This window comes from Saimiri boliviensis, chromosome 2 (assembly GCF_048565385.1).
Source record: "Saimiri boliviensis isolate mSaiBol1 chromosome 2, mSaiBol1.pri, whole genome shotgun sequence".
NCBI classification, from domain to species: domain Eukaryota; kingdom Metazoa; phylum Chordata; class Mammalia; order Primates; family Cebidae; genus Saimiri; species Saimiri boliviensis.
Genome location: NC_133450.1, coordinates 42,951,541 through 43,023,629, shown reverse-complemented (window position 1 = coordinate 43,023,629; position 72,089 = coordinate 42,951,541). Strand labels below are relative to the sequence as shown.

At 40.8% G+C, this 72,089-nt stretch overlaps 2 protein-coding genes across 5 annotated transcripts in view; one reads left to right on the top strand and one right to left on the bottom strand.

The window, feature by feature from the left end:
• Positions 1-36,675: 36,675 nt before the first annotated feature.
• SIX4 (SIX homeobox 4) lies at positions 36,676-51,665 on the bottom strand. 2 transcript variants are annotated; one of them, XM_003924402.3, is made up of 4 exons: positions 51,597-51,665; positions 50,556-51,388; positions 47,077-47,765; positions 36,676-41,040 (listed from the first exon to the last, which is right to left on the bottom strand). In XM_003924402.3, exons 1-4 carry the CDS (start codon positions 51,597-51,599, stop codon positions 40,244-40,246), a joined length of 2,322 nt encoding a protein of 773 aa, XP_003924451.1. In that variant the 5' UTR covers positions 51,600-51,665; the 3' UTR covers positions 36,676-40,243. The 2 variants fall into 2 exon arrangements, with proteins under 2 accessions (XP_003924451.1, XP_010333436.1); XM_010335134.2 differs by lacking the exon at positions 51,597-51,665 and having other exon boundaries at positions 50,556-51,493.
• An 8,061-nt stretch (positions 51,666-59,726) lies between these two features.
• Positions 59,727-72,089, top strand: part of MNAT1 (MNAT1 component of CDK activating kinase) — a 222,431-nt gene continuing 210,068 nt past the window's right edge. For all 3 annotated transcript variants that reach the window (XM_003924403.4, XM_074393162.1, XM_074393163.1), the window contains exon 1: positions 59,727-59,931. In XM_003924403.4, the coding sequence (XP_003924452.2) occupies positions 59,843-59,931 (89 nt within the window). In that variant the 5' untranslated portion in view covers positions 59,727-59,842. The remainder of the gene's footprint in view (positions 59,932-72,089) is intronic.

Here is a 72,089-nt window from a genome sequence, read left to right as displayed (position 1 = left end):
TGAGCCAAGATCGCACCACTGCACTCCAGCCTGTGACAGAGTGAGATTCCATCTCGAAAAAAAAAAATGGTCTCTTCTATTCTTAATTTGCTGAGCTTTTTTTTCCTGAGTGGGTGTTATAATTTATCAAGTGCCTTTCCTGTATCAATTAAGATAATTATATGGTTTTCTTTAATAAACCATAGTTGGTAATATGTTATTTTTTATATCTCTGTATTCAACTTGCTATTGTTGTAATGTATTTATAATTTTATAATAAAATATAATTTTATGATATATAATGTATTATTTATATTTTTCTAAAAATTATATTAATAATCCTTTCCATATGCAGAAAATATTTTTGTTTTGACATCAGATTTATTTTAGCCATAATAAAATATGCTAGCCACAAAAAAAGTGTTCACTTTTTCTCTAATCTCTGAAAAGGTTTGAGAAAGATTGTCATTATTTCTTCTTAAATATCTGGAAGAAGTCACCTTTGAGGACACCTGGGCCTGGATTATCTTTGTGGTATTAAAAACCATAAATTTCCTTCTAAGCACTGTTTTGCTGTATTTCACAAATTTTGATGTTTTATTTTCATTATTCTTTCATTCAAAATATTTTGTTTTCTGTGTGATTTATTTTTTGGCACAAAGTTCATTTAGAAGTATGTTCCTTAATTTTTACACATTTTGGAATTTTCTGCTTATCTTTCTGTGTTGATTTCTGGTGGTCAGTGAATATACTGTATATAATTTCCATCCTTTGAAATAGCATATGGTCTATCTTTGGTATGTGTTTGAAAAGAATGTGCATTCTGCAGTTGCTGGGTATAGTGTTCTATAAATATCAATCAGGTCAAGTTGCTTAATAGTGTTGTTTAAATATATCTGTATTGACTTTTTGGTCTTCCTGTTTTTTATAGTTACTGAGAGATGTGTGTTAAAACCAATTAAGGCCAGGCGCGATGGTTCATGCCTGTAACCCCAGCACTTTGGGAGGCTGAGGTGGGAGGATCACTTGAAGTCAGGAGTTCAAGACCAGCCTGCCCAACATGGAGAAACCCCATCTCTACTAAAAATAATAATGAAAATATTAATAATACAAAAATTAGCTACATGTGGTGACAGGTGCCTGTAATCCCAGCTACTCGGGAGGCTGAGGGAGGAGAATTGCTTGAACTAGGAGTGTAAGGTTGCAGTGAACTGAGATCACATCATTGCACTCCAGCCAGGGCAACAGAGTGAAACTCTGTCTAAAAAAAAAAAAGAAAAATAAAACCTCCAATTATGATTGTGAATTTGTCTATTTCTCCTTTTAGTTCAGCTGATATGTTTTAAAGTTATGTTATTATGTTCATACAAATTTAGAATTATTGGGTCTTCCTATTGAAGCAAATCTTCTTAGTATTATGAAATGTTCTTCCTTATCTCTAGTAATACTTTTGCCTGAAAGTACTTTGTCTCATAAATATGGTTATTTATTTATTTATTTATTTCTCTTTCTCTTTCTTTCTTTCTTTTCTTTTCTTTCCCTCCCTCCCTCCCTCCCTCCCTTCCTTCCTTCCTCCCTTCATCTTTCTCTCTCTCTCTTTCTTTCTTTCTTTGGACAGGGTCTCACTCTGTCACCCAAGCTGAAGTGCAGGATCTCAGCTCACTGCAACCTCTGCCTCCTGGGTTCAAGCAATTCTTCCGCCTCAGCCTCCCAAGTAGCTGGGATTACAGTTGCATGCCACCACATTCAGCTAATTTTTATATTTTTAGTAGAGGTGGGGTTTCACCGTGTTAGCCAGGCCGGTCTCAAACTCCTTACCTCAAATGATCCACCCACCTGGGCCTCCCAAACTGCTGGGATTACAGGTGCATGCCACTGCACCCAGCCTCTAGCTTTCTTTTAATTAATATTTTCATGCTGTCCTTTTCCCATCCTTTTGCTGTCATCTGTGTCTTTATGTTGAAAGTGTGTTTCTGGCCGGGTGCGGTGGCTCAAGCCTGTAATCCCAGCACTTTGGGAGGCCGAGGCGGGTGGATCACGAGGTCGAGAGATCGAGACCATCCTGGTCAACATGGTGAAACCCCGTCTCTACTAAAAATACAAAAAAAATTAGCTGGGCATGGTGGCACGTGCCTGTAATCCCAGCTACTCAGGAGGCTGAGGCAGGAGAATTGCCTGAACCCAGGAGGCGGAGGTTGTGGTGAGCCGAGATCGCGCCATTGCACTCCAGCCTGGGTAACCAGAGCGAAACTCCGTCTCAAAAAAAAAAAGAAAGTGTGTTTCTAATGAACAACATATCATTTAGTGTTTTATAAAGAAAATTGACATTCAATTACACTTAACGAACTTATTGAGATGATCTGGTGTAACTCTACCATCTATTTGTTTTCTGTTGGTTTCATCTTGTCTATATTCCTCCTTTCTGACTTGTTTTCTAGTAATTAAGTGGTTTGGGTTTTGTTTTGTTTTGTTTTTTTAAAATGGAGTCTCGCTCTGTCACCATGCTGGAGTGCGGTGGTGTGATCTTGGCTCACTGCAACCTCCACCTCCTGAGTGCAAGGCATTCTCATGCCTCAGGCTCCCAAATAGCTGGGATTACAGGTATGCACCACCATGACCAGCTTATTTTTTACTATTTTAGTAGAGATGAGATTCCACTATGTTCGCCAGGATGGTCTCTATCTCGACTTCATAATCTAGCTGCCTCAGCCTCTCAAAGTGCTGGGATTACAAATGTGAGCCACCAGGCCCAGCCTGGTTTGGTTTTTTGCTTTTTGTTTTGTTTTGTTTTGTTTTTTGAGACAGAGTTTTGCTCTTGTTACCCAGGCTGGAGTGCAATGGTGCGATCTCAGCTCACCGCAATCTCCGCCTCCTGGGTTCAGGCAATTCTCCTGCCTCAGCCTCCTGAGTAGCTGGGATTACAGGCATGAGCCACCATGTCCAGCTAATTTTTTGTATTTTTAGTAGAGACAGGGTTTCACTATGTTGACCAGGATGGTCTCGATCTCTTGACCTCATGATCCACCTGCCTCGGCCTCCCAAAGTGTGGGGATTACAGGCATGAGCCACTGCGCCCAGCCGCCTGGTTTGGTTTTAAGAGACAGGATCTCACTCTGTTGCCAAGTTGGAGTATAGTGGTGTTATCATAGCTCACTATAACCTCCAAATCCTGGGTGACAGAATGAGACCCCATCTCAAAAAGAAATTTATATATATAGCTGTGGCTCATGCCTGCAATCCCAACACTTTGGGAGGCTGAGAGAGGAGGATTGCTTGAGTCCATGAGGTGGAGACCAGCTTGGGCAACATAGTCAGAGCCCATTTCTACAAAAAATTTTAAACCACCAGGTGCGGTGGCTCATGCCTGTAATCCCAGCACTGTGGGAGGCCGAGGCGGGTGGATCACAAAGTCAGGACTTCAAGACCAGCCTGACCAACATGGTGAAACCCTGTCTCTATTAAAAGTACAAAAATTAGTCGGGCATGGTGGCGTACACCTGTAATCCCAGCTACTCAGGAGGCTGAGGCAGTAGAATCGCTTGAACCCAGGAGGCAAAGGTTGCAGTGAGCTGAGATAGCACCATTGCACTCCAGCCTAGGAGACAGAGCAAGACTCAGTCTCAAAATAAATAAATAAACCTAGCTGGGTGTGGTGGCACACATCTGTAGTCCCAGATACTCTGATGTGGGAAGATTGCTTCAGTGTATCTGAAGTTGAGACTTCAGTGAGCTATGATTGTGCCACTGTACTGCAGCCTGTGTAATGTAGCAAGACCCTTTCTCAAAAAAAAAAAAAAAAAAAAAAAAAAATATATATATATATATATATATGTATAAAAGTAGGGTAAGGATTGAAATGAGATTATGCAGGACTATGGTGGTCCCTAAATTCATGAAAGTATCCTTATAAGAGACAGAAAAGGACACAGAGGTACGCAGAAGGCAATGTGAAAACAGAGGTAGAGTTTGGAGTAATGTGTCTTTAAGCCAAGAGACACCAAGAATTGTCAAAACCACTAGCAGCATGAGCAGTACCTCCCTCACAGCCTCCAAAACCAACTCTGTTGGCATTTTCATTTAAGATTGCTAGCCTCCTGAACTATGAGAGAATAAATTTCTGTTGGTTTCAGCCACCAAATTTATGGCGCTTTGTTATGGCAGCCCTAGGAAATGAATCCAAACCCTTCAGGAAAGTTTTAGGATTTATTAATATAAACCTTGCAAGGGTCTTGTTAAATTTATTCCTAGACATTTCATAGCTTTTATTGCTACTATAAATTAAAATTTTGGGTTTTTTTTGTTTTGTTTTGTGTTTGTGTTTGAGACGGAGTCTCACTCTGTTGCCAGGCTGGAGTGCAGTGACACGATCTTGGCTCAATGCAACCTCCTGGGTTCAAGTGATTCTTCTGCCTCAGCCTCCCGAGTAGCTGGAACTACAGGTGCACACCACCATGCCCAGTTAATTTTTGTATTTTTAGTAGGGTCGGGGTTTCACCATGTTGGCCAGGATGGTCTCCATCTCCTAACCTCATGATTCACCTGCCTCAGCCTCCTAAAGTGCTGGGATTATAGGCGTGAGCCACCGCACCCAACCCTTGAATAAAATATTTTTAAAGACCTTTTATTTGATTACTGCTGGGGATCTAGGAAGGCTATGAACTTTTATCTGGCCTTCTTATTGAGTATAACTATTTATTATTATTCCCATTGATTTTCTAGGATGACCTAAAAAAAAAGGCCGGGCGCGGTGGCTCAAGCCTGTAATCCCAGCACTTTGGGAGGCCGAGGCGGGTGGATCACGAGGTCGAGAGATCGAGACCATCCTGGTCAACATGGTGAAACCCCGTCTCTACTAAAAAAAAAAAAATACAAAAAATTAGCTGGGCATGGTGGTTCGTGCCTGTAATCCCAGCTACTCAGGAGGCTGAGGCAGAATTGCCTGAACCCAGGAGGCGGAGGTTGCGGTGAGCCGAGATCGCGCCATTGCACTCCAGCCTGGGTAACAAGAGCGAAACTCCGTCTCAAAAAAAAAAAAAAAAAAAACCTGAAGAAAATAAAATTTTGTATTCCCACCATCTAGAGATTACCATGGTAAACCTAAGCAGATTTCTTTGTGTTGACTATCTCAAATTCCTTGTGTAAAATATCCTAGGTCATGATATAATGGTTTTCAATACACCACCAGATTAATTGCATTAATATTTTATTTCTGCTATATCTATTCTGACTGGTGAAACTGCTTTATTGCCATGGTTTTGTTGTTGTTGCTGTTTTGAGAAAAGGTCTCACTCTGTCACCCAGGCTGGAGTGCAGCAGTGAGTTCATGGCTCACTATAGCTTTTACCTCTGCGACTCAAGGAATTCTCCCATCTCAGCCTCCAGAGTATCTGGGACAACAGGTATACGTTACCACATCTTGCTAATTTTTTAAATTTTTTGTGGAGGTGGCGTTTCGCTGTGTTGCCCAGGCTGGTCTTGAACTCCTGGACTCAAGCAATCCTTCCAGTTGGCCTCCCAAAGTGCTTGAGATTAAAGGCATGAGCCACTGCACATGGACTTCACCATCTTCTAAATTAATTGAAGCTTGTGTATGCTAAAAACAGTTGATTAAGCAAACTTGATTATAATGCAGCAGTGATAATTTAGGCCAAAATTTATGCCAAATTAAAGCAGTGTTGTTGATTCTATCTATAAATTCAGGTATGTATGGATGTATGTATCTAGCCAGCTATTTATCTATCTATCTGGTTTCTTGGGCCTGGCCTTGAATAATTGGATGACCTATAGAGAGGGTTTTGATGATTGTCTCTCCCAGGCGGTCTGAAGCAACAGGACTCAGAGTTGCTACTGAAGTTAAACTGGTTTAAAAAAAAAAAAAATTCCTCCCTTAACTAAACAAAGACTCATTTTCTTCAGGAACTACTACTCAAATAGTGCCAATTTCCAAGTTCCCTATGTACCTGATTGAAAACTGGAAGTACATTTTTTAAACTTTGTAATTCCTTTTCTGTTGCCAGTTTGAAATAATCTTTACGTTTATTGCAACTCTTACATTTCCTGTGCCTTACTTATAAATTCATTATAAGCTACTCCACTCTCTACTCCATTGCTTTTTTTTTTTTTTTTTTTTCTGAGACGGAGTTTCGCTCTTGTTGCCCAGGCTGGAGTGCAATGGCACAATCTCGGCTCACGGCAACCTCCGCCTCCTGGGTTCAGGCAATTCTCCTGCCTCAGCCTCCTAAGTAGCTGGGATTACAGGCACGCACCACCATGCCCAGCTAATGTTTTGTATTTTTAGTAGAGACAGGGTTTCACCATGTTGACCAGGATGGTCTCGATCTCTTGACCTTGTAAACCACCTGCCTTGGCCTCCCAAAGTGCTGGGATTACAGGCTTGAGCCACCGCGCCTGGCCTCCACTGCTTTCTTGCATCCCATGTGACAACGGGATCTTTGCAATTATTTGTAGTAACCTGTCCCCACTTCCCTACCAGGCCAAAGTGTGTCTAGATACAGATAGGTAACTTTTTTTTTTTTTTTTTTTTTTTTTTTTTTTTGAGACAAATCCTCTATTGCCTAGGCTGGCTGGAGTGCAGTGGTGTGATCTCAGCTCAGTACCTCTGCCCACCTTGGCCTTCCAGAGTGCTGGGATTACAGGTGTGAGCCACTGCGCCTGGCATTTTTTTTTTAATTTTTATTTATTTATTTATTTTTTATTTTTTTAGGTAGGGTCTTGCTCTGTCATCCAGGCTGGAGAGCATTGGTGCAATCTCTGCTGACTGTAACCTCCACCTCCTGGGCTCACCTGATCCTCCCACCTCAGCCTACCAAAGTAGCTGGGACTACAGGCCTGCGCCACCACACCCTGCTGATTTTTGTAGTTTTTGTAGAGACAGGGTTTCACCATGTTGACCAGGTTGGTCCTGAACTCCTGCGCTCAAGCAATCCACCCACCTCAGCCTCCCAAAATGCTAGGATTAGAGGCTTCAGCCACCACACCCAGCAGTCTTTGTTTGTTTGTTTGTTTGTTTAATTGATCCTGTTCTGTACTTAATTGGTTCTTTCCATCTAAAATTTTACATATTAGCTCTGGGGAATATCCTGTTCTTTTTATCAGTTTTTTCCCTCTGTTCTCTCTTCCTAGAACTACTGTTGGACAAACATTTACTTATTTATTTATTTAGAGATAGTCTCACTCTGTCACCCAGGCTGGAGTGCAGTGGCACAATCTTGGCTCACTGTAAACTCTGACTTCTGGGCTCAAGAAATTCTTCTTCCTCAGCCTCCTGAGTAGCTGGAATTACAGGTACCCACCACCACTCCCAGCTAATTTTCGTATTTTTAGTAGGGACAAGGGTTCACCACATCTGCCAGGCTGATCTTGAACTCCTGACCTCAGGTGACCCTCCCGCCTCAGCCTCCAAAGGTGCTGAGATTACAGGCGTGAGCTACCACGGTTGGCCAAAATATTTATTTTTTCAGTTGTTCTGCCTCTTTTGACATTTTTTTCCCCCAAATGTAGAAAGGCTGGGAGGAGGGGGAGGCTCTGCAGCCCACCAGCATCACAGCAAAGATGCAGTAGCCTCGGTTCTATACCAACCCCTGGTTTCTGATCCACCAAAAATCTTTTCCTTAAAATGAGCATAGAGTAATCATAGCAGGAGAAGAATGTGGCTGTGGAAAAGACATTTGGAATTTTGCAAAATGTTTAAGACCTATTCATTCCATGTGTATTTCTCCCTTCATTTGTAGAGTTCCTATCCACTTCAAAGCTTTTCTGAGTGCTGGCAAGGAAGAAAGTTCTCCCAAATCGGAACCTTTTAAATAGATCAAGATTTTCAACATATCTCAAACATGGTTAGATTAGATGCAGATAAATCTCAACCACATCACAATGTTGATGGGATCATTCATTTCCTTTCTTTTTAGCAGCAGAATAACTGTCATTCCCAAACACACATCAGGCATTTAACCCTAACAAATGTTGTAGTAATCAAAATAGAGGGTGAACAGCTTATCCAGTTTCCCATCTGTGCTTCAGCTGGGATGTTTAATTTTCATTTCCTCCTTTCAATTGACATCCTAACCTAGTCAGGGAGGTCAGATAGCCCTTTCCAGGGGATGTTATTACTTCCTTATTCTTACATAAGAGCCAGAATTCCATTTGGAAAGAGAAATTACATTGGGCTTGATCAATAACCTCAAAGAACTAAGAGGAAAAAATTACCTGTTATCAGACTTTAATATGCATTTGATGTCCATGATTTGTGTTATTTTGTTAATTGTAGGGTCACTAGCAATTAGATTCGCTATTGTTAACATCTAAAATTGATTTAAATGCAAAAAGAATCAATACTTGAGCTAAATGTTTAAATACCAGGACACTAACAAGAGACTGAGTCTTCTTAATTGAATTATTCTCTGCTTTCTGCACTTTAGAAGACTGGGCCTATTTAAGGGGGATGAAAGTAATAGATGGCTATATTGTAAATGACAATGTAAATATTTGCGATGGTTATAGAAATGAAGGCAGTGGCACAAATGGGAGTCATGGTAAGTATAGTTGGGCGTAGTGGTTCACACCTATAATTCCAATACTTTGGGAAGCCGAGGCAGCAGATCCCTTGCGCTCAGGAGTTTGAGACAAGACTGGGCAACATTATGAGACCTCCATCTCTACAAAAAATTAGCCAGACATGGTGGGGCGGGCTGTGATTGTGCCACTGCATTCCACTCTGGGAGACAGAGTGAGACCCTGTCTGGAAAAAAATAAAATATCAAATTTCACAAACAATTATAGTAATTACAATGGCTGCTATTTTTGAGCACTTACTAGATTTTTAACACTCTTATTTTATTTTTCTCATTTAATCTGCACAACAATCACATAAAGTAGGTACCAAATGAGTCAAGGAGGATCTGCCTCCCACCAAGTCACAGGTGGGAAGTAGGGGTGTTGGGTTGAAGCCTAGGTCTTCAGATCTAGAACCCGTAACTAGTGTCTATGTTTTACCAGTTGCTATTTTAAATATTCTTTTTTTTTTTTTTGAGACAAAGTATTGCTCTTTTTGCCCAGGCTAGAGTGCAATGGCGTGATCTCGGCTCACCGAAACCTCTGTCTCCTGAGTTCAAGCGATTCTCCAGCTTCCTGCTCTGCCTCCTGCCTCCGTCTCCCGAGTATGTGCCTACAGGTATGTGCCACCACGCCCGGCTAATTTTTTGTATTTTTAGTAGGGACGGAGCTTCTCCATGTTGATCATGCTGGTCTCGAACTCAAGATCTCAGGTGATCCGCCCGCCTCGGCCTCCCAAAGTGCTGGGATTATAGGCGTGAGCAACTGCACCTGGCCTAAAATTAAATATGCATTTTTTTTCGATTTTAAATATTCTAAACAGAGTCTTGGTAGAGCTTAAAGTGTGGAAAGTCAAAAAGACTGATATATTCAGATATATTTTGGAGTTTACAAATGACTTGCCCTTATAGCTTATCAGTTTTACTCTCTTGTTAATTCCGATACCACCAAAACCCTAAATACTGTTTTTTGGAATCTACGATTATAAGGGAAACTTACAAAGTTTTTTTAAACAAATTCAAATCGTCTTTACGTTCTCCAAATTCCCTAATTGAGAACTATTAGAGTGTACACAATCACAAACCATAGAAACATTCATGAATCTGAATTGGGAGAAAGCTAACCTAGGTCGGGTGTTTTGTGTGTGTGTGTGTGTGTGTGTGTGTGTGTGTGTGTGTATGTCCATGTGTGCACACACATAAGGGTAGGCGAGGCCGGCTATCGGTGGAGAGGTTTCCTGGTTATATTAAACTTCTGCCAAATCAATTGCTCTTAAACATTGTCTCTGTTTTAAAAACAGCAAGGCTCCTTGGAGCAGATTATCCTTGTTCTTTTTTGTTCTGAAGAAGCACTTGAGAAGCGGATCTTAGTTATGCAAATTATGTCAAGTAGGCCCCTGGGCCCTGGGGAAAGTGTCTAACAGGTTCTTTTGTGGCTTGACAAAGGCTGCTCTTACCAATAGCCTATAGTTTGCAAGGCTGGACCTTGGGAAGGGAGGGGAGTAAACTGTGTAAATTTGCAGAAATGCCCGAAGAAAGTTTTCTTCTCTGCTTCAATATTATAGCTGAACCACAATATTGTCTCTGAAGGACTGAGATAATTTGACCAAGGCCAAATAAATGATAGGAAAAGATGCCAACAGCCTTCAAATGGAAATTATCCCAAGCCAAGGAAAGTCTGAAATGGTAGCCTGGTTCAGCAACAGCACACAGAGAGTATGAGTGGTCTTGGTATAGCATGTTGGTGAGGCTAGATGTCCCTCCTCTGACATTGTTGCCTTAGCATAGTAGACATGCTTTAGGCACAGATGTTTGAGCATGTGAGGGTAAGGTTTGTACTCTAAGCCTGCAGTGTTCTGGGCCCATTCTTTCTTGGTTCAGCAATTTTAAAACATCACAAGTTATCTGAGCCCCAAGCTATTGGAGTGTAAATAGCAACAATATTTTAACACACACTCCAACTTTCCCAGTTCTTTTTTTTTTTTTTTTTTTCTTTTTTTTTGAGAACTCTTTCATCCAGGCTGGAGTGCAATGATGTGATCTCAGCTCCCTGCAACCTCCACCTCCCAAGTTCAAGTGATTCTCCTGCCTCAGTCTTCCAAGTAGCTGGGATTACAGGCACCGGCCACCACACCCAGAAAATTTTTGTACTTTTAGTAGAGATGGGTTTTTGCCATGTTGGCCAGGCTGATTTCGCACTCCTGACCCTAAGTGATCCACTAACCTTGGCCTCCTGAAGTGTTAGGATTACAGGCGTGAGCCACTGCTCCTGGCCTCAACTTTCCCAGTTCTTATATTCAACTTAAATATCCATCTTTGACTACACTGACAATGTATTTAGAATAAAATTTTCACTTTTGCTAAATATACTTTATTTGGAAATATCTTTTTAAAATTTTTTTTAGTTTTTAATTTTTATCTTAGTTTTTGTTTGTTTGTTTGTTTGTTTGTTTGTTTGTTTTTTGTGATGGAGTCTTACTCTGTCACCTGGGCTGGAGGGCAATGGTCTTGGCTCACTGCAACCTCCGCCTCCTGAATTCAAACAATTCTCCTGCCACAGCCTCCCAAGTAGCTGGGACTACAGGTGGTTGCCACCACATCTGGCTAAATTTTTTTGTATTTTAATAGAAACGGGAATCACCATGTTGGCCAGGCTAATCTCGAACTCCTCACCTCATGATCCACCTGTCTTGGCCTCCCAAAGTGCTGGGATTACAGGCGTGACCAGGTGCAGTAGTTTATGTCTGTAATTCCAGTACTTTGGGAGGCTGAAACTGGTGGATCACTTGAGCCCAGAAGTTCAAGATCAGCCTGGGCAACATAGTGAGACCTTGTCTCTACAAAAATATATAAAAATTAGCTGTGCATAGTGGTACATGACTGTAGACCTGGCTACTCAGCAGCTGAGGCAGGAGGATTGCTTGAGCCCAGGAAGTAGAGGATGCAGTGAGCCAGGATGGTGCCACTGCATGAGACCCCATTTCACACACACACACACACACACACACACACACACTTAAAACTAGAATTACCACACAATTCCACAATTGTATTTCTGAGTATATGACCAAAAGAATTATTCAATTCTTTTGGACCCTTTTGTGACTCTTTGTCTCAAAAAGATGTTTTTACACTTATGTTTATTTTAAATGGCTGGCTCCCAGTTCCTCATTCTTCAGCAATTATTCACAATAGCCCAAATGTGGGAGCAATACAAGTGTCCATCAACAGATGAATGGATAAACAAAATATGGTACATGCAACAGAATATATGCAGCCATAAGAAGGAATAAGGCCAGGCTCAGTGGCTCAAATCTGTAACCCAAGCACTTCGGGAGGCCAAGGCAGGAAGATCATGAGGTCAGGAGTTCAAGACCAGTCTGACCAACATGGTGAAACCCCATCTCCACTAAAAACACAAAATTCACGGCTGGGCATAGTGGCTCACACCTGTAATCCCAGCACTTTGGAAGACCAAGGCAGGAAGATCATGAGGTCAGGAGTTCAAGACCAGTCTGACCAACATGGTGAAACCCTGTCTCTACTAAAAATACAAAAATAAGCCAGGCATGGTGGTACGCATCTGTAATCCCAGCTACTCAGGAGGCTGAGGCAGGAGAATTGCTGAACTTGTGAGGCAGAGGTTGCAGTGAGCCAAGATTGAGCCACTGCACTCCAGCCTGGATGACAGAGCAAGACTCCGTCTCAAAAAACAAACCAACCCTACCCCAAATTAGCTGGGTGTGGTGGTGCATGCTCGTAAACCCAGCTACCTAGGAGGATAAGGCAGGAGAATCACCTGAACCTGGGAGGCGGAGGTTGCAGTGAGCTGAGATCATGCCACTGCACTTCAGCCTGGTTTACAGAGTGAAACTCCTTCTCAAAAAAAAAAAAAAAAAAAAAAAAAAAAAAAAAAAAAAGAACGGAGTTCAACAATAAAAAAGTTAATTATGTTAATTAAAAAAAAGAAGGAATGAAATTCTGATTACTTGCTACAACATGGATGAAACTTAAAGACATTATGCTGAGTGAAATAGGCCAACCACAAAAGGACAAGTATTGTATGATTCCACTTATATGAGGTACCTAGAGTAGTCAAACACAAAGAGTCAGAAAGTAAAAGGGTGATTGTCAGAGGCTGGAGGGAGGAAAAAATGAGAAATTTGTTTAATGCGTATAGAGTTTCATTTTTGTAGGATGAAAAGCGTTCTGGAGATGGGTTGCACAACAAAGTGAATGTATGTAATACTGCTAAACTACAATTAAAAATGGTTACAGGCCGGGCACGGTGGTTCATGCTTGTAATCCTAGCACTTTGAGAGGCTGAGGCGGGAAGATCACCTGAGGTCAGGAGTTCAAGACCAGCCTGACCGACATGGAGAAACCTCATCTCTACTAAAAATACAAAAAATTAGTCGGCCAGCTACTCGATGGGCTGAGGTAGGAGAATCGCTTGAACCCGAGAGGAGGAGGTTGAGGAGATTGTGGTGAGCCGAGATTACACCTTTGCACTCCAGCCTGGGCGCAAGAACGAAACTCCATCTCAAAAAAAAATAAATAAATATATATATATATATATATTAGCTGGGGCTGGTGGCACACGCCTGTAATCCCAGCTACTCCACAGGATAAGACAGAATAGCTTGAACCCAGGAGGAGGAGGAGGTTGCAGAGAGCCAAGACGGCACCACTGAACTTGAGGCTGGGCAACAGAGCAAGACTCTGTCACACACACACAAAAAGGTTACAATAGTAAATTTATGTTATATATATTTTACTGCAATTGAAAAATAAAAAAGAATGGATGAGTCTCATCTTCAGCTTTTTATAATTCTATGTAATTTTTATCCTATATCTAGTATAATAGTGGTTACTTCTATTGTACTTAGAAATAAATATGTAATAACTATATTCCATTCTCATAATTTTACAGAAAGTAACAAATTCATAATAAAGTAGAGCACATTGTATAATCTTTTTTTCACAAAACATTGAAATAATGAGTCATTAACAAAGTTGTCTACTGATGTATATAGAAAGTTACTAAAATACACAACAGAATTAGCAAATCAAACAGTGAAAGGCAAACTCAGACATGACTCCTTACCCATCAGGACAGGCCAAAGCAAACAAGGGTATTTTGCATTGTGCTGTGAAGGTCAACAAACACAGACTTGGCTAGTCCAGGAGAGGCAGAAAAATGTAGAAACCAGGGCCTTTGGAATTGAGCCTCACCCAAAATTCAAACCATAGGGTGGAACTCAGATGCAGTGTTTCTGTTTACTGGAAGGTGATTTGGGGGAAAAAAAATCCACACACACACAACTAACCAGGTTCTGGATTTCAGAAAACTGCTTTACTAGGCCATTTAGGGGTAAGCAAGTTTGATTCCAAGTTCTAATCAAAAAGTGAATATCATTGTTTTCACAAGTGACTAGAAAGTCTGTAAGAAAGTGTTTCAGGGACACTACTGAGCCCCAGGGCAAGAAGGAAAAAGAAGGAAGTGGTGTTCTTTTTTTACTTTAAAATTTTCTTCCTGATTATCCGTATAAAACATGCTCCTTGAAAAGTGCAATACACATTGTTATTCTGAGAGCCTAATAGCTTTCCTCCTTTCTAGATACCATGGCACTCTTCATTCCCTTGCACTAGCCGTCTGATCAGCGGGTGCTGCTGTCTCCTTTCACAAATCTATTTTCCCAGCCACAGTAATTATTCTAAGAGTAGACACCTGATCCAAGTTGGCCCCTAATACTCTCTCTTTACTGCCACCTGAGGTACTGTGATTGGGTAATGGTTGGACATGTGATCTAACATGGGCCAATGAGAACTTTTCCTTGAGATTGTTTTAGATGCACCTCTCCAACCCCACTCAGGTAATGACGGGACAGTCTTTGATTTTCCTTTTCAAAACTAGAAAATGTGAATCCAGGAGCTACTGGCAGCAGGGTTCTAAAGCTTGTGGAGAAGGCAGATCTACCCTAGGAGACATTGACCCCAATGTACAGAGAGGAGCAGAAAGGAAACAGATTTCCTGGTTGCAGTCAGTTTTAGCAAATGGTTTCATGAGCCAACATGTATCATCAGTGCCCTGACTGGTTCAGTGAACCAATAAATAGCCTTTTTACTAAGCTAGTTTGATTTAGATTTCTGATGCTTACAACCAGAAGAGCCCTAACTGATATCATCAAACAGAAAAGTATAAACTAAGAAACCGAATAAATACGCATCCGTAGTGCTACTCTCTAGTGGCAACAGCTGGTAATGAGGCAGGAGAATAGGGACTGAAGGCAGGGAACCTAAGGCCATTTAAAGCTAACTTCCTGGAACTAAACTGAAAGGAAACCCCTAACTTTCCACACCTAAGTTACCAAAGGACCAGAGGCTACACCCTTTGTAAATCCCCACCTTTTCTGCAAGGCACATAGGAAATTGACAGTACCTATGCAAAAAAACAACCAATCAGATATTTGCATAGGAGTGTAACTTTGTAACTTCACTTCAGCCTCTAATTAGTTGCTGTCCTCAACCAATCAGACTTATTGCGAGCCAAGTCTTCATTTGCACAGAAGTGCAACTTTGTAAAATCACTTTAGCCTCTAATTGGTTGCTTTCCACAATCAGTCAGATGTTTGCATAGGAGTCTAACCTTTGTAACTTCACTTCAGCCTCTGATTGGTTGCTCTCCACAACCAATTAGCAGGCACTGTATTTACATGAGATGAACAACAAGTGGCCAATGAGAGGGAGTATTTCCACCGGAGAAGATTCTATATCTGGGGCCCTTGAGCCACTGCTCCAGCCACTCCCACACTGTGGAGGCTACTTTTCATTGTCAAGAAATTTCTGCTTTCTCGTTGCTTCATTCTTTCCTTGGTTTGCTGCGCATTTTCACCAATTCTTTATTCAAAACGCCAAGAACCTGGACAGCTTGCAATCAAGTCCCTCCACCAGCAACAGTAACATTCTGGTATATGCACTTGTGGTCGTTTAACTAAGCTTTTCTTTCCTTTTTCCTTTTTTCCGTTTCTTTTCTCATCAAATTGAAGGTATAATATATACCCTTTTTGGGTCCTTTTATTTTTGTCACGTTGTATCATTCTCTAGTATCATTGAAAATGTTATCAAATAATTGTAAATTTTTTTGGCTGGCGCAGTGGCTCACGCCTGTAATCCTAGCACTTTGGGAGGCCGAGGCAGGCGGATCACCTGAGGTCCGGAGTTCTAGATCAGCCTGACCAACGTGGTGATACCCCTCTCTACCAAAAATACAAAAATTAGCCATGTGTGATTGCAGTGAGCCGAGATCATACCACTGCACCCCAGCTTGGGTGACGGAGCAAGACTCCGCCTCAAACAATAAATAATTTTACAAGTGTTTACATAATATTGGACATTAGGTTATTTTTTTTTTTGATCCATATTAGGAGTAAATTTTTTTTGATCCATATTGGGAGTAAATTTTTGTCTCAAATTATCTCTGGGAATATGTTGCTAGGAATAAAATTATTGAGTCAAAGATTATGAATAGTGCCTTTGAGAGTTTTATACTTTTGTTGTAAAAGTAATATATGATAAAAAAGTATTTAACAATTTAAAAGTATATAAAAGTGAAGGTCATCTTTCCATCTCTGACCTTCAGTCTTATTTCTTCTCCCTAGACTATATGTATGTGTATGTGTGTGTGTGTGTGTGTGTGTGTGTGTATTCCCCTGCAACTTTTGAAGAAACCCACCAAATTATTGTATTGTAGGAATACTGTTGTGTATTTTGATTTTCATAGTTTTAATAACATGTCTTTTTAATTGCTGTGTGGCATTTAATTACCCCTTCCAACGATGGACATCTAGACCTTTTCCAGGCTGTTACCATTACAAAGAAGTCTACAATGTGCACCCTTAATATACAGGATTATCACAAATGTGTAAAATATGTCTTCAAAACAAATCTCTACAGGAGAAATGACTAAGTCAGAGTGTATGGATTTTTATTTTGATAGGCAATTTCAAGTATCTCTACAATGGTAATTCCAAATAGACTCCCATTGGAAATGTGTGAAAGAGCATGCCTTCCTGTTACCTTCACCAAGATAATATACTAACAAATTCTTATATCTTTGCTCATATGATCAGCAAAAACTTGTTTGCTTTGTAGTTGTAATTTTAAAAACTACCTTCGAGAAAAGTTGTACCAATTTATATTTCTATCTGTAATATGTGAAATTGTCTGCCCTATTGCATCTTCATCAGCATTAAGCATCATCATTATTTTAAATATTTACTAATTTAATAGGAGATAATAGTATCTAATTTTAAAATATTGCTTCTTATTCATTCATGGAATATTTATTTCCCAAGCACCTATAGTGTGAGACATTGTTCTGACAACAATGGTAAATCACTATCCTTATGGAGCTTATAATTATCTGACTACTAATAAGCCCAAATTTGTTTTTTAAATGAGCAGTTTTGAAGCCAGGCACAATGATGCACTCCTGTAGTGCCAGCTACTCAGAAGGCTAAGGAGGCATCCCTTGAGCATAGGAGTTTGTGGCTGTGGTGTGCTATGGTCAGTGCTGTGAATGACCACTGCACTCCAGTCTGGGCAGTATAGTGAGTTCTATCTCTTAAAAAAACAAACAGTTTTGAGTTGCATTTTAAACTAGGAATTATGCATTGCCTCAAACTTTTCAAGGAGATACAAGATGATGATAATTTAAAGATGATGTTTATTATCCTGATTTGAAGTAGGATCTATAGAGCTCTCTAATGAAAAATTGGCATTTCCTCCTTCATTTATATGACGACTTCCAATCTGTTGTCCAGAAGCGAGAACTCCATAAGCTTTAAGGAAGTAGGCCAAATACAGTGGCAGATTATTCATTGATCATTCCCCCTGACCCCAGTGTTTATGGTCCCAGGCAGATTGCTCATTGACCCAATGTCTATGGTCCCTTCTTCCTTTTCGGAATAGAATTTCCCCACCTTTTAGTAGGGCATAGGGCTACTCAGCTAGAAACTACACTTCCCTTAGAGCTAGATGCGAACATGGGACTAGCCAATGATATGTAAGGAGTGATTTAGGCAATATCTCCATTGTTTCTTAAAGAGGTGGCTTCTGCTAGGCATGGTGGCTCATGCCCATAATGACAGCACTTTGGGAGGCCAAGGTGGGTGGACTGCCTAAGCTCAGGAGTTCATGACAAGCCAAGCAATGTGATGAAACCCCGTCTCTACAAAAAATATAAATATTAGTGTGTGTGGTGGCGCCTGCTTGCAGTCCCAGCTACTTGGGAGGCTGAGATGGGAGAATCTCTTAAGCCTGGAAGGTGGAGGATGCAAAGCTGAGAACATGCCACTGCACTCCAGCCTGGGCAACAGAGTGAGACTCCATCTCAAAAATAAATAAGTAAAGATATAATTTCTACTCTAGAAATGACAGAGATTGGAAATCAATGTTGAGGGTCACAGAGACCAAATGCCTGCCTGGGATCCTAGATGGCCTGATAGGGCAGAGGTATCTTGTCAATCTAGACTACTCACCTTTGGACAGTTACTTGAGATAAATAAAGCTCTATCTTATTGAAATCACTGGCATTTTGGGCCTCTATAGCAGCAGTTAGGCATGTATACTAATTGATATGCTTATATAATGTGATATGATATGAAAGGTGCTACAGAAGTCCAAAATATCTGTTCTACTGGCCTATATAATGCCTGAAATGTCCTCATTAGAGAGTCCTCCCTCTGAGTTAAGGCAGTGTTTCACAAAATATGTCCTGCTGAACAAGAGCCTATCAGATAATAACAGATACTGAAATATGCTAGAATAAAAGGGCTAGTGTCCAATTACATTTCAGACATGCAGAGTCACATGACATTTTTTGGCATGTCTTTCATTTTATTTCATTTTTAAATTGGCAGATAATTGCACATATTCATGGGGTACATAGTGATGTTTCAATACATGTAATAATAGTGATCAAATCAAGGTAACTAGCATATCCATCATCTCAAACATTTATCATTTCTTTGTGTTGGGAACATTTAATATCCTCCTACCTAGTTGAAACTATATATTATTGTTGACTATAGTCATCCTATGATGGCATAGAACACTGAAACTTATTCCTTTTATCTAGTTATAATTTTGTAATTTTTAGCAAAAAAGTATTTCAATCCCTTTCTTCCCTCTCCTCTTCCCAGCCTCTAGTATTCTCTGTTCTACTTTTTACTTCTATGAGATCATTGTTTTAAAGCTTCCAGGTATGAGTGATAACATGATGTTTAACATTCAGATCCTGGCTTACTTCATGTAATATAATATCTTTCTGTAACATCCATGTTGCTGTGACTGATAGAATTTCATCCTTACTTATGATTGAATGGTATTTCACGATTTATATATACCAAATTTTCTTTCTCCATTCACCTGTTATTGGATGCCTAGGTTAATTCCATATCTTGGGTATTGTGAATAGTGCTGCAATAAACATAGGGGTGTAGATGGATCTCTGATATCATTATTTCCTTCTTTTTGGATAAATTCCCAGTAGTAGGATTGTAGGATCATATGTTATTTCTATTTGTAGTTTTTTGAGAGATTTTCATACTGTTTTAAATAGTAGCTATATCAGTCTGCATTCCCACCAACAGTGAATAAGAGTTCCCTTTTCTCTGCCTTCTCACCAACATTTGTTATTTTTTGTGTTTTTTGATAATAGCCACCCTAAAGGGGTGAAATGATACCTCATTGTGGTTTTGATTTGCATTTCCCTAATGCTGTTGTGCTTTTTTAAATATAATTTGTTGGCCATTTGTATGTCTTCTTTTGAGAGATACCTGTTTAGATCATCTGCCCATTTTTAAATTGGATTGTTTGTTTTTTGCTGTGAGATGTTTGAGTTGCTTGTGTATTCTGGATATTAATCTCCTGTTGGAGTAGTCTGCAAATATTTTCTCCCATTCCGTAGGTTGTCTTTTCATTCTGTTGATTGTTTCCTTTGCTGGCAGAAGGCTTTTAGTTAGATATAATCCCATTTGTTTTTGCTTTTGTTGCTTGTGCTTTTGAGGTCTTATTAATAAAATCTTTTCTCAAACCAATATTCTGAATCATTTCCCCTGTTTTCTTCTATTAGTTTTATCATTTTGGGTCTTATATTTAGGTCTTTGATGACAGAGTCTCATTCTGTTGCCCAGGCTGGAGTGCAATGGCATGATCTCTGCTGACTGCAACCTCCACCTACCAAGTTCAAGCGATTCTCCTGCCTCAACCTCCCAAGTAGCTGGAATTATACAGGCCCCTGCCACTGCACCCAGCTAATTTTTATATTTTTAGTAGAGACAGGGTTTCACAGTGTTGGCCAGGCTGGTCTCAAACTCCTGACCCCAGGTGATCTGCCTGCCTTGGCCTCACAAAGTGCTAGGATTACAGGCATGAGCCACCAGGTCCAGCCTGATCCATTTTGAACTGAGTTTTGTAGAGAGTGAGAGGTGTGGAGGTCTAGTTTCATTCTTCTGCATGTGGATATGCAGTTTTTCCAGCACCATTTATTGAAAAGACTGTCCTTTTGCTAATGAGTGTTCTTGGCACCTTTGTCAAAATCAGTTGGCTGTAAATATGTAAATTAATTTCTGGGTTTTCTATTCTGTTCCATTGGTCTATGTGTCTGTTTTTATGCTAATATAATGTTTTGGTTATTACAGCTTTGCAGTATATTTCGAGGTCTGGTAGTGTGATTACCTCCAGCTTTGTTCTTTTTACAAAGGATTGCTTAGCTAATTGTTTTTTTTTTTTCCTGGTGTGATACTATTTTAGGATTTTTTCCCCCATTTTTGTGAAAAATGTTATCGATGTCTTGATAAGGATTGTGTTGAATCTATAGATTGCCTTGAATAGCATTGTCATTTTAACAAGATTAATTCTTCTAATCCAAAATCATGGGATGTCTTTCCATTTGTTTGTATCCTCTTCACCTTCTTTCACCAGTGTTTTGTAAATTTTCCATGTAAAGGTTTTTCAGTTTTTTGGTTAAATTTATTCCTAGGGGTATGTGTGTATGTGTATGTGTGTAGCTATTGTAAAAGAGATTGTCAACTTGATTTTTTTTCAGCTAGTTAATTGTTTGTGTATGCAAATACTGATATTTTCATATTAATTTTGTATCCTGCAACTTTACTAAATTTGCTTATCAGGTCTAAGAGTTTTTTTGGTAAGGTCTTTAGGTTTTACTGTATGTAAGAGCATGTCATCTGAAAACAGGAACAGTTTTTCTTCCTAATTTCCAATGTGGATGTTCCTTATTTCTTTATTTTGCCTAATTGCTCTGGCTAGGAATTACAGTACTATGTTGAATAAGAGTGGTGAGAGTGGGCATAATTCTCATACTTGTCTTGTTCCAGTTCTTAGAGGAAAAGCTTTCAGCTTTTCCACATTCAGTGAGATAACTGTAGGTTTGTCATATGTTGTCTTTATTATTTTGAGGAACTTTCCTTCTATACCTAAACCATTATGAGTTTTTATCATGAAGCAATGTTGAATTCTATCATAGGTTTTTTCTGCATCTATTGAGATGATCATATAGTTTTTGTCCTTTATTCTACTGATGTGATGTGTGATATTTATTGATTTGTATTATGTTGAACCATCCCTGCATTCCAGGGAGAAATGCCACTGGCTCATGGTATATTATCTTTTTGATGTATTGTATGATTTGGTTTGCTAGTGTTTTGTAAAGGATTTTTGCATCTGTGTTCATCAGGGATATTGGCCTGCAGTGTTCTTTCTTTGTGGTATCCTTGTCTGGTATCAGGGTTGTGCTGACTTAGTAGAATGATTTAGGAAGAATTCCCTCTGCTTCAGCTTTCTGGAATACTTTGAGAAAAAGTTGATATTAATTATTTAAAAGTTTGCTAGAATTGAGCTGTGCTTGATGGCTCATGCCTGTACCCCAGTACTTTGGGAGGCTAAGGCAGGCCAATCACCTGAGGTTGGGAGTTCGAGACCAGCCTGACCAACATGGAGAAGCCCTGTCTTTACTAAAAATACAAAATTAGCTGGGTGTGGTGGCAGCTACTTGGGAGGCTGAGGCAGGAGAATCGTTTGAACCTGGGAGGCAGAGGTTGCAGTGAGCCGAGATCTCACCATTGCACTCCAACCTGGGCAACAAGAGCGAAACTCCATCTCAAGAAAAAAAAAATGTTTAAATTCAATGATGAAGAATTCAATGGTGAAGCCATTTGGTCCTGGACTTTTCTTTGTTGGAAGACTTTTTATTACTGGTTCAATCTCATTATTTGTTATTGGTCTGTTCAGGCTTTTTATTTCTTCTTGGTTTAATTTTGGTAGGCTGTATGTGTTCACACCAATAAATCCAAAAACCCCGAGGAAATAGACAAGTTCCTAGACTGCAGGAAAAGAAGTCACTAAGAAGTTATCCAAACAGTGTATCTTATACCCAATAGATAGTTTTTCATCCCTCATTCCCCCCTCACTCTCCCCTGTTCTGATTCTCCAGGGTCCATTATACCACTCTGTACACCTTTGCATACCTGTAGCTTAGCTCCTACTTATGAATGAGAACATGTGGTATTTCGTTTTTGATTCCTGAGTCACTTTACTTAGAATAATGGCCTCAAGTCCCATCCAAGTGGCTGCAAAAGACATTACTTAGTTCTTTCGGTAATATTCCATGGTGTGCGTATTCCATGGTATATATGTATGTGTGTGTGTGTATATATATATGTATATGTATATGCATATGCATATGTATATGTGTATACGTATATGTATATGTATATGTATATATATGTATTTATGTATATGTATATATATATATATATGTATATCACATTTTCTTTATCCACTCCTCAGTTGATTGGCACTTAGGTTGATAACCGTATCTTTGCAATTGTGAACTGCACTGCAGTAAACATACACATGCATGTGTCTTTTTGATATACTGACTTCTTTTCCTTTGGATAGATACCCAGTAGTGGGTTTGCTGGGTCAAATGGTAGATCCACTTTCAGTTCTTTGAGAAATCTCCATTCAGTTTTCTATAGAGGTTATACTAATTTACATTTCCATCAGCGTTTCTTTTTCACATCCACGTGAATATTGTTTCTTGACTTTCTAATAATGGCCAATCTGTGTGGAGTAAGGTCTGATTTCATTGTGTGTGTGTGTGTGTGTGTGTGTGTGTGTGTGTGTGTGTGTGTGTGTGTTTTCTTGAAACGGAGTCCTGCTGTGTGGCCCAGGCTGGAGTGCAGTGGTGCGATCTCGGCTCACTGCAACATCTGCCTTCCGGGTTCAAGCAATTCTTCTGCCTCAGCCTCCTGATTGGCTGGGTCTACAGATGCGTGGCACCATACCTGGCTAATTTCTGTATTTTTGTAGTGATGGGGTTTCACCATATTGGCCAGGCTGGTCTCAAACTCCTGACCTTGTGATCTGCCCACCTTGGCCTCCGAAAATGCTGGGATTATAGCCGTGAACCACTGCGCCGGGCCCATTGTGGTTTTTATTTGCATTTCCCTGATACTTAGTGATGTTTAACATTTTTTTTTCATATTTTTTTTGGCCATTTGTATATCTTCTTGATATGTCTATTCATATCCTTTGCTGACTTTTTGATGGGATCATTTGTTGTTTTCTTGCTGATTTTTTTGAGTTCCTTATAGATTCTGGATATTTTTCCTTTGCTGAATGCATAATTTGCAAAAATTTGTATCCCATTCTGTAGGTTGTCTGTTTACTCTGATGATTATTTCTTTTGCTGTGCAGAAGCTTTTTAGTTTAATTGGATCCCATTTACTTGTTTATTTATTGCATTTACTTTTTGTTATTGTTTTGTTTTCTTTCTTGTTGTTGTTCTTGGTTTTTGTTTGTTTTTTGTTTTTTGTTTTTTTGAGATGGAATCTTGCTCTGTCACCCAGGCTGGAGTGCAATGGCATGATCTTGGCTCACCACAAGCTCTGCCTCCCGGATTCAAGTGATTCTTCTGCCTCAGCTTCCAGAGTAGCTGGGATTACAGGTGACTGCCACCACACCTGGCTGATTTTTATATTTTTAGTAGAAACGGGGTTTCCCCATCTTGGCCAGGCTGGTCTTGAACTCTTGACTTTGTGATCCACCCACCTCAGCCTCCCAAAGTGCTGGGATTACAGGTGTGCACCATTATGCCCAGCCTTGTTGCATTTGCTTTTGAGGTCTTAGTCATAAATTCTTTACCTAAGCCAATGTCCAGTAGAGTTTTTCCTAGGTTTTCTTCTAGAATTTTTATGGTTTCAGGACTTAGATTTAAGTCTTTAATCCATCTTGAGTTAATTCGTGTATATGATGAGAGAGAGTGATCCAGTTTCATTCTTGTTCATGTGGCTATCCAATTTTCTCAGCACCATTTATTAAGTTTTCCTTTCTTCAATTTATGTTTTTACACACTTTGTCAAAAAACAGTTGGTTGGGTTGTAAGTATTTGGCTTTCTTTCTGGGTTCTCTGTTCTGTTCCATTCCTTTACATGTCTACTTTTAACAGTACCATACTGTTTTGGGTACTATACCCTTGTAGTATAATTTGACATTGGGTAATGCAGTGCCTCTGGATTTGTTCATTATGCTTAAGATTGCTTTGGCTAGTCAGGCTCTTTTTGGTTCCATATGAATTTTAGGATTGGTTTTACTAATTCTGTGAAAAATGAAAAATGCTGTTGGTATTTTCTTTTCTTTTTCTTTCTTTCTTTTTTTTTCTTTTCTTTTTTTTATTTTTTATTTATTTTTTTTGAGACAGAGTTTCTCTCTTGTTGCCCAGGCTCAAGCAATTCTCCTACCTCAACCTCCCAATTGGCTGGGATTATAGGCATGCGTACCATGCCCGGCTAATTTTGTATTTTTAATAGAAATGGGGTTTCTCCATGTTGATTAGGCTGGTCTCAAACTCCTGACCTCAGGTGATAGGCCTGCCTCGGCCTCCCAAAGTGCTGAGAACATAGACATGAAACACTGCGCCTGGCCAATGTTGGCATTTTCGTAGGAATTTATTTGAAACTGTAGATTGTTTTGGGCTGTATGGTCATTTTCACAATATTGATTCTTTCAATCCATGAACATGAAATATATTTCCCTTTTTTGTGTCATCTATGATTCCTTTCAACAGTGTTTATAGTTCTCCTCATAGACATCTTTCACTTTCTTGGTTAAATATATTCCTAGGTATTTTATTTGCTTTGTAGATACTGTAAAAGGAATGAATTCCTCATTTGATTCTCAGCTCAGTCATTGTTGATGTATAGCAGTGCTGCTGATGTGTGTACATTGATTTTGTAACCTGAGAGTTTACTGAATTCATTTATCAGATGTAGCAATCTTTTGGAGGCATTTTTAGGGTTTTCTAGGTATAATATTCTATCACTGGCAAACAGAGATAGTTTGACTTCCTCTTTTCCAATGTGATTGCGGCTTCTTTTTCTTGTCTGATACTCTGGCGAATACTTTCTTTAAAAATTTTAATCAGAAACAGAGTCTCACTATGTTGTTTAGGCTATTTTCAAACTCCTGGACTCAAATGATCCTCCTACCTCAGCCTCTGAAAGTGTAGGGATTACAGGTGTGAGCCACCATACCTGTCCTACATTTCATTCTTAATTTCTTTTCTTTTCTTTTTTTTTTTTTGAGATGGAGTTTCGCTCTTGTTACCCAGGCTGGAGTGCAATGGCGCGATCTCAGCTCACCGCAACCTCCGCCTCCTGGGTTCAGGCAATTCTCCTGTCTCAGCCTCCTGAGTAGCTGGGATTACAGACACGCACCACCATGCCCAGCTAACTTTTTGTATTTTTTTTTAGTAGAGATGGGGTTTCACCATGTTGACCAGGATGGTCTCGATCTCTTGACCTCGTGATCCACCCGCCTCGGCCTCCCAAAGTGCTGGGATTACAGGCTTGAGCCACCGTGCCCGGCCTCATTCTTAATTTCTTCCTTCACCCATTTGTCACTCAGGAGCGTATTGTTTAATTTCCATGTATTTGTATGGTTTCTAATGTTGCTCTTGTTATTGATGTCTAATTTTATTCCATTGTCATCAAATAAGGTACTTGATATGCTTTCAATGTTTAAACATTTTATAAGGCCAGGTGCAGCGGCTTACTCACACCTGTAATCCCAGCACTTTAGGAGGCCAAGATGGACAGGTTGCTTGAGCTCAGGAGTTTGAGACCAGCCTGGGCAACATGGTGAAACCCCATCTCTACAAAAAATACAAAAACTAGCCAGGCATGATGGCACATGTCTGTAGTCCCAGCTACCCAGGAGGCTGAGGCAGGGGGATTGCTTGAGCCTAGGAGGCGGAGGTTGTAGGGAACTGAGATCATGCCACTGCACTCCAGCCTGGGTGAAAGAGCAATACCCTGTCTCCAAAAAAAAAAATGTTTATTTTTGGAGACCTGTTTTATTTCCTAACATAAGTCAATCTATGTGAATGTTCCATGGCTGAAGAAAAGAATACATATTGTGTAACTGTTGGGTGAAATGTTCTGTAAATGTCTATTAGGTATCTGATCTATGGTGCAGTTTATTTTTTTAATTTTATTTTCAATTCATTTTTCTATTTGAGAAATGGTCTCACTCTGTCACCCTGGCTGGAAGGCAGTGACACGATTATGGCTCACTGCATCCTCAACTCCCTGGGCTCAAGTGGTTTTCCTGCCCCAGTCTCCTGAGTAGCTGCTGCTACTACAGGTGTGCTTCACCACACCCAGCTAATTTTCTTTTTTTTTATGTGGAGATGGAGTCTCACAATGTGACTTTGTCTGGTCTCAAACTCCTGAGCTTGGGTGATTCTCCTGCCTCAGCATCCCAAAGTGCTGGCATTATAGGCCCGATCCTAGGTAAGAGCCATTTCACTTGGCTTATGGTGCAGTTTAAATTCAATGTTTCTTTATTGATAATCTGTCTAGATGATCTGTCCAGTGCTGAGAGGGGGTATTGAAGTGCCCAACTATTATTGTATTGAGGTCTATCTCTACTTTTAGATCTAATAATATTCACTTTATATATCTGGATGCTTCAGTGTTGGGTACATATATATTTACAATTGTTATATTCTCTTACTGCATGATTCCCATTATTATTACATAATATGCTTGTCTTTTTTTTTTTTTTTTTTTTTTTTTACATTTTTCAACTTGAAATCTCTTTTGTCTGACATAAGGATAACTACTCTGCTCACTTTTGGTTTCTGTGTGTATGAAATATCCTTTTCCCATTCCTTCATTTTCAGTCTATGTGTGTCTTTACAGGTAAGCTAAGTTTCTGGTAAGGAGCATATAGTTGAGTCTTGTCTTTTCATCTGTTTTGCCAGTCTATGTATTCTAAATGGGAAATTTAATCCATTTACATTCAGAGTTATTATTGATAGGTAAGGACTTATTCCTGTCATTTGATGGATTGTTTCCTGATTGTTTTATATGTTATTTATTTCTTTATCTGTTATTATTTTTTTTTAGTTGGGTGGTTTTCTGTAATGATACATTTATTTTTCTCTTTTTCTCCTTTGTGTATCAGTTCTATAAGTGACATTTTTGTTTGTTTGGTTGTTTGTTTGTTTGAGACAGAGTGTTGCTCTGTCACCCAGGCTAGAGTGCAGTGGCATGATCTCGGCTCACTGCAACCTCCAACTCCTAGGTTCAAACAATTATTTTGCCTCAGCCTCCCAAGTAGCTGGGACCATAGGTGTGTGTCACTGCACCCAGCCAATTTTTTTTGTGTGTGTATTTTTAGTAGAGATGGGGTTTCAGCATTTTGGCGAGGCTGGTCTCAAACTTCTGACTTCAGGTGATCCACCTGCCTCAACCTCCCAAAGTGCTGGGATTACAGGCATGCACCACCGTGCCCAGCCTATAAGTGCATTTTCTTAGGATTGGGGTCTGTTACTGGTGAAATATGATTTTCCTTTGAAGGTGACATATTTCCTTGCTTTTTCATGTTCAGTGTGTCCCTACATTGATTTCTACATATCCAGTAGAAAAGTTGCCACTTCCATTTATATGGAGTTTGTTTCATAGGGAAATACTTATTTGTATGAATGTGCTCTGGAGTGTTGGTTTGGAGGGATGTGTTGGCTTTGGTTCTAGGTGGACACAGTAGTGTAGACTTTGTGTAGTTTCTTCCTGTGTAATCCATACCTATGACATTTTCATGTTTCTCAGTGGCCAAGGCTGAGTCTGTAGTGATGGTGGTATGGCATTGCAAGCAGTGGCCTCACCAGACTATTTCTCAAGTCCAGGATACTTGTGTGCACGTGGTGAGTTGGCCAACTTGGAGGTCTGGCTCACTGAGGTTGAGGCCACAGGGCTGCTACTCTGGTTGGGAGCATGGGCAGATAGTTGCATGGCTGACTTGGGGGCATGCCTGCCAAGAACAGCCTGAAGTGCTGTTTCTCTGGCTCAAGATGTAGCGCAAAGCTGCTTGGCTGGCCTGGAAGCATTTCTGCTGGGAGTTACCCACAGGTCTGTTTCTCAGGCCCAGGATATAGCTGCATAGCTGCTCAGCTGGCCTGGTAGTATGTTTGCCAAGAGTTGCCCACAGGGCTGTTACTCAGGCCCAGGACATGCTCATATGGCTTCTCAGCTGGCCTATGGGCATATTTGCCAGTGGTGGCCCATGGGGCTCCTTCTCAGGCCTGAGATGAAGGAGTGAGTCTACTCAGCTGGCCCATATCACATTTTTTTTTTAACTGCAGGATTTCTCATAGAATTTAATGCACTTAGGGTGGGCACAGTGGTTCATGCTTGTAATTCCAGCACTTTGGGAGGCCAATGTGGGCAGATCACTTGATATCAGGAGTTCAAGACCAGCCTGGCCAACATGGTGAAACCCCATCTCTACCAAAAATATAAAAAATTAGCCAGGCATAGTGGCATACACTTGTAATTCCAGCTACTTGGGAGGCTGAGGCAGGAGAATCTCTTGAACCCAGGAGGTGGAGGTTGCAGCAAGCTGAGATTGTGCCACTGAACTCCAGCCTGGGCAACAGAGTGAGACTCCATCTCAAAAAAAGAATTTTATGCACTTGTGTACCCTGTGAACATTCAAGAATGACATACAATACATTTTTTTTTTAAAAAAACAAAACCTTTTTCAATATAGGTGGCCGAAGTTTAGTCCATTTTTATGGAGCATTTCAATGGAGTAATATTCTTTGAAACACATCATGGAAAAACGTAATTAAGATTTCTGACACCAAGAACCCTATGTAAAGGTTTTTGAGGAGGGACTAAAGAATTAATACAGATTTTGGTCATGAACATTTTCTCTTGAGGAATGGTTATGAAATTTTAAAAGCCATTGATTTTGGCATTATCCTAAAAGAAGAGGCAGCTCATCTGTGGAGTCAGTGTTTTGGGGGGAGGGGTCTGGAGAATGGAGGATAACAAGCTTGGAACTCTAGGATTACTCTAGGCAGATTAGAAGGTCACTGGATTATGTCCAACAAATTTGATTATCTCATTTCTGTGTATATTAGTTATTACTGCAATATTGCTACATAACAAATAATCATAAATATTTTAATGCCTTACATAAACATTTTTTTCCCTCACCTCTGGATTTCAGGGACAGCTGGGTTGGCTGTGCTTTGAGCTGTGTGTTGGGTTCAGGTCTGCTGCACGTGTCTCACATCCTGCAGCTAAGAGGTACCCAGGGTTGTGCCAAAGTACAAGAAAATGGAATCTCTAAGGCAGCAAGTTAAATGAACCCACAGAAGCAAATCTAAAGGCTTTGATTAGACATTATATTGGCTCACATTTCATCATCCGAGACAAGTCACACAACTAAGCCCAATCAGAGGCCTGGTTTTTTATGTACAAATGCATTGGCATTGACAAGATTTGGGCTTTATCAGGTAGCACTTGAGAGCTCAAATATCCATTGAATGTTGCCAGATTCTTTACATCAGTGAAAATGTTTGGGGAATATATGTGACTTATGTTTACTCAGACCTCTGGGAAGCATGCATGTCAAGTAATATGATCATCAGGTATTTAAGGTCAGATTTAGGACAGTGTATCAAAGATTGCACTTAACTATTTCCTTTTCCTCATAATAATTACTTTGATTTACAGATGTATCTAACAGTTTTCATGGAGAAATCCAACTAAGAAAGACTGAAAAGAGGTCTATCAGTATGAATTAAGTAAACATTTTGAATTACAGAAATAAATTAAAAAGCAGTTTTATCTGGGCATGGTGATTCTTGCCTGTAATCCCAGGACTTTAGGAGGCTGAGGCAGGAGGATTGCTTGAGGCCAGAAGTTCAACACCAGTGTGGACAACATGGTGAGACCCTATCTCTTAAAAAAAAAATTAGCCAGATGTGGTGGCGCACACCTGTGGGGATTGCTACAGTGACCTGTGATTATGCCACTGCACTGAAGCCTGCACAACAGGGTGGGCCTCTGTCTTTTAAAAGAAAAAGGCACTTTCATTTATAGGGCATATAATAACTTAGAAAATATTTTCATGGGCCAGGCGTGGTGGCTCATGCCTGTAATCCCAGCACTTTGGGACACTGAGGTGGGCCACTCACCTGAGGTCGGGATTTGAGATCAGCCTGACCAACCTGGAGAAACCCTGTCTCTACTAAAAACACAAAATTAGCTGGGCATTGTGGTGCATGCCTGTATTCCCAGCTACTTGGGAGGCTGAGGCAGGAGATTGGCTTGAACCTGGGAGGCAGAGATTGCAGTGAGCCAAGATGGCGCTATTGCACTCCAGCCTGGGCAACAACAGTGAAATTCTATCTCAAAAAAACCCAGAAAATGTTTTAATAGATTTGCATGATAAACAGAGAGAAATTATTTAGCAATCAATGGCCTCTGTGTTTGAGAGGGTTTCCAAGGGATTTAAGATGTTTGATAAAGTGTTCCCACTTTAGTTACTTTAAATATGGACCAACATGGCAGGGTTTCACCATGTTGGTCAGGCTGGTCTTGAATGATATTGTCTATATGTTTAATCTATGGTTTTTTTTTGTTGTTGTTGTTATTATTTTTTTTGTGTGTGTGAGACGGAGTTTCGCTCTTGTTACCCAGGCTGGAGTGCAATGGCGCGATCTTGGCTCACCGCAACCTCTGCCCCCTGGGTTCAGGCAATTCTCCCGCCTCAGCCTCCTGAGTAGCTGGGATTACAGGCACGCGCCACCATGCCCAGCTAATTTTTTGTATTTTTAGTAGAGACGGGGTTTCACCATGTTGACCAGGATGGTCTCGATCTCTTGACCTTGTGATCTGCCCGCCTCGGCCTCCCAAAGTGCTGGGATTACAGGCTTGAGCCACCACGCCTGGCAATCTATGTTATTAATATACACCATTTCAAATAAAATAGTTAAAGGTAAGTTTTAGCCTAATTCATTTCTCCTTGAAATAACACAAATTCTGTATTAACATAGTTTCACTATAATACTGAGAACTCAGTATTAACAATACTGCCAGTTTGCTACCTTATATAAAAATTTGTGCTCATTCTCAGAAAGTCAGATATGTGTTTGTTAAGATATCAGAGAATGACTATAATGAGAATAAAAGTAAGGACTCTTATTAGGTGAGATTGCATGTATTCTTAAATCTAGTGTGTGTTTGTTGAAGAGATTTAGTAAAATCTGTTTAGTGTAATTGGGATAAAACACTCCAACATCTTCCCTCCCCCCGCTTTTTGAGACAGAGTCTCACCATGTCACCCAGGCTGGAGTGCAGTGGCACAATCTTGGCTGACTGCAACCTCTGCCTCTCAGGTTCAAGCAATTCTCCTGCCTCAGCCTCCTGAGTAGCTGGGGTTACAGGTGTCCACACCAGACCCAACTAAGTTTTTTGTTTTTTTGTTTGTTTGTTTTTGAGACGGAGTTTCACTCTTGTTACCCGGGCTGGAGTGCAATGGCAGGATCTCGGCTCACAGCAACCTCCGCCTCCCAGGTTCAAACAATTATCCTGTCTCAGCCTCCTGAATAGCTGGGACTACAGGTGTGGGCCACCATGCCCAGCTAATTTTTGTATTTTTAGTAGAGACGGAATTTCACCATGTTGACCAGGATGGTCTCGATCTCCTGACCTCGTGATCCGCTCGCTTCGACCTCCCAAAGTGCTGGGATTACAGGTGTCAGCCATAGCATCTGGCCAAATTTTGTATTTTTAGTAGAGGCAGGGTTTCACCATGTTGGTCAGGCTAGTCTTGAACTCCTGACCCCAAGTGATCCACCTGCGATGGCCTCCCAAAGTGCTGGGATTACAGGCATGAGCCACCGCACCTGGCCCTCCAACATTTTTTAAGATTAAGACCCCTGATGATTATTCATGCAGGGGCAGGATTGAATTCGTCCTCATTCTTATTTAGTGTTAATAAAATCAATTTGCTGAGTAATGAGTAATGCACTCATACCAAGCTAAGGTTGTTCATTTGATAAAGAACACAGGCAAGAATGTACTTTTTAAATAAATAAAGTGAATACAAAATTCATTATGTTTCCTAATTTTCAACAAAATTTATTTTTGGTTTTCCTTTGGCATATCTCCTAAGTAATTCACAACTTAAACAACAAACACCAAAAAACCACAACCAAACAACCCTTGCCTTTCTATGACTCGTGGCTAGTTTTTATGGTTTCATTATAGCTAATGACTTATCTTTTTAACACAGAAATCATCTGGAAGGGAATTTTGTCAGGCTGTGGATTAGATAGGTGTCGGGGAAACTACACTGTTAATTGCTTTCTGAGGCTCCAACAGCTTAGATTTTACTGCCTGGGCCTTGATACCCAGTAAGGAAGTGGAGCACACAAAAAAGGAAATGGATAAAGGATGACAGTCTCTCTGCCTCTCCCCTTATCTATCCTTCTCTCCCAGTCCCCTAAGTACACACACATACACACACACACACACACACACACACGCACACACACACACTTTGCTGCACTTAGAAATAGGGAAAAATCCTCAGTGGGAATAACTGGCTTTTATTTACATTTTAAAGTGTAAATCATATTACTCCTTGCTCAATTTTACTAATCCACAATTTACCAGCTATTATTACAGCTTGGTTCCTCTTGTGCGTGTCTTTAAAAGCCTTCCTTAAAAATGTAAATTACAGCCAGATGCGGTGGCTCATGCCTATAATCCTAGCATTTTGGGAGGCTGAGACAGGTGGATCACCTGAGGTCAGGAGTTGAAGACCAGCCTGGCCAACATGGCAAAACCCTGTCTCTAGTAAAAATACGAAACTTAGCCAGGCGTGGTGGTGGGTGCCTGTAATCCCAACTATTCGGGAGGCTGAGGCAGGAGAATCACTTGAACCTGGGGAGCAGAGGTTGCTGTGAGCAAGACTCTACCTAAAAAAAAAAAAAAAAATAGTAAATTACTCTAGGGTGGAGGATTGGGATAATCATATCTTAAACTGTTAACCATCAACATCAGTGTTATCGCTTAAGGCACTTAGGGAGGTGGGCCACAATGCTTGAGGAAATGACAGACCCATTAGGGGGCAAAATGGATACAGATGAAGGAGGTGGACAAGTGTAGAGCCAGACCGGCCTCACCTAGCTGTACACCTCTAAATAATCCTGGTGGGTCACAGGTTGCTGACTCCATCCTCATTATTTAATCTTTCATTTGCATCTCTTAGCAGATCACCATGTACTTCCCCTCTGTAATTGATTTGAACTTAACTCTGTAGGGGTAAATGAATTTTATTAAACCCTTTTTTTTTCTCATATCTTATAATAATATCTAACATACCCATTTCACAGAAAAAATAAGGGTCCATGAGGTGAACTGATAGTTCCTAAGTCTCAAGGCTAATTAGAATCTAGGTTTCTTGATGTCTACTTCTATGTTTCATTTACTATTCCTCATCGACTCTTTAGATATCTGGTTAGTTCAAATGCAAATAATGTGGATATACCCACAGAGAAAATGTTTAGAAAGTTTATAGATACATAAGTATAAATAGCTTTTCTGTACATCACTGGTATTTTGAAACATTGGTCTAAAAAATGCTAAAAAAAAATTTTTTTTAAAAGCTCAGTAAGTACATTTTTGTTAATGTCCCATTTGTCTGACAATCGTTAGCCAACCTCTGTCATCTGGAACACAGCTTTAAACTTGCATGTTAAGTGGAAAAACCTTGGAGTACTAATGAAAATAATTACCTTAAAGGCCATTCACTAATATTAAAATATTTGAGGAACCACTCTCAGGGTCCACTCCAAAATGTACTGATTTATTTTTGTGCTCTACGTAGGGATAATATTTTACCCAGTTTAGCAATATAGTTCCCTAATCCATAGCAATGAAATGATTTAAAGGAATGGATTACTGTTACCATCACTATTCATTCAACAAGTAATTTTTAAGTATCTACTATGCCCCATGCATAATAATAAATGCTGGAGAAACTAAAACATGTAAAGAGGCAAACATGAACTTACAGTGGTATGATTAGTGCCACACTAAAGGAAGATACAAATCCCTGTCTAATCACAAAATGGGCTACGCACAATTCTACTTGTGAGAATAAGACAAAGGCTTCCTGAAGATGTGACATTGAGTGAGTCTTGGGGATTGGGTTGTTATGAAAGAATCTGATTCCTTTGGGACACTGTTTCATATGGCTAGAGATGTGACGAGGCAGAGAGGCAGGGATGGGATCAAGGAGACTTTGTATGGTGAAGGGTTTAAACAGTATTTCATAGGCAATGAAGAGCCATGGAAGGTTTTAAAGTGGAAAACGAGGCTGGGTTAAGTCTTAAATTCTGAAAGTTCCATTTGGATATAGTTGTTATGTGGCCAAAATGAGGACCAGACACTGGGATACTGTGTAGAAAGCAGTTGCAATAATTCAGTAGAGAAATGATAAATACGTAAAGTATAGGAGTAACCGTAGTAATGGAGAAGAAGAAACTGAGTCAAGAGACAGAATAAGAGCAGACTTGGATAGACTTGTGATCTGATAAAGGTGGGGAGAAGGAAGGGAAAGAAGACTCCAGAGTGAATCCCAGATGTCTTATCTGGCCATCTGGGTGAATAAATGTTGCTAAAATGAGCAACACAGAGCGGGGCAGGCTTAGGGAGATGAGTTTACTTTTCCGTGTAGAATCTTAGGTAGACTGGGACATTTTGAAGGTATCTATTAGGGAGCTAGATCTACCACCCTGGAGCCCAGGAGACAGGTTCAGGCTGCAACAATCATCCTCAGTAGCAGTAAGTGGCTTTGGCTAACAGCAGGCAGCAGCATAGACATTAAGTCTTGCAGAGCACAAAAGTCTGGAGGCAGTTGGAGGGCAAACTGCCCTCCGTGCAGTTCAAGAGCTCCTGAAATATTTCCTGTCTGACAGCTCAGGACACCATTGCAATAGTTTCCTAGTTCTGGCTCTCCTGCCTCCTGCAACTCAATTCTCCGGATGAGCCATGGCAACATTTTTAAAGTGTAAATCATGTTATATTACTCTTTGCTTACAAGCCATGAGTGGCTTCTCAGACTCAAATTCAAACTATTTGAGACCGATAAAGCTCTACCTGTGATCTACCCTTGCCTACCTCTCTAACAAGATTTATCACATGACCCCTAGAGTTAACCCTGTAATCCAGACCCTCTGTCCCTCCCTCAGGGCCTTTGCACCTGCTGTTCTCTATGTCTGGAATGCCCTTTTCTAGGTCTTACTGGCTGGCTTCCTCTCTTGATTCAATTACCTCCGCTGAAACGTTACTTCCTCAGAGAACTTCCTTGACCAATCTAATGTATGTCTCCCACTCCACCATTTCACATTCTCAATCTTATTACTCCTTGTTATATAACACTGACTGACCATTATCTGAATGTGTCTTATTATTTATTTACTATCTGCTGTATTGGAAATGGTGATATGCAAAGGTAAATTTTTATTTATTGTTTCTTTGCTTTTCTTTCTTTCTTTTTTTTTTTTTTGATACAAGATTTTGCTGTCAGCCAGGTTGGAGTGCAATTGCACCACTCTAGCTCACTGCAGCCTCCTAGGCTCAAGTGATCCTCCACCTCCTGCCTCTTCCTCCCACAGTGCTGAGATTACAGGCCTAAGTCATTGTACTTGGCCCATTTATTGTTTCTTAAGGGCAAGTGAACAAGTGGGATAGAAACCATATAGCTGAGGGCCTTGAATTCCCATTGAGGGTTTTTGTTTAATTTGCTAGTTTCTGAAGAGTCACAATGTTTTAAGTAGAGCAATAATCTTGTCAAATGTTTAAAAATCTTTGTTTGGTTAATGTTCTAAAATGTAACCACTCCATGACTGGGACCCTAAACTCATTGACTGAAACATTGTTCATGTTAACTGGTAAGGTTTACTTACATATAAAATTGCTAAATAAATGAGCAGAATGACAAGAATATAAAAGTCTAGAGATAATATCTGAAATTGATGGCTTTAACTGGTTTTGCAGAATTGTACAGTTGGCTTCCAATCTAGTTTATTAGCCTCCCCTTCCTTTCAGTGTAAGAAGCATAGAAAATCAGATGTCATGTAATTTTTGAATTACGACCAAACTGTGTCAAGGCCAAATTTTCTACATAGTCAGCAACAACGCCTTTCTACTTGTTACTTTCAGTGAAACTATTGCTGGACCCAACTGTGGTGGTACCAGACTGGCTAAAGGCAGTGCCCTAGGGATGGGTGATACTGAGCTCTTTGAATAAGGTTGAAAATAGGAGGTCTTTGGACCCTTCAATTTAATTCCATTAAGCCCTACAGAGTAACTGCTGTGTGCCAAACATCACATTCATCTCTTGGGCCAAAAAGAAGGCGGGGAAGGAGAAGGTACACTTCTTCCTTTTATGGAGGATGCAGTCTAATAATTTACCTCTGAGTATGCAGTACAGTTAATTGCATAATTCTGCACAAAGACCGACAAAGATTATTTTTCCAAAATCATGCCAATTGGCCACATAACTATTTGTCAGCCTTGGAAATGTTTGTTTTTTCCCTTCCTCTTCTTCGCTTTTCTACGGATAAATAAAACCAATGTTATTTCTTGTTTCTTTTCGATTAAGATGGGTTACTCTTATTAAAAAACACATACACACACACGATATTCCCCAAATAATTTTCACTGCAAGGTATGTATAAATATAAAGTTTATTTAGCATAGTGTTTAGAAAAATAAGTTCACATCATTTCAGAAAACAAATAAAACACTTAATTGTCCAGGCATTAAACCCCCATTACAGTACAACATACATACTTTAGATCTCTTTGGTTGGGTAATTAAGCACAGAAATGTTCTGGGACATGCTCTGTGTGCCATCACCTAACAGTGCAGTAAAGACTCTGTTACCCCACCCCATGATATACATTCTGTATAGAGTTTCTCTTTGTGTAAGGCACAGTAAAACCATATTGAGTATATAACTGGTTGCTTCTAAACATACAGTACATGCAACAAAAGAATAAATTTTTTTGAGAACCCTGAAAGCCAAAAGAGTCACATGCTATATAATTTTGATTAATAAAATGTATGGTGGTAAATGAACATGAAATGTATCAGTTAGATACAAAGTAACTGCTAAGCTCTATTATCTAAGTTTTACTAAGAGTTTAAAACATCCTTGGTGAAATGTAATTCTTTTACCCATAGTTTCCTTGAATTATTTTTATTATGAGATGATCTGTCAAAACATTTTAGAGAATGAAGAACTTGTGGCTATATGCTAAATGCACTTGTCTAGCATGTAGCAGGGCAGGCTGCCATGCATGCCCAATAATCCAACTTTTAACATGCAAGATACAAGGCATATACAGGGAGATTTAAGGTCAGTGTGCACTTTAACTATGGATTCTTACCTATGGCTATAATATCTACCTGCCTTTCGTAACACTAGAAAGGCACTGAAACGTGTACAATTCAAGAAGTCTTTTCATTACTATAAATATACATGAGATATAAAGCATTTCAACACAGGTGCTCTTGCTTGATTGAGGAACAATTGCACCTTCTCTTTAAACAATAGACTGTCCTTTACTAGATTTAACTAAGAGCTAAATGCCAAATTCTGGCTGATAGAGTGCATAGATAGGCTTACACCAAAAATCCCACAGCCAGCAGCATGGATTGGGTTTTGCAGGGAGTTATTTACCCCTATTTTGATCTTCAGGGATCATTAGAGGGTCATTTGCAGCATCTTCAAGCATTGGTTTATGTAAGAGGGAAATTCTGCCATATGAACTCCAAGGGTTCTGTGTCTGGCCCTTGGTATGGCAAAAGACATTTGCAATTTTGTGCAAGGAGATCATGGGGTTTATCTTACTCCATTCACATATACATGGGCTACACACCAACTGGCCCTTATTTTATTGAAATAGTAGAAAAGAACAGTAAGTTCTTTCCAATATGCATTGATTCTTACCTGGTATATTGTATAGCTACCTGAAGTAATTGTAGGGTTATAATTACATCATGGTGGGAGTATGAATAGGTTTCCTAGGTAAGTCTTAAGTTTTGTGCTATCTTTTCTTTTTCGTAAGGGAGAAAAGAGGAAGAACGCTGAATAAAAGAGAGGCTTATTGTATTTTGGGAAAACATATAAAACATTTCCAGTTATGTATATGTAGCATATATAACTTTAAAAACCTTCCCATTTCTCTTATTCAATGAGTATTTGAAAGTAATTAACAAACTCTTGATATCTGCAGCAATCAAGTGGAAAACATCATTTTCACGTAAACTACACTACAGAGCCATGTAATTAATCTCAGTAACAAGATCAGCACACACCCAAAGAAAAAACAAGCTGTATAAGTAGTAGTAGAGTAGAAAAGAACTCTGAAACACCTGACTTGTAAAACAAAACAAAAAACATGTAGTATCAGCAGTTTAGAAACATTCACCAATTCCATAAAAAAATGATGTAGTTCTTTATCAAAATGATGGGAGAGGAATTCTTCATAGGGGTCTTCATATATACCTGCAAATCCAATTTGTAATAACTTAAGTTAAATCCCTATGTCCCTTATTCAACATGCTTGGTTGATTGATGTGTAGAGAACTAGAGTGGGCTCTTTGTTCTAATCATAGAAAAAAGCAAGATGTGCTAACATTTTTATGTTCAGCAACTTTAAGTTATCTCTGAAGAAATTATTTTCTCACTTTTCTTGCTTTTCAGAGACTAGACAGTAACTTTACTTACTACATAAATTTGCATTGTTACATCTGTGTTCAGAGTCCTGATAAAACTATAGCCACAGCTTACATTATTAAACAAGCTTCTTAGAGAAACCCAAAATATTTACTTTTAAAGAAGACATGACAATATAGTGCAAACAACAGTCATGTGTCAGAGTGTAACAACTGATTCAAAACATTTAGAACTAAGTTTCAACAGGAAAGAATTTTGCTTAATAGAATTTACATATTTTCTTTACTTTGAAATGGTTTTCATAGCCTGTATAATCGCTTTTACATGGTATCTGTAACTTTATTATTTTCCTTATAATGAAAAGCATCCACAATGATTAGTTGTTTATCCATTTGTGTAATAAACATCATATATAATATTTAGTGAAACTTAAGTTCTTCAGATTGAAAGCAATTTTGTGGTGAAATTAACCCTGTTAGAGAGAGAGTAGAAAAGAACCATCAGTGCTTCTGTTGACACTTCTGTACCTTACTACTAATAAAAGGCCACAAGGTAAAAAGGCACATAGAATTCCATAGAAAACATATTTAAATGAATTGGAGAGTTGCTAAATAAAGAACAAGGATGTGAAAAAAAGTAGCAAAATTCCAATATTGGGAGTTAGATTTCCTGTTTCAGTGTTATTAATATTGACCTTAATAGATTCCTGGTAAAAATCATTATTTTAAAAATCCTACAAAAAGTATAACTTTGTTGGAAAACAACTGTGTTCACTTCCTGTTCAAACAATAAAAATAAATTAAACAGTAAGAAAACATTTTTCAGTTCATAGCGCCTGAAGAGAAACATATACAGTATAAATAAAATTCACTGTAATTACTCAAATCCTGCTTACAGAACTGATATATTTACATTCACACTGAAGTTTCAGAGTTTTTAGTGGAGTTCCAAACTTTCTCAGCCACACTGAGCTATTAGAAATCACATTTGGAAATGTGTTGAGACTTAACCCAAGACTTTCTTTAAAAATGCTGAAAACGAGAGGGGTGTGTGTGTGTGTGTGTGTGTGTGTGTGTGTGTGTATGCTACCTAACTTTAAAAATACGTACCATTTATGTTTCTTAACCTTTCAATGCCCATGAAGTAAAAGTAAACAAAAACAATTGTATTATTTCTAATGGTCTGCAGCTATCTTTAATTTTCTATGTTAGGTGTATACATTTTTAATTTTAAAAACTATCAAGTTCCATTTTGACCTTAGAGTTATATTGAGTCAACTAAATGATTCACTTTGACTTGACACATTTCGTCTTGTTCCTCTGTCTCCATCTATTTAAAAGAGAACATTATAAGTGAAAAAAAGGCTGCAATAATGCAGTTCTACTCTTGTATACTTAAGTGTGATCTTCATGCAGATCAACCTAAAGTCTCTTGTATGCATATACTTGCAAAACTAGAGTGTTTTCCTTTAAATGGGAAAACGTGTTGTGTCCTTGAGGCTTCATGAAAAGATTTGCCGCTGATGCCAAAAAGAGGTGAGGAGGAAATAAAGTTTATAAGTCTTGCATATCTTCATCCAACTGGACAGTCTGGAGCTTGGCAAGCTCTTTTTTGTCTGTTTCCAGGTCTTCACAGACAGTATCAACCATGCCATCTAGGACATACTTGGATTTAGAGTCCAGCATCATTAAGCTACTTGTTGCTTTGCTCTCAGAATTTGGTAAGAAATTCTCTTTCATGTTAGCTACCGATTGCAGAACCAAACGATGTTCTCGGACAAAATCCTGATGCACTGCTGGGGAGGGGTGACCTACCTGGTCTTCAGCTGTAGGAACTATTTCCCCAAGGGCAGCCTGAGTCATAGGGACTGACATTAGGTCTTGACCAGTAATAAGGGAGCAGTTCTGAAGAGTTGCATAGTTACTGTTGCTAACAGATGTCACAGTAGATTTGCTTGCCACTGGTGTAGACATTGGCTGGCTATCGGCAATGTCAGGGTTTAGCTCGGTGGGATTTAGTAGTGTAGGGGGACTGAGGGAAAAGCTGTGAGTTGGAGATACGTTAACTAACGAGGAGGCCAGTGGATGGAGGCCACTCCCCGAGATGTTTTCAGAAGATAGGTTTGCATTTACTTGTGCATTCTGATTGACAGGCATCAACTGAGAAAATACCAGGCTCCTCTCCAAGCCTTCCTGTTTCACAGATCCTATAGTCTGGCCTGAATTAGGAACCGTGTATACCACTGCACTGGGAGCAAGAGAGCTCAAGAAAACCTTTCCTTGCTGGATTGTGGCCGACTCACTTGTAAATGTGCTCCCATCTGAAGTGCTTGAACTTACTGAAATATTACCTAGAAAAAATAAAGTACTGATTATCATTGGTGGAAGTGATAGGGAAAGTAAAAAAGTTATACACACATGGGTTTTTTTCTCAGGTACAGTATCTATAAAAAAGCAACACTTCCATACAATAATTTAGCCCAATTCTGGTTCAGCATTACCTTGAACACTTAAAACTATAGATTCCCAGGCTCTACTTCTTGAAGGTGTGACTTAATACATCTTAGAACAGTTGTTTTTACCCCCCAAGTAAATACATATATATATATTTTTATATAGAGACGTCTTTTATTTTATGTGTAACCACAACAACACAGCCAAAAAAAACTAATTGCATTCCTGAGTCACAGGTGTGCCTATGTTCGCCATCTTTCATCAGCTTCTTAGGAAACACGGTGACTTCCAAACGATTACTTTTTATGTCTCATGACCTCCAATGGTCTTGAGGATATAACACGAAAAAGATTCTGTTGCCTATTATTTCTCTTTCTTTAAAAAAATTAGATTCAGGGGGCATGTGTGCATGTTTGTTACACGGGAATATTGAGTAATGGTGGGAACTGGGTTTCTAGAGTACCCACCTTCCCAAGCAATTCTGATGACAGAGAGGGATTGAGAATTACTAGTTAGAAGCCAACTGTGGGGGGGGAAAATTTTTTCCTAAGTTCTGATTCAGTCAAGTTTCTGTTTCATCATTAACAACTTGACATCTCTCTTCTTCTTTTTTTTTTTTTTTTTTTTGGAGACCGAGTTTCACTCTTGTTACCTAGGCTGGAGTGCAATGGCACGATCTCGGCTCACTGCAACCTCCGCCTTCTGGGTTCAGGCAATTCTCCTGCCTCAGCCTCCTGAGTAGCTGAGATTACAGGCACGCGCCACCATGCCCAGCTAATGTTTTGTATTTTTAGTAGAGATGGGGTTTCACCATGTTGGCCAGGATGGTCTCGATCTCTTGACCTCGTGATCCACCTGCCTCGGCCTCCCGAAGTGCTGGGATTACAGGCACTTTGCACCCGGCGACATCTCTTAATTAGTCGAAAGTTATTGCTAGCCCTGACAGGTATAACCAGAAGATACAAATGCAAAATGAAATGCCTTCATTCAGGACTGACTGTTCAGTAACTGACATAAAATATAAATAAATGGCAATGTAGAAAATACCACATAAAATGAGTTACCCTGGTGGTTAAAACTTAACCATATAAACCTGTACAGACAAGTTGCCATAAACTTGTAACCAAACTAGCCATAAAGTAATGTCAAGTCAACAAAACATTCAAACGCTTTTGTTTTCTTTTGTTGTGCCAGTTCTGAATTTGCAGTGTTGTAGTAATAGGAACAATTAATGGTAATATGAAATGTGCTTTTTAAAATACAGATTTACATAAAGGATCAGAGCTAATGCTTCTCTAAAAGGTTTGTATCTTTTGAAGCTCTCAGAATAATGGTCTATAGAGACCAGAAGTAGAAAAAGAAATGTTAAGTACAAAGCTGAGATGTTCAAATCAGATCACTCAGGCAATGTAGATGAACTGGACTTCCACTACCATCAAATAAAACCCTTTTTTTCCTGAGTCTTTACATAGGCACCAGATGATAGCAATTAGGTAATCTAGGACCTCAAATATGGTCTTTCGGGGGACTCTTGTAATAGGTGGGCTATTTATCTTGATTTTTTTTTTTTTTTTTTTTTTTTTTTTTTGAGATGGACTTTCGCTCTTGTTACCCAGGCTGGAGTGCAATGGCACGATCTCGGCTCACCGCAACCTCCGCCTCCTGGGTTCAGGCAATTCTCCTGCCTCTGACTCCTGAGTAGCTGGGATTACAGGCACGAGCCACCATGCCCAGCTAATTTTTTGTATTTTTAGTAGAGACGGGGTTTCACCATGTTGACCAGGATGGTCTCGATCTCTTGACCTTGTGATCCACCCGCCTCGGTCTCCCAAAGTGCTGGGATTACAGGCTTGAGCCACCGCGCCCGGCCCTGATCTTAAATTAGATGTTTAGTAAGTTCTTTGATTTTTTTTTTTTTTTTTTTTTTTTTTTGGAGGCAGAGTCTTGCTCTGTCACCCAGGCTGGAGTGCAGTGGCACGATTTCTGCTCACTGCAACCTTCCCCTGCCAGGTTCAAGAGATAATTCTGCTTCAACCTCTGAGTAGCTGGGAATACAAACGCATGTCACCATGCCTGGCTAATATTTGTATTTTTAGTAAAGATGGGGTTTCACCATGTTGGCCAGGCTGTTCTCGAACTCCTGAGCTCAAGTGATCCACCAGCCTTGGCCTCCTAAAGTACTGGGATTACGTGAATGTGGCTCAGGCAGCCTCGATCTCCTGGGTCCAGGCAATCTCTCCCACCTCAGCCTCCCGGGGAGCTGGGACTACAGGTACGCACCACCATGCCCAGCTAATTTTTAAATTTTTTGTAGAAATGAGGTCTCACTATGTTGCTCAGACTGGCTGGTCTGGAACTCCTGGGCTCACCTCCTGCCTCGGACTTTCAAAGTCTTGGGATTATAGGCGTGTCACACCACATCTGGACTCAGTAAACTACTTTTTTTGAGAGAGCAGCTCAATGTTAAAAGGTAATCAATTCACCTAAAACATTTCCTTCCTGAATTATTAGGATATTGTGATTATATTATCACCTCTAAGATAAATAAGTGCCACAGGGCTGTTTATGTCTTCCAAATATTTTTAAGAACCCTAAATGCAAAGGAATGTCTTTAAGTAAAAAGAAGACACTATATGTGAACACCTTTAAAACATTTAACTACAAAGTTTAATCATAGAAATACTGGCATTAAGAAAAACATTTCTAGGTATGTTTCAGTTACTCCCTAACATAAACTTTTGTTTTAAGCCACACATATGAAAAAACTCCTTTTATTTGAAAACACTGACTTCAACTTAAGTATGCTTTATAGCTTTATAATTCTTTTTTTTTTTTTTTTGAGACGGAGTTTTGCTTTTGCTTTTGTTGCTCAGGCTGGAGTGCAATGGCATGATCTTGGCTCACTGCAACTTCCGGCTGGTGGGTTCGAGTGATTCTCCTGCCTCATCCTCTCAAGTTGCTGAGTTTACTCTGTCACCTAGGCTGCAATGCAGTGGCAGGATCTCGGCTCACTGCAACCTCTGCCTCTTGGGTTAAAGCAGTTCTCTGCCCCAGCCTCCCAAGTAGCTGGGATTACAGGTGCCCAAGACCACATCTGGCTAATTTTTATTTTTTTAGTAGAGATAGGGTTTCACCATGTTGACCAGTCTGGTCTTCAACTCCTGACCTTGTGATCCACTCACTTCAGCCTCCCAAAGTGCTGGGATTACAGGAGTGAGCCATCGTGCCCAGCCTCTTTAAGATTCTTGTAGGCAGTGGATTTGTGGCCAAAAGAAAAAAAAAATCTCAAGTAGATGTTTATGTTGTTGCATGTCTATTTATAAAATTGCTTGCCAATATATGCATGAACAAAATGATTAGTTATCTTTTTATACAGCCATAAGTAGCATAATACATGCAATAGTTTCCCCAACTGCTACTGAATGAATATAAGTGTTTCTGAATTTGTAGAAATTATAACACATATAAAAGGGAGAAAAGAAGATTTGATCTAAAATTTGATTTTTGAGCATAACTACAATTGAATTAAACATTGAAGAACAAGATTAAAAACCCAACCGAAAAACCACATAGAACTTTTTAATGATGGTATGAAAAAAATAAAGCCGGTCGCTGTGTCTCACGCCTGTAATCCCAGCACTTTGGGAGGCTGAGGCGGGTGAATCACCTGAGGTCAGGAGTTCAAGACCAGCCTGGCCAACATGGCGAAAACTCGTCTCTGTTAAAAATACAAAAATTAGCCAGGTGTGGTGATGCATGCCTGTAGTCCCAGCTACTTGGGAGGCTAAGGCAAAAGAATCACTAGAACTCGGGAGGCAGAGGTTGGAGTGAGCTGAGATCGCACCACTGTACTCCAGACTGGGTGAGAAAGTGAGTCTTTGCCAAAAAACAAACAAACAAACAAACAAAACTTGTTGCTCAGACTGTAAAGTGAGTAAAAGATGTAGGTAGATATTCTAGTTTTCTACATTAATCCCAACTATAGAAAGGTAAGTCTATCTTGCCTAGACATTTTAAAGAATGGCTCAGTATCTGTGAGAAAAAACTGAATCCCTAAAATGCTTTATTGACAACTGCAATACCCAATACCATACAGAGATGTTGCTTACTGGATTAAACTTAACCGTCTGGTTAAACTTATCCTTCAACTCACCCAGATGGTCTAAGGATTGACAGCCTTGTCATTTGATCTTAGTTATTTTAACTGAAAATGCGATTCTTATTCCTATGAAATGTCCCATTTAAAAACTTAGCTATTAGTTCATAATAATTTTCTACAGCAGTACTCTTCTAGATTACACAATTAAATGTATTTCTTCTTTTCTCCTCCCTCAATATACCTAACTCATTTTTTCTGCTCAAATTTGTTGCCTCTAAAATATGACCTACTGTTTGGAAATTTTCCTAATGAGATAAAAGAAATTAGATCAACATCAAATTATTATCAAACTAAGCCCTTTGGCTTTCCCTGTGGTTTTCATATTTTTGCCCTACGTTGGATAGTAACTTAGCTTAACACTTTCCATAAGTTGGAACAATGATGAACTGAATAATATGCTGAAAGTCTGTCTTGTTTTACTTCCATTTTGCCTAAAGAAAAGCAAATGTACAGAATAAAATTTAGAACAATTTTTCCATTAATTCGTTCAATAAGCTGACATAGACTACAGTTGTGGTAACAAGAGAGTTGTGCATAAATTGATTTTTTTTTTTTTTTGTAAAACCATTTTATAGGAAGCAGACTTTTAAGGTCAACAATTACTTATTTTGCTTTTGTAAAAATATGGGGCCAGGTGCAGTGGCTCATGCCTGTAATCCCAGCACTTGGGGAGGCCGAGGCGGGTAGATCAGGAGGTCAGGAGTTCGAGACCAGCCTGACCAACATGGTGAAACTCTGTCTCTACTGATTAGCTGCGCATGGTGGTGCGCACCTGTAATCTTGGCTACTCAGAAGGCTGAGGTAGGAGAATGGCTTGAACCCTGGAGGCGGAGGTTGTAGTGAGCCGAGACTGTGCCATGGCACTCTAGTCTGGGCAACAGAGCCAGACTCTGTCTCAAAAAAAAAAAAAAAAAAAAAAAAATCTGGATTTTTAGATTTGCCTACAAGAAGGCAAGCATGCATTAACATCTACCACTCCTGAATTCAAGGGATTATGCAAACTCCACTGCCAAATTCTAACCATTCCTATTTCTTTAAAGAGAAAATGACATAGAGGATCTAGGCTTGCTTAAAGTCAGTGAAGAACTGATATATCAGCCTTAGGTTTCCTGAATTTCATTTAAGTGCTTTCCCTGGAAGATTGCTGTTAGTAAAGCCACAAACATACAAAATAAGGCTTACTATTGTCTTCATAAATAAACTCACACATTTAGGGGGTGAGTATATGTGCTAAGCGATAGAAACCCAATTGCATATTGCTCTGATTTTCTTTTAGATATGTTAGTCTTAATTATAGGAGGAACAGGATTCAACATAATTGATCCAGTCTTTTTAGCTTGTTCTCTAAAGCATTTTTCGTCAAATAAATAATGCTTAGGTAAAGTATATGCATTCTTACCAAATGCTAGACTAATTTTGTGTTCTTAGCAATTTTATTAATTTTTAATCTTAAAATGTCAAGCAGTGAGTTATTTTGTAAGCACTGATTGACTTATCATATTTCTGTAATTGTAGAATTGGCAGGACTTGCTATGAACTGTATTTTTCCGTTCAGTTGTTAGTAAAATAAAAGCCCATCCTCATGATGAAAGGGAATAAAGCAAGCTGGATATGACATGGGTATTGTGAAAGAGGAGAATCACATCAAGGCTATTCTACAGCTAATATGGTACCTGAACCGTAACATCAATCTACAGCTATCACCAAATGAGTCACTTACAGCAGCTGATGAACACATTTCCTCGTGCATTAAGGTACCAAATGAGATTTTTACCTTGTGAAGCTGCCACTGACACAGGGGGCAGCTGCAGTGAAGAGAATCCAATGCTCCCATTAAGGAACTGGCTGTTTGCTCCAGAATTGGGGATCTGGACAATCCCATACTGGTTAATTTGCACTGGTGTAGTAAAAGTCACTACAGAGCCCCCATCCTGGGAAGCCACTGTTTGAATGCCTTCTCTTTTCACCTCAGTGCTGGGTATCAGCCCTGGGAATGAGACAGGGACACTGGGGCTGTAGGACGTGGTGGCTGCTGAGTTAGCAGCAGAACTCTGGAGGACTTTGAATTCCTTCATATCCTGGGAGGTAGACCCCAGTATGTCAGTCATGGATATACCATTGCTCACAATGTTTGATGACATTTTTGGTGGATTCAGTGCCACTGCCTGTGTATTTCCCACATTTAATCCATTAAGGATAACTCCACTGGGTCCCTGAATAAAAGAATTTCCATTAAGGAAGACAGGTGAAGTACTTGCAGGTACCAAGCTTCCATTCAACAGAACTCCAGAAGAGCTTAATGATATCTTAGCATTTCCAATTTGTTGCATATATACTGGCTCCATATGACCAGAAAGGCTGAGGTTGGTGACGCCATCAGATGAACTGGAGAGTGGGTGAGGAGATAAATCCTCATGTCCCTTGCTGGATTCATCTTCAGTGCTGGGGTTGCCATCTGACTCACTGGATGGAGAGGGAAATCAAGACGATCAGAAGGTCAGGGGGATGACATTCTACATAGTGCCACTTGTTTGGAAAACCAGCTTCTAAATCCATTAAAAGCGGTATTTAAGGAAAGCACAGCAGGGTGTCTGCTAGTCCTATTTAAACTAAGAGGCCTTTCAGCAGATTCCGACCAGCCAGAGAATCTGGAAAGATAAACTCTCAGATCCCAATCATTTAAAATAACAATAAATTCAAGAAAAGTCCAGAGATCTGGAAGATGTAAATTCAGCATTACAGAGGAAAAGTATATTTGATTTTATAGTGTAGAAGTGCTAGTCCTTAATGTTACATATGCTGCTACTGACACCAAAGAAAAAAACGCCTTAGATGAGGTGGTCAGTCTTTCCTGTTTAGGAACTCCTTCCCCTCCTCTCAAACCAATTCAGATTAGTGTTATTTCACAGGTAAATGAAACTGCCAAAGGAGCAGGAGGTGGGAAGTGTTCAGCTTTTCTTTTTTGGTCAGTTAGTTAACAAGAGATCATTTTTCTCACCTGCTCCCAAACTTCTACTCCACCAGACTGACAACTCTCTCATTCAACAAAGTGGCTGTCCTTGTTGTAGGAAAAGGCACTTTCAACCCAAGAACAGTTATGTGCAGTCGCCTTTGAATCCAAAGGAAGCCAAAGGGGCCTATTTAACAAACACCATCCAGTGCCCTGGTGAGGTGGGAGGGAAAGGGTGTGGGTCACTCAGAGGCCTTTTAACTATTAGACCCCTTCCCCAACGTCCTTGGTCCCTCTGTTCCAGCCAGGACCCTGTTTCTCAGCTCTCTGACTTGGGAGAAATACCAAATCGGGGTTGGGGGGTGGGTAGTGGTGGGGGTTTCCCATTTGGTCTGAGGCTGGGAGGGGCAGGAGAGTAGAACAGAGGCGGTTTGGAAGCGCTGCGGGACTTGGCCCAGCATAGGATCCGACATCTCCGCAGTGCCCCGCGGTCGGTTCGCTTTCATGCCGAGAGGAGAGGATTACCCGGGCTTTGGGCTGCGGGGCCAGGAGCGCAGAAAGCGCTTTGATTTACGAGCTGAGGCTGAGCCGCCGTCGCCGTCTGCGAGGGTGACTCACCGGGGGTGCGGTGGGAGGTAGATCCGGAGAGGGGCCTAAACGAGGCAACTGGGCCGGGGGCGGGGTGTGGAGTTTATGGGGAGGGGGGCCAGGGGGACAGAGAAGCCGGCAGTGGGGCATGAGGGAGTCCTAGGGAGCGTGCCTGGCTCGCGAGCGGAGGCGGTGGGGCAGCTGGCCTGCTCGCGGGGCCCGCTCCCCACCCTCTACTCTGGCCCTGCGGATTCCGTTGGTCCCCGAGCGCGGGATCCGCGGCCTCTAGTGGGCGCGGGGCAGGTGGCTCCGAGTAACCGAAGCGCCTTCTCCGGACCTCTCGGCATATCTGCGGAAGGCGCACGCACATCCCAGTGCACGTTTTGTTTTGGTTACCGGGCAGGGCCAGGTAGGACACCGAGCCTCCCTCCCAGTCGTGGGCGAGGAACGCCAGGGCCCGAGCCGTCGGACCCCCACAGGGGCCCAGAAGCGGCAAAGGCGGGCTGAGGCCGGCTCTGGAATGCGCTGGGAGATCACCTTCACGTGAGCCAGGCGGGCAGGATCCCTGGCTCCCAGATTCCTTCTCTGAGCAGCACCTTCGAGCTGCTTTTGGATTCTTTCTCTCCTATCCCCGCGGGGCTGGAGACACCAGGTCTTTAGGCGACCTTCTCCTTACTTTGTTTCGTCCAACAAAACACACAGACGCACAAACCAAGTGTCTGACTCGGGAAGACGCACAAAAAAGGTGGAAAATCCGGTATTTTCTACCAGAGGGGGAAAACAGCCTGTCAGTCAAAAAGTTCAAACCCAATGGGGTGGGCGCGCAAGGAGGTGCGTTGATAGCGCCCCCACTGCTTTGCTGCCGTCCGCCGTAAGCCAGCCTGCCCCCCACCCATAACTACCAAACCGGGAGGGAGCCAAGCAGCATTCGGGGACCAAGGGAGGAAGCAGCCCTTCAGCCCTGCTACCCCGGCTGCGCTGAAACCCGATCCTAAGGAGTTCAGAATCAGGTTTCAAAACACGACAGAGTCGGGCCGCACCAGCACCCCACGTTGCCGCGGCCGCGAAGGGAACCTCAGGGGCAGGGTGAATGATTAACTCTGTCATATGAAACCTCGACTTTCCGAGACCCCTTCTGCGCCGCCAGCCCCACAACACTCTCTTTCCTACAGAGCAGCCACCGCGACCTCCAGCGCTGGCCCGGGGGGCAGCTGAACCCTGGGGATCCGGGAGCGTGCGCGCGCGCGCAAGGCCCGGTGTGACCCCGCGAAGGTGCAGACCCCGGCCGGCGCCCGCAGCCTCTGCGGGCCTCGGGCGGCGGAGAGAGCTGCGGTGCCGGCGTCCACACTGGCTTCCTTAGCTCAGCCAGAAGAGGGGAGAGGGTGGCAACTTCAAAGCCAGCGGGAGGGGGGGTGAAGCCGGGCAGCAGTGACCAGCCGAGGTGGGGGCGGGGACTGAGACCTAGGCGGGCGACCAGAAACTTCTGGGGGGAGAGGGGGAGGGTAAGGAGGGAGGTCCCCCCGCCTCCTGCCCCTCGCCTCCGCCGCCCCCCACCGCCGCCGGCCGGGGAGCGAGGTGGGGGGCGGGGAGAGGTGGGCAGCCGGACCAGGCTGGTGGGGAAGGTAAGCGCCATGTTTGCGAGCACTTGGAGGAAAAGAAAGCTGGGAAGGGGGTGGGGGAGAGGAAGGTGGAGGAGGAGGAAAGTTGGCGCTCACCTTTTGGACTGGGTCTCGGAGGGGTTCCGGTCGCGCTGCCGGCGGTTCTTGAACCAGTTGCTGACCTGGGTGAGGGAGAGGCCGGTGATCTTGGCCAGGTGCCGCTTCTCCGCGGGCGAAGGGTAGCGATTCTGCTTGTAGAGCTCCTTGAGCGCGTTGCGCGACTTCTCCTTGAAACAATACACCGTCTCCTCGCCGTCCCAGATGGTGCGGGGCAGGGGGAATTTCCTGCGCAGCCGGTACTTGTCCACGGCTCCCAGCGGCCGGCCGCGGGCTCTCTCGGCCTCGGTGTAGCGCGCCTTGTACCAGAGCTGCTGCAGCAGCGGGTGGTTAGCCGACTCGAAGCTGTGGCTCTCGAGGATGCTGTAGAGCTCGGGGTAGATGCCCTGGTGGAAGGCCACGAGCGCCCGCGCCTTCAGCAGGCTCTCGTTGCCACGTAGCAGGTCGCTCTGGGGCAGGGACCACAGGAACCGGGCCAGGCGGTCCAGGTTGCCCCCCTGCTGCAGTGCCTCGCACACGCAGGCGACGTGGTCGGGCGAGAAGGCCAGCGGGGTCTGCGCGGCGGCGGCGGCATGGTGGTGCCTGCCCAGAAGTTCCGAGTGGAGTTGTACCTGATCCGCCGCCGCTCCGGCCGCCGCCGCCGCCACTGCCCCTTCCTCGCCACTCACCCTGGCGGCAGCGGTGGCGGCGTCCCCCGGCTCCAGGGGAAAAGGGGCTGGAGCCGGGGGGCTCAGCCCCACCGCCGCGCCCCCCGCCACTTCTCGGTGCGCCTCCTGCCCTTCCGAGGCGCTTTCCATCCCATTCTCCTGCTTGATGTCCGCCGCACTTGCAATCTGCCCGGTGGGGGAGGAAGAGGACATTTTTTGTTGTTTATTTTCCTCCCTCCCTCACTCCCTCGCACTCTTTTCCTCTTTCTTTCCCCCTCTCTTACTCCTCCTTCTTCGTCTCCCTCCCTCCTCCCCCCCGCCGGAAAGCCCACTCCCTCCCTCCCGGTTTCGGCTGGATCTGGCCGATCAGGTTTCCCCCCGGCCACGCAGTCACCATTAAGATAGCTGCTAGAGCAAAGTAGTGTAAACGGATAGCTGCTTTCTGCCGTTCCCCCAACGTGACTCCTCCGGTTGCTGCATACTATATGGCACTGGCGGCCGGGCCGGCCCGGCCGAGCCACCTCATTGGCTATTTCGCATTCAGAGGGAGGAGGAGACACCATTTCTATCCCTGTCGATCACCCGCCTCCCACTCCACCCCTAGCCTTTCCCTCTCCCCCTGACCCCCAGGCACCTATACCTGAAGGAAAACACCGACATTCTTTCCAAGCCAGGCTCTTGGGCGGGAAATTACCTAATGCGGCCTAAAAACTGGACAACTCTTTCAAAGAGCGGTCCTACGATTCCAGAGGGAATATTAGTTGTATGGCCTTAAGGTCTGGATGGTTAAATTTTTAACAAAGAGACCACCCTCACCATCTAGATGACAGAATTTCAGAGGACAATTCAGAAACCCCGCAGTATCCCTGTTCCCCCTCCCTCTCTTTTTGGATGTCTTTATCAAGGATTTTGTATTCAAAAGGGTCAAAAATGAAATGACACTAGGAAATGTTCTAAGGGGCTGACATTTACAGTAAATTAAAATTCCAAAGGTGGAAAAATGCTTGAAAACCTTAAAATTAGCAGCATAAATAGCCCACTGAAAAGACAAAAACAAGAAGCCTTCAAAAATGTACTTAACCTTAAGCCACATAGAGGGGGACAGCCCAACTGAGTTGAACATGATATAATTAAACATGTAGAATATTAAACCATATGTTTATCCTGGATGAGTTGTGTGGAAGAAATCTAAGCTTTAAATTTTATTAATAATATGGAAATTTAAGTTTTCTATATGACCATTTTTAATGTAAGTATATGAATAGTTCTTTAAAGACAATAGGCTAGAAACTCTGTATGTGCAGGTGTCATCCAGATCAGTGCAGTATTAGAAACCGTTTTCCACAGCACAGATGGAAGATTGCCCTCTGTTTTGATGCCGAAGTGGCAGTAGAGTGGGGTAGGGGGTGGAGTCTTTTGTTGTTTGCAGTTGTATCTCTTTCCTTTGTAATTTGCCTGAGATCTTAATTCCAAAAGGGATAATCCATTTCTGCTTCTTTGATTACTGTGGGTCAGTCGTGTTTGCCTGCTGCTGCTCTTTCTCAAAATTCAACATTTTAATGACATCATCCTAACCTTTTCTTCAGGGTGGCCTTTTATTGTGTCTGCTTCCCAGCTACTCATATATGCCTACTTCAGCATATTACAAAGCAGCTGTCTAGGTCACCTGCTGTCACGATAAACTTGGCGAGATTTTCTTTTTTGTAGACAGGCTGCATTTTATTGCTGGTCAACCAAGATGTCATTTGATGTAGGATTTAACTTGGTTTTGCGCTACCCTAATGTGTTGACATCTCTGGTAGATTTAAAATTTATAGTAACAGAAAAAAAACCACTTGTTTCTATTCCACTGGAAACATCCACTTGGGTATCAAGCTTCAGGACAATATCTGAGATCCAAAACGTCCTTGAATTTTTGGTTGCCTGTTTGTTTTTGTTTGAGACAGGGTCTCTCTCTGACGCCAAGGCTGGAGTGCAGTGGTGTGATATCAGCTCACTGCAACCTCTGCCTCCTGGATTCAAGTGATTCTCCTGCATCAGCCTCCTGAGTAGCTGGGATTACAGGCACCTGCCACCATGTTCAGCTAATTTTTGTATTTTTAGTAGAGATGGGGTTTCACCATTTTGGCCAGGCTGGTCTCGAACTCCTGACCTCAAGTGATCCGCCCACCTCAGCCTCCCAGAATGCTGGGATTACAGGCATGAGCCACCATGCCTGACCAAATTTTTAAAAAATATATGCATTTTATTTTGGAATGCTTTTGATTTACAGAAAAGTCACCAAAATAGTAGAGTTTCTACTTACCTTTTACCTAGTTGCCTCTAAACATCTTACATTATAATGGTATATTTATCTCAACAAATTAACATTGGTGCATTTCTATTAACCTCTAGATATTATTTGGATTTCACAAGTTTTTTTTTTATTAATGTCTATTTTTTGTCCTATGAGCTAATCCACAAGACCACATTGCATTTAATTCCTTGAATTTTTAAAGCACAAAATTCTATATTTGTTCTACATTTGTCAGAACAAAGGAGACAGGATATGGTGTGATTTAGTGGAAAGGATGTGGATTTGAGGATCAGATAGCTAGACATAGGTTTAATCCTAGCTCTGCCATTTATTGGCTACTTGACTATAAAAAGTAGACTAAGTTGTTGTGAGGATTAAATGAGATAAGATGTGCCAGAAAGCACCCGGTGAATAATTAATCCTTGGTAAATACTTGTTATCTTCTTCCTGATAGTGCAAAGTAGGAGTCTTTTTAGTTGTATATACCTAATGAAAATTCCTTTATGTATGTTTTGGGCCATCCAAAACCAGGAGTCTGCTTCAGAATTATTATCAATCAAATATAGTGCATTGACGTGGAAAAACAGCTTACTGGGCTTCTGCATGTCTTCTGTATATTTGCCTCTAGAGCATCAAATTCAACAGATTATATAAAAGCAACAGTGGCTTTTTATGACCTCTGTAGCATGTAGCTAGCTACATTGGTATTCCATACCTCCAGCAGGACCAGCTGTGAAATACACACCAAGATCCAGGTTCCTGTAGTCAGTTGAGACTTCAGAGCTCATTCTACCAGCAGTTCAAAGTAGACTGAAACATGGTCAGCTACACTGGAATGGAATACTAGACTTGAGGATGTGTAGAGTTTATCCCAGAGCACTGGTTTTGCCAAATGGGTTGTAAAATTGATGAATACTTGCCTCTGTTTTCTACATGTGTCATGCTGTGAACATTGAGTCTACTGTAATGATGAACTAAAACTGTGTTGCTCATGGAATACTACACAGCTATAAAAAAGAACAAAATCATGTCCTTTGTAGCAACATGGTTGCAGCTGTAAGCTGTTATTTTGAATGAATTACTCCAGAAACAGAAAAACAAATACCACATGTTATTTATAAGTGGGAGCTAGGCCAGGTGCCTTGGTAGGCCAACCTGGAAAGATAGCTTGAGGCTAGGAGTTTGTGAACAGCCTGGGTAACATAGTGAGACCATTTCTCTACAAAAAAATTTAAAAAAATTAGCTGGCCATGGTGGTGAGCTCCTGTAGTCAAAGCTCCCTGGGAGGCTGAAGTAGAAGGATTGCTTGAGTCCAGGAGTTTGAGGCTGCAGCCTGGATGACAGAAAAAAAGATAGGAGCTAAATATTGGGTACACAGGCACTTAAAAATGGGAACAAGAGACACTTGGAATTCCAAAAGTGGTGGGAGGGACGAAGCGGGGGATGAGGGGGGCGTCAAGGGTTGAAAAACTACCTATTGGATACTATGTTCACTATTTGGTTACATGTACCCCCTGAATCTAAAATAAAAATAAAAATAAATCTGTGTTGTGATTTGGGAAAACAGGACTGAGCCTGGGATTGTGTGAAAGTGAAGAGCAGAAAACCAAGCTGCTTGTTTTTGTACCTTTTCCTTCCAGCCTGAAGATAGTGATGAGTGTATGTGAAAATCTTTGGCCATTTTAGTATATTGAGGAAAATCTGGTTCGGCACAAAATCTTACACTTTGCTTGAATATATTTGATGGTTTTGCCACCAAGAATGGAGATTTCTTCTTTCAGTAGTGACTTAGGGCTCAGTGTGGTGGCTCACACCTATAATCCCAGCATTTTGGGAGGCCCAGGTGGTTGGATAGCTTGAGCCTGGGAGTTTGAGACCAGCCTGGATAACATGGTGAAACCCCATCTCCACAAAAAATACAAAAATTAGCTGGATGTGGTGGCACTCACTTGTAGTCCTAGCTACTTGTGAGGCTGAGGTGGGAGGATCATCTGAGCCAGGGCTGCAGAGAGCCTTGATCATGCCACTGAGCTCTAGCCTGGACACAGAGTGAGATCCTGTCCCAGGGCGGGGGGAAGGGGAGATGGAGAAAAGAAAGCATATGTACTGGTACTATTAGTGTACTAAAGAAATTAGGTTCTAAAGTTGTCTCCCATCCGTTATTATTTAGTGATGGTTGATGATATGTAGCGAATATTTCTGAAGGATCATTATTTGCCAAATGTTTATTGAGCCCTAAGTTCAAGGCACTGCGTTTGGTACCAAAGGATAGAAAGATGAATATATTGGGGTCTCTGTTCCTGAGGAGCTTAAAACCTTGTGGGGGATATAAGACATTCAGTATATGGGATTGGTGAGGATAAAGAGTCTGATTTTCAGAGAAGGAAGGCAATTGGGATTGAATTTTTAGCTGGGTCTTTAAGGACAATAATTTTGAGAGGACAAGACTAAATGTTAGTAAGAAGCAGAGGAAACAGGATGAGAAAAGCATGGAGCCATGAAGCTGTGTGGTCTATTTCTGAAACAGAGAGTAATCTAGTGTCTGGAGTGTGGGTTGTATGTAAATGTGGGATATTAGCTTAAAAGGTATGTTGGAGATACATTATGAAGGACTTTGAATGAAATGCTGTTTGCTGTGGGGTATACAGTGGTGATGTCTGTATGTCATGTCATGGCCACCATTGGTGACTCAGGATGGAAACTTGCCCCAAACCAAAACACTTAGAATCCTTTTCTGGGGTTTTCAAACTTGTACTGGAAGAATTAAGAAAGATTGGTGGAGGGAATCTTAGATGTAATGCTTGGGAATTCTCAGTGACTAAGGTATCTGCATGTTTAGGACACTGATAAGCAGTAGGTGAGATGGAGAGTGACCTAGTGAGTCACATGGGCCACAGTGGAGAGAAGACATCCTGGCAGAGAAATGAATGCCAGACTCTAGTCCTCTCCCAAGCATAGCAGTACTCTTACCTTTTTGTGGTGATATGAATTTCCCCAGGAACCAGAGACCCCGCTTGAACTGGCCTAGGGAGGAATTGTTCAAATTGTCAGTAAAGGAAAAGCAGCAAAGACTCTTTGATGAAGCTGTAAAATGTGAGCTGGGAGTTACTGGGAGCCATGTTTCCAAGCGTTTGGAGAAGGCTTCTTTGAAAACTAACCTGATGAGAAAGGCAGAGGCAAGTGAAATGGGATAGCAGGTCTTCAAGTCCAGCCAGCTGCACTCCTGCTCTTCACATTGTTTGGTATTATGATCTAATAAATTCAACTTTTTGCCTAGACCAGTTCAAGTGGAGTTTCTGGTTCCTGAGGAAGTTAATGGCCAATAAAGGTAGCATGCCAACTCCTGTGCCGGGGGCAAGCATGGTGATCAACAGACCTAGTAGAACCACATACAGGTGAAGTGAGGGACTATTTTCCAAATGAAGTGGGGTAGAGGTGCTATCCTTAGTAAAGGGAGAAAACAATAAATAATCCTCTTCAGGTGAGGAAAGCTCAACTTGGGTCCATAGCCTTAGGGCTGGAAAAAAAGGTCTTCATTTGAGAAACACTGTCCCATGGGAGACAGAATCTACGGTTAACTGAGGTAGGAATGCTAGAGGATGAGCAGAATCGGGAAGAGAAATAATGGCCTCAGTAGGTTCATTTTCGGATTCAACATCTTCAGAAATGTAGAAAACTTGAGTTTGGTGGTTTTCTACATAGGCTGAGGTTCCATTTGAATTAGGATTCTGGTTGCTGTCAGTGCTTTCCTCCTCAAAGTTCTCTGACCATTCCATGTTACTGAGCCCCACCAGTGATAATGATGTACATTCAGAGTTTCTGTTATGTATGAGGCATTGTAGTAGGGCCTTTCTATATGTCTATGGCATGTAATTTAATCATTACAGCAATCCTACGAAGTGCATTATATTCAGGAAGGAAACTGAGGTCAGGGAGGATCAGAAATTTGCTTCAAACACAGGTCTGACCGATGTAAAAGAAGGTCAGGCTCTTATTATTACATTATTCTGCCTTTTTAAATAATACTACTGCCCCTCTACTAATAATACTGTCAATAATGGTCAGCAGTTACTAAGCTCTTACTCGATTCTAGGTACTTTAAACGAAGTATCTTTTATTTTTTGCAAGTACTATCCTGAACTTAGAATTGGGAAAACTGAGGCTTGAGGTCATATAAATCATATGATGAAGCCAGCACTTGAATTCAGCTCTCTTGGCACTAAAGACTAGAGACAAGCACTATTTTCTATTGTCTTTAGGTCCATAAGTAAAGCTTATCTTACAGATTTCCAACTCGGCTGTTGCTACCATGCTTTCAAGTTAGTAGTTTCCCACCCGGGAAAAGGATAAAGTTTATAGCAGTGCTACTCTTCACAATCTTTAGTGCTTTCTTTGCCTTAATCTTAAGGTTTGGAAGAAAGGAGAAGCAATTCACTTCACAACATGAATGGGGATCTCATCTTCAAAGCCATAATTAAAACTGTCCTGGATAGCTGGGCATGGTGGCACACGCCTGTAATCCCAGCACTTTGGGAGCCTAAGGTGGCAGGACTGCTTGAGCCCAGGAGTTCAAGACCAGCCTGGGAAACATAATGAGACCCAATTTCTTAAAAAAAAAAAAAAATATCTAGGACTGGTGGTTAGCGCCTGTAGTCCCAGTCACTTAGAAGGCTGAGGTGGGAGGATGGCTTGAGCCCAGGAGTTCAAGGCTGCAGTGGATTATGATTAGGCCACTGCACTGCAGCCTGGGCAACAGAAGGAGACCCTATTTCAAAACAAACAAACCAACCAAAACTGTCTAGTGGCAATAAACTATAATGCCATCTGAGTGGATGACCTCAATGTAGTGTCGGCTAAAAATTTTATTTGCACATATAACATATTCATTCTATCACTAGAAGTTTCCTGTTCTGTTAAAATATAAAGTCCCTAGAGTTGTCTTTGTTCTTGAAGAGCTTCACTCCGAATCATGTAACTGATTTGGATGTCATCTTTCAATAAGACAATAGCAGCAGCATCATAAGCCTCCAGGTCAGCATAGTAGCATAGTATGTGGTGTTACCTATTTTAGTAAATTTATGTTTGGTTAATTCCTGTTGAGGAACCATACTATGACCAAAGAGATGCTATAGTTTATTTATTAGATGAATCCCTGATGTCTCCATACTAATGTAAAGCTCTGTCACAGCCTGCTTTGGTCTCCTGGTTCCTGGTTGTGGTATCCAGCTGTTTGTCAGCTTCCCCCTCCATAATCCATGGAAATCCCAACTGTATTTCTGGGTTTTGGGTTGCCTACTGGGTTCGCTGTTTAAAAATGTGAGTTAGAATGTTCCTTTTATGTTTTTATTGAAAAGAACCCAAGTTCTATGATGAGTTAAAATTACTATAAATGTTTATAGCTCATATTCATTGTATCAGATTATTTGAAAAATGTTGTCTGCATGTTCCCCTTCTGATGGAGTTTGGGTCAGATGAAGGTGGTTACAAAAATATTTGACACTAAAAATGTTCACATTACACTATTGTTTGGTAGTCATTCACTAATTCTTCATTTAGTCTACTTATTCATTAAGTATCAACAAATCTTTATTTTGGAGATGAATAAGATGTGTCCCACTGTAAGTGGGAAAGTTCATTATTTAATAGAGCTGTTTACAGACTTCAATTGGCCTTCTTGATAAATGCGATGAACATGGTTTACAATTAACAAAGATATTCAGGCTATCAGATCTGGGAATTGCTGAACTAAATTTTTGTGTATGTATTCTTATTTTTTTCCTAGGTATTTGGGGAAATAAATACTGTCTAATGGAGAAGCTAGCTTTTTCAGATTTTGTATCTGTGAATGCATATTACTAGCTGAGCTTACATGACTATGCAATTATAAAGAAGTAAAAACGCACAGGCTATCAAATGGTCCAGAAGAAAATACTGAATTATCAAGTATGTACACCGCTTATAAATCTTTGAAATCATGGGAATGTTTACAGGCAGAACAAGATGGAAATTATCTTCTTAATTGTTACCCAGTACCTTGAAAAATGCAAATGGGTGCGTGGAGATAAGGCTTGGTGTATAATTTGCCATTTTAAAAGTTTCTCTGTCAAGTTCAAGGTATAAGCTTCTTTACGGAAGGCTGAGACCAAGCCCTAGCTGCAAGACCGGGGAACTGAGTGCCGGAACGTTTGTGTTGCAGCGCCTCGCCCCTTGCCGGTGCTCTTTCGCGAAGGGACCGTCTCTGCCAAGCGCCTGTTGGCAGGAACTTGCTTGGTCGAGTCTGTGGGGCTTGTAGGTGGCTGTGGCTGAAGCAGTCGCCAAGGAGAGTCGGTAGCAGGGAAAGCGCCATGGACGATCAGGGCTGCCCTCGGTGTAAGACCACCAAATATCGAAACCCGTCCTTGAAGCTGATGGTGAATGTGTGCGGACACACACTGTGAGTTGGGCGGCAGTGGATTCCCTGGGGGAGAGACGTAGGAGAGAAGGAGAGGGCCTGGAGATGCCAGGGCTCGTCCGAGTGGGAGCAAAGGGCGTTGTTAGTTTCAACACTGTGGAAGAAAATGGGAAAAGGAGGGGTTGTGACTTGAAATGGACTGTAGCCTCTATCCCCGAGCGGCTCTGGCCTGCTTTGAACTGAGGGTTCTCAGTATGGCACGCAGCGGTTTGTCAGGTTCTCCCTCCATAGCCAATGAGTATCCCGACTGTATTTCCAAGCTTTGTGTTGTCTACTGGGCTCCAAACATCGCTGATTAAGAGCGTGGGGGATTGGAGTGCTTATTTCATAAGAAATGTTTTTATTGAAAAAGTGCGAACGTGCTATGAAAACTTAAAATTTGCTTGAGTATATACTGCTGCTATTTATTGTATGAGTTAATTTAAAAACCCTGTATGTATATCCACTCGTCCTGATGGAGTTCGGTTAGACTCTCATCACTAAAATGAAGAAAACCCGGACTCCAGGCAGTTAATTTTGAAGATATAATAATGGCTGGCATTTGAGTGCACATTTTGTGCGAGGCAATGTTCTAAGCGCCTTACCATGCATTATCTCACTTCGTTCCTACAACAATCCCGTGAAGTAGGAACTGGTATTTCCATTTCACAGGGAAGGAAATCGAGACTGCTCAGGGTCCCTTATTAAGTGGGCCTTAAGAGAATTGGAACGCGGAAGTCTGACTTTAGAACGCCCATTTTCAGGGGAAGGGGGCAGAAGGAGGGAGGTTGGGTTTGTGTGTTTTGAAGTAGGGATTGGTCAAAGTCAGATTTCTTGTCAAATGTGGTTTAGTGAAGGTGCTTGTAGAAAGCACTTTGGGATAAAAGGTGCCATATACTGCTGAGCACATATTCCTGTAGTTTCTCTGAGGTTTATTGGAAGTAAGAAATGATGGATAATCAATCTACAGTGTGGTAGACAAGGTCTCCCCCCAAACCCCAAGTGCTGACAAAAATGTAGAGCAATGACAGGGTCTTTAGGTAAGCATAAATTGCATGATTAGCTGTAGCTATAATTATTATATGGGATTTATTAATTTACTTAATTGATCCCCTTTTCTAATTGATCTTTATTTTCCTTGCTTTACTCTGCAAAGGAAGTATAGTAGAGCTGTGATTGAATGGTTTAAGATTAGAAGTAAGGTAAAAGTAATCCAGAATGCATGGAAAAGGGAATTCTACATGGAAAACACTGTAGATAGGCTGTTTTTAGAGATATTTCGTTCAATTTGTCTCCATTTTTCTTTATCAGGTTTGTTACAGTGGAAGAGGAAAGGGAGTTTGTTTTTTTGGGAAGGATACTAAATGTAATTTACCAGAAGGATGCTAAATGTAATGTTCTGGCCTAGCAGAAATTAGCCATTCAGGGAAGAGTATACGATTTCAGTAACATAAATGGCATTTTAATTAGGCACTTGTAAAATAATTATTTTAATCGGAATTGCTTTTGTTGTATACTCAGCCCTTTTTGTTAAGGTCTAAGAGTTAAGACTTTTATTGATTCTGGTGTTGAATTTAATCTGGTTAATTTGCTAACCTGTTAGATACAGGCCACATTTTACAGTCTTTTTTTGACTTGAAATGTGAACAAAATGAGTAAAAGGCTGTAGCATATTGGCTAAGAGAACAAGCTTTGGAATCAGTCTATCTGATTTCACATTCTTCACTCTTACCGGCTCTGTGGCCTTAGGCAAATGACTAACTCTTTTTCAGTCACTCTTGTCTGTACAGTAGAGGAAATAGTGCTGCTTGTATCATGGTCCTTAAGTATTAAGTAGTATATGTAAAATATTTAGAAATATTTAGTAGAGTTTCTGTCACATATTTGTTTACTGTATATTGGCTATTTTATTGTTAATATTATTTGTGTGTGGCATGGGTGATAGCAGAAATAAAATTAAAACAGGACTTATTTGGCCTGCTATGAAAGACTTGCACAATAATGATTAAATGATTTTAGTACACAATAAAATGTGAAAATATAGCTTTAATTATAATGACTCTTGTAATTTTCTTAATATGAACTCTTTAGCATGTTCTTTAATTAATCATCCATTTAAAAAAGTACCTTAATCTAGGCTAACTTAGAGAACTCACTGATTTTTTTGGCAATCCTTAAAAAAATATAAAATTATATAAGTAATTAATAAAAGCAACATAAGTTATTAAGTGAAAGGTAAAAATTTTTGTGGTTCACTTTTCCAGAGGTGACAACTTTTAGGTTGTTTGTGTATATTTTCAAATGTTTTCTATGCATATACAAACATGGATGTGTTTGGGTAGAAAACTTTTTCTTTCCTTAGCATAAACAGGAATATAGCATAAACATATATATGTATATATATATATATATATATATATATATATATCTCCTTGCTTTTTTTCATTATGTATATCTTGGATAATCTCTAGATCAATATGCATAGGTTTTCCTTTTTTAACAATTTGATAGTAGCCCATTGTTCAAATATATAATTGGTTTACCCAAATTTTAAAAATTAATATTTATTGAATTTTCCAATTTTTTCTTGGAGTACCCATAAATATGCACATATATGTATAAATATATCTTTGGGCACTTATGCCAATGTATCATAAAATATAATAGGTAAAAATCATAGCACAGTGTCCAGTAGTGGAACTGTTGGGTCAGAGTTTGTGGTTTCAAAAATTTGATACATATGGCCCAGTTGTCCTCAAAAAACGCTGTGTCAAGTCAGGCATGGTGGTGCCTACCTGTAGTCCTAGCTACTTGGGACGCTGAGGAGGGAGGATTGCTTGAGCCCAGGAGTTTGAGACCAACTTGGGCAACATAGGGAAACTCCATCTTTAAAAAGAAATAATTGTGTCAATTATGTTGCCAACAACTGTATTGAGATTCCAGTTGCCTCACATCTTTGCCTATACTGGCTACTATTATTTTTAAAAATCTTGCATTTAAAAATATGTTTAAAAGCATCCTATCAGATGCTTTTCTGATAAGAAAAACATCTTACATCTTAATGAAAATTTTTTTGATAGTTTGTTGGGTTTTTATGGCATGTATTTCATGGGATTGAATATAGGCATTTTTTATAATATGCTGGTTAGTCTGAGAGGAGCAGGGATTATTTTGCTGAATTATTCTGGCTCAGAGTCTTAAGTTGCAGTCAAGTTGTTGGCTAGGACTGCAGTCTAGACTTGACTGGGCCTGGAGTATCTGTTTCCAAGGTCACTCATGTGTCTCTTGTCAGGAGGCTTCAGTTCTTCCCCATGGACTTCTCCATAGGGCTGCTTATGACATGGCTTCTCCCAGAACTAGTGATATAAGCAGCGGTGAGGGAGACTGGGGAGGTGGAGGCGGGAGGAGAAAAAGGAGGGAGGAAGGCTGGAAGCTGCAAGCCTTTTAAAACCTAATGATAGAAGTGATATACCATCACTTCTGGTGTATTTTTGTGTTATGATGTGGGAGAGTACACACAAGAGTGTGAATACCAAGAGTGTGACTGTAATTGGGCCATCTTGAAGGCTGGCTTCTGCAGGATTTTATTAACGTTTTTTTTTCATGTCCTCAAGTAGCAAAGACTTTTTGGAGGCAAGTGATAAAGTGAGTAGGAGTAGTGCTTCATAAAAGATAGGAAGTTTAGGGTTATGGAAAAACTGATTAGGAGTTTTACTTATGGGAGAAAATACAGGAGCAGAGAGGAGAGAAGATAAAATAAAGAAGTGAAACAATGGCTGGGCGCGGTGGCTCACGCCTGTAATCCCAGCACTTTGGGAGGCCGAGGTGGGTGGATCACGAGGTCAAGAGATCGAGACCATCCTGGTCAACATGGTGAAACCCCGTCTCTACTAAAAATACAAAAAATTAGCTGGGCATGGTGGCGCGTGCCTGTAATCCCAGCTACTCAGGAGGCTGAGGCAGGAGAATTGCCTGAACCCAGGAGGTGGAGGTTGTAGTGAGCCGAGATTGTGCCATTGCACTCCAGCCTGGGTAGCAAGAGTGAAACTCCGTCTAAAAAAAAAAAAAAAAGAAGTAAAACATTATTAAATACCTTTCTCGCTTAGCTGCTAGCAATTGAAGAAGCATATTTCCCTACTTATCAATTCAATCCAGCAAATGAACAGATAAATTCATTTTGTGGATATAGAAGATTGAATGTCATGTTTTTTTTTCTTTTTTGCTGTTTAAGGATGAACATTGTCTCAATTACAGAAAATGATATTTTTTTTTCTTTATCAGGCTATTTCAAGAAATGAGCCTTCCATTTTGAAGGCATATAGAATTAGATGGAGGCAGTGATATCTAATTCTCATTTAACTACAGTCTATAGTAATTTAATTTCTGGCTGGGCGCAGTGGCTACGTGTTATCCCAGCACTTTGGGAGGCCAAGGCTCCATCTCTAATAAAAATATAAAAATCAGCTGGGTGTGGTGGCACGTGCCTGTAATACTGGCTACTTGGGAGGCTGAGGCAGGAAAATCGTTTGAACCTAGGAGATGAAGGTTGCAGTGAGCTGAGATTGCATCACTGTACTCCAACCTAGATTATAGAGTGAGACTCCACTTTTAAAAAAAATTAATTTCTATCCCAATCATTCGTGGCAAAACCTGTTTCTGAAAACTTTACATGCTGTTTCTGAAAACTTTACATGCTAAATCTACTTTTTTTATTTTAAACACACACAAGACACAAAGTACAAGATTAGCAAAATCATGTACCTGCCAACCTGATATATAAAGGCAATATTTTGCCATAGTTACTTAAGGTCTATCTCTTTCTTTTTCCCCCCCTTTTTTTCTGTTCTCCTATTTCTCTCTTTTACTGATTTTACTGGATAGTTTGTCTTGAAGAGTCTGAATTTTGCTGATTGCATCTCTGTGATATTGTTAAATATGTTCTTCTGTTCTCAGTATTGCCTCTAAATTGTTAGTTATATTTAAAAGTTTTATCAGATTCAGGTTGAATTTTTTTGTTGATAAGAATAATAAATGATATTATTCATTTAACATACTGATCTTATTCAGTACCTTTGTGCAAATTGGGACACAGAACCCCCTCTGGGTAGAAAATTAGGAAAAGGCACTTATTCTAGGTGGAAAATTTAGAAAAGGGACATTCTAGGTATATTAATTTATAATTTTATTCTGTTGTGTTAAGAGGACATACTCTATAAAATTTCAGACTTTTGAAATTTCCTGAAAACTTATGGTCCAGCATTTGGCCTGTCTTTGTGAACAATCATTGTACCTTTGAAAAAAATGTGTATTCTGTGGTTGCTGGGTGTAGTGTAGTGTAAGTTACAAATGTGGTATATACTACCATATCCATCTTGGTTGGTAGCATTACACAGATCTTCTGTATCATTATTAATTTATCTATTCATTTTATGAATTACTCCACTATGATTGTAGATTTGTCAGTTTTTTTTGTACTTTATGCATTTTAGAACTCTCCTGTTAGGTATGTATTTGGGATTGTTATGCCTTCCTAATACATTTCTCCTTTTATCATTATGAAATACCACTCTTTGTCTCTTGTAATATGCCTTTGTCCTGAAGATTCTGCCTGATATTAATTTGGCACTGTCAGCTTTCTTTCTTTCTTTCTTTTTTTTTTTTTTAAGATGGAGTCTCACTCTGTTGCCCAGGCTGGAGTGCCGTGATGGGATCTCGGCTCACTGCAACCCTCACCTCCTGGGTTCAAGTGATTCTCCTGCCTTAGCCTCCCTGGTAGCTGGGACTACAGGCGTGCACCACCACACCCGGCTAATTTTTGTATTTTTAGTAGAGGTGGGGTTTCACCATGTTGTCCAGGCTGGTCTTGAACTCCTGATCTTAGGTCATCTGTCCGCCTCAGCCTCCCAGAGTGCTGGGATTACAGGTGTGAGCCACTGCACCCGGCAGCTTTCTTATGCTTACTATTTGATTATATGCCTTTTTCCATTCATTTACTTTTTTAAAAAAAATTTAAACCATGTGATATCAGTGGCACAATCATAAACTCCTAGGCTCAAATGATCTTCCTGTCTCAGCCTCCTGAGTAGCTAGGACTACAGGTACATGCAACTGGCTAACTTTATTTTTTTATTTTTTAAAATTTTTAGTAGAGATGGGGTATTGCTATGTTTCCCAGGCTGGTCTCAAACTCCCGACTGAGCTCAAGTGATTCTCCTGCGTTGGCCTCCCAAAATGCAGATATTACAGGAGTGAGCTGCTGTACCTGGCCCTCATCCATTGTTTTTCAACCAATATGTGTCTATTTCCGGGAGACTATACCTTATTGGGTCTTGCCATTTTATCAGGTCTGACAGTCTCTGCCTTTTAATTGGTATGCTAGTCCATTTATATATAATGTAATTATTGATATCATTGAGTTTAAGTCTACATGTTTTCCTTGTATTCCTTTGGTTTTTTGGTAGTTCTCTTGCTCCTTTCTGCCTTATTTTGCAATAATTGGATTTTTTTAAGCATTGGCCCATTAGCAGGTAGCTTTTTTTTTTTTTTTATCTATTTTTATTTTTTAAAAAATAAGAGACAGGATCTCACTCTGTCACCTAGGCTGGAGTGTGGTGGCTTGATCACTGGTCACTGCAGCCTTGAACTCATGAGCTCAAGTGATCCTCCTGTTTCAGCCTCCCCAGAATTTGGTACTACAGGTGTGCACTGCCACACCCAGCTAAGTTTTTTTTTTTTTTTTTAGACAGAGTCTCGCTTGCTTCATCACCAGGCACCAGGCTGGAGTGCAGTGGCACGATCTCGGCTCACTGCAACCTCTGCTTCCTGGGTTCAAGCAATTCTCCTGCCTCAGCCTCCCAAGTAGCTGGGACTACAGGCACGCGCCACCACACCCAGCTAATTTTTTTGTAATTTTAGTAGAGATGGGATTTCACCATGTTGGTCAGGATGGTCTTGATCTCTTGACCTCATGATCTGCCCGCCTTGGCCTCTCAAAGTGCTGGGATTACAGGTGTGAGCCACCGCGCCTAGCAGCTAAGTTTTATTTATTTATGTTTTTTGTAGAGCTAGGTTCTTACTGTTTTGCCAGGCTGGTCTCAAACTCCTGGCCTCAAAGTGATCCACCTACCTCAGCCTCCCAAACTGCTGGGATTACAACCACCTTTCATGTCCAGCATAACTTCTTATTGTTGTTATTGCTATTATTTTTAGTGCTTTCTCTCAGTATATCTATTTATATTTGTGATTTGTTGTTATTTTTGCTTTAAACAGTCAGTTGTCATTAAGGAAAGGTAAATTTTTGAAAAACAACTTCACTAAATATAACTCATATACCTTAAAATTCACTCATTTAAAGTGTACATTTTGATGACTTTTAGTATATTCTCAGAAATATACATATTTGTTACCCCACAAATAAATCTGTCACCACTTAGCTGTCACGCTTCTCAACTCTCCCATCCCCCAGCACTAGGCACACCAGTAATCTGCTTTCTGACTATGCAGATTTTCCTATTCTGTACCTTTCATATAAATGGAATCATACGGTACGTGGTTCTCTAGACTGACTTCTTTTACAGTATCTAGCATAATATTTTCTAGGTTCATTCATGTTGTAGCATGTATGAGTACCACATTTCTTTTTATTGCTGAATATTCCATGGTATGGCTATACTACATTTTATCCATACATGAGTTGAATAATTTTTGAGTCATTTCCACTTTTTGGCTAGTATGAATAACACTGCTGTGAACATTCATGTACAAGTTTTTGTATGGACAAATGTTTTTGTTTCTCTCATGTATATATTTAGGAGTAGAATTGTTGGATCATATGGTCACTCTATGTTTAGCCCAGGGGTCCCCAAACTTTTTACACAGGGGTACAGTTCACTGTCCCTCAGACCATTGGAGGGCTGGACTATGCAAGGTGTGACACCCTTCACAGCCAGCGCTGCTGCCTCCACTATCCCAGACAGCGGTATACAGTGTCACAGGCCCAGCACTGCCTCCAGTGCTGTATACAGGGATGGCAGTGATCAACCTGTGACACTGTGTATACAGCGTCCTGGACATCTGCAGCAGCGGTGGGCCTCTTCTGTGGGAAGCCCACTGCTGCATGTTTCCCCTATTATAAGACACCTCCTAAAAATAAGACAGCCCCTGTCTTTTGGGGGTAAAATTAATATAAGACAGGGTCTTATAATAGGGGAAACACGGTGTGTAGTAATGTTGGGGGGAGACTTTTGGGCGAAGGGAGGTTATGGGGCCATTATGTTGTTGTACATTTGAGGGAGTATGGGGACCATTGTACTGTGTAGGAATGGTTATAGTGCTTTGCCTTTCTTCCTACTTCTGCTGTTATTTCACACTGCTTCCGGTGATGTGGGGTGCTGCGGCCACAGACCGGACGTGCGTCGTATGACGTGATTCTGGAGCCATGACGCATGCGTCCTGCGTCGCCGGAAGTAGTACTGTATGTGAGCAATGCCACGCTTTGCGGCGCCACCACGTACAGTACTCCAGGAGCACAGGATACGTATGCATCCTGTGCTACTCTCACTGACCACCAATGAAAGAAGTGCCCCTTCCTGAAGTGCGGCGGGGGCCAGATAAATGGCCTCAGGGGGCCACATGCGGCCCGCGGGCCGTAGTTTGGGGACCCCTGGTTTAGCCATTTGAGGTACTGTCAGTTTGTTTTCCAATGTGGCTGTACCATCGTACATCACCCCTCAGCAGTGAATGAGGGATCTAATCTCTCTATGTAGTTGCCAACGCTTGTTATTGTCTTTTGATTATAGCCATTCTAATGGGTATGAAGTGGTGAAATATAGTCTCTTATTTTCACCTACTTATTTACTGTCTTTGGTATTGCACTTCTTCCTTCCTTTGGATCTGATTTTATAGTTGATTTCCTTCTGCCTGAAGAACATGCTTTAGTATTTCTTATAGTGTAGGTTTGTTGGTAAAGAATATACTCTGATTTTGTTTATAAGAAAGTATTTTTATTTTACCCTAGTGTTTGAAGGATATTTTTGCTGAATATAGAATTATGGGTTGGCTTTCCTTTGACCTTAGAAAATACATCATTTCATTGTTCTCTAGTGTTTCTGCTGAGAAGTTAACTTTACTCATATCTTTTTCTCCCTGTTATTTAGGTTATATACTTTCTGTTGATCTATCTTCAAGTTGCCATTTCTAATCTCAGTCAACTATATTAAGCCTTTTGCATTCAATAGGTTTTTCATTTCTTACTGTATTTTTTTGATCCTAGAGTTTTCATTTTTTCTTTTTTATAGTTTTCATTTCTCTGATATTCTCTATACGCTCATCGAGTATATTTTTCTTTAGTTCTTTGAATGCATTTTCCTTTAATTCTTTGAACATATTTTCCATTAATTCCTCCACAATATTTATAATAGCTGATTTTAAGGTTTCTGTCTGTAAGAGCTAATTCCTTGGCTATCTCAGAGTTGGTTTCTTTTTTGTTTGTGTTTTGAGTGGGAATCTCGCTCGGTTGCTCATGCTGGAGTGCAATGGCACAGTCTTGGCTCACTGCAACTTCACTTCTTAGGTTCATGTGATTCTCCTGCCTCAGCCTCCCAAGTAGCTGGGATTATAGGTGCCTGCTACCATGCCTGGCTAATTTTTGTATTTTTAGTAGAGATGGGGTTTTACCATGGTAGCCAGGCTGGTCTCAAACTCCTGATCTCAAGTGATCTGCCCACCTGGGTTTCTCTAAGTGTGGGGATTACAGGTGTGAGCCATCACACCTAGCCATCTCAGGGTTAGTTTCTGTTTACTGCTTTTATTTGACTGTAGGTTATGTTTTTCTGTTTATTTGTTTTTGCGTGTTTACTACTTTTTAATTGCAGGTGGTACATTATAGAGATTCTGGATTTATCTTTTTGTGAAAACTGTTGATTTTTAAAACCAGGTAGTTCAGTTACTGGGAGATCACTTTGAACTTATGTAGACTTGGTTTTACTCTTCGTTAGAATGATGTTTGGAGAGCCCATTGTTTCCTTACTTTAGTGTAACTCAATCTCACATTTTTAATCTCTTCAAAAACTTGTTGGGGCTTGATTTTAGTCTTTGTTAGGGTGCACCTAGAATATGTCTTATTCTAGGATATGGTTCTTATTCTTAGTTGAGACATTTTTGATATCTCAGCTGGATATCTGAGATGTTAATAGGGCATTAACGTGGTTTCTCTGCTCTGGCTGGTGGGAACCCTAAATATATCCAGTACTTCTCAACTCTACTGTATTTTCCTCTCTTAACTACTCTCTTTTAAGCCTTGATTGGTTTTGCCCTACACATGTGCAGCCTATTTCTTGGCCAAGGATTTATGTATGGGGGAATCTTGCATGTCTTCTAGCCTCTCTCCCTTGTGGATTTCAGCCACATCGACTGCCCAGCATTCCGATATCTGCCTGTTCGGCTTAGCACAATTACTATTCCCTTCTTAAACTCCTGCTTGCTGGTCCATGGTCTTGACAGTTGTAGGGCTCACCTTGTGAGCTTCCCATCTCTCAGGGATGTCCTGTCCTGCCTGTTGTCTAATGCTTGTAAACAGTTGTATTATACGCTGTGTTTTATGGTTGCTCATGGTGGGAAGGCTAGTCTGGCATCAATTATTCCATCATATTTGTTAGCAAAAGCTGGTCTTACTATTGTTACTACGTTTACTTCCTCCTGTAGTCTTGCAGACTTTCAAAGTTCTATGTGTACCTCTTGCTTTTCTTTTTTGTTTGAGACAGAGTCTCACTCTGTTGCCCAGGCTGGATTGCAGTGGTGCAATCTCAGCACACTGCAACTTTTGCCTCCTGGGTTCAAGCAATTCTCGTCCCTCAGTCTCCTGAGTAGCTAGGATTACAGGTGTGTGCAACCACGTCTGGCTAATTTTTGTATTTTCAGTAGAGACGGGGTTTGGCCATTTTGCCCAGGCTGGTCTCAAACTCTTGGACTCAAGTGATCCACCCACTGTGGCCTCCCACTGTGGCCTCCTGAAGTGCTGGGATTATATGTGTAAGCCACTGCACCCCGCCCCTGTTGATTTTCTTAACCTCAAAATCGGCAATGCCCTGTTAACATTTTCTTTTTTGTTATATAGTTCTGATTACTTTTTTGTTTTTACTACCTCAGCTCCTTCCCTAATACTTTAGTAAACAATCTTTTTTAGACAGAGTCTTGCTCTGTCATCCAGGCTGGAGTGCAGTTGTGTGATCTCAGCTCACTGCAACCTCCACCTCCTGCCTCAGCTTCCTGAGTAGCTGGGATTACAGGTGCACGCTACCATGCCCGGCTAATTTTTGTTTTTTAGTAGAGACTAGGTTTCATCATATTGGTCAGGCTGACCTCGTATATGCCTCTGACCTCGTATATGCCCACCTCAGCTTCCCAAAGTGCTGGAATTACAGGCATGAGCCACCACGCCTGGCCTGCATTATTTTTTTTAATGGAGTGTTTTGAAGTTGACTAGCAGTATAACACTGCAGAACATTTCTAGAGAATATGCCTCCTGTTTTCTGACTGCTAATTATATTGATTGTCTCAAGATTGTTCTGAGGGAGAGGTAGTTTGTGTCTTTACACATATGTAAGAGTTGGTGTTGCATGTATCTTAATTATCCAGAGACAGGTTGAGGAGTAGAAAGAACACCAAATCTCAAATTAGAAAATCTAGGCTCTAGTTTCACCATAGACTATTGAGTTGTAGACCAGCCATTTAACTTTGATTTGTTCACTTGTTTATAATAGATAACATCTAGCCCTCTGAAGCTCTAAAATTTGGGTAATTTAATAGTTAGAAAATCATTGTAATCAGTAGTTTGTCTTTTCTTTGACTTTACAACATAATAAAACTCTTACATAAAGTTTTAGTTATTTTTACTAGCTGTAATTGTTTTTTCCCAGTATGGTGCTGATCATTCTGCAGAATATGAATACTTCATTATGGATTGCTTATTATAAAACTCTAATATATATTTTTTGTTTGATCAAAAATGACAGTGTACTTCTATCTTTAAGATGTGGCATGCTAATATACTTAGTTCCTTTTCTTATTGGGTGTAACTTACAGTTCTTTAAAACTATGTTTACAAGATATTTAGTAATTAAATTATTTGTAATATTTGTACTCTCTCTAATTGTCTTCTACAC

Coding starts and splice junctions, on each gene's coding strand:
- SIX4 (XM_010335134.2), bottom strand. CDS start 51,415: ATGTCCTCTTCCTCCCCCACCGGGCAGATTGCAAGTGCGGCGGACATC. Junction 47,766..50,555: donor TCCGAGACCCAGTCCAAAAG/GTGAGCGCCAAC, acceptor CTCTCCATCCAG/TGAGTCAGATGGCAACCCCA. Junction 41,041..47,076: donor GTCAGTGGCAGCTTCACAAG/GTAAAAATCTCA, acceptor TATTTTTTCTAG/GTAATATTTCAGTAAGTTCA.